The following is a 72,089-nucleotide window of genomic DNA, read 5'->3' on the forward strand; positions in this document are numbered from 1 at the left end:
ACCCAGGGATCCCTGATTGGCCACTTCAAATCCTCTTTCCCCGCCCAATCTTGCCCATCACACACTTAAACACACACCAGGTTCTTGAACTTATTCATATTCCTGCTATCCTTGAAGCATTCACACAAGCTGCTTCTATGAGAGAAAAAGGAACAGAAAGTGGTGGTCTGGCCAGTATAGGTATTTTGCACACTATATGGTGGGAAGTCACATGGCTCACAACCAGAGTCATGGATCAACTAGTAATTGTTGGGGAGTAATGAGAACAGTCTACCTCTGTGGTCTGGACACCAAATGAGATTTCAAATACCTACTCAGCAGTTCTGAGCTTGAGTGACCTAACCTGTCATTCTGATGGGCACTACCACCCACTCTCAACCCAGTTTTGATCTGATTTTCTCTCCTGACCTCACTTTTGGAGAGGTTTAGGGGATGCCTGCATGGCTCAGTGATTGAGCATCTGCCTTTGGCTCAGGTCATGATCCCAGGGTCCTGGGATCGAGTCCCACATCAGGCTCCCCACAGGGAGCCTGCTTCTCCCTCTGCTTATGTCTCTGCCTCTCTGTGTGTGTGTCTCTCATGAAAAAATGAATAAAATCTTTTTTTAAAATAATCTTGATTGTATGGGCCATCTGTATACTAACGGACAGGCCACCCAACTGGTATGGTTTGTTGTTTTGCAAGTTCAAGGACAACAGCTTTTGGGGAAGAAGAGTTAGAGTGACAGTTATTAAGTAAGACCTTGGAGATAAATCTCTCTTCTTTCCTTTGCATTTCATTGGTGTAGTCCTGTCCTCCTCTCCCCCATTCTTTGACCTCAGAGGACCTCTAAGGAACTGAGGACTGTCAAAGAAAATAGTGTCTTGATTTCTCTGGAGGCTGATTAAGAAAGATACTCAGCAGAATAAATGGTTAATGAGAGTCTACACAGAGAGAGCACTGGAGTGAAAACCAACCTATTTCTTTTTACAGGACATTGGGTAGATCCCTTTCCCTCTCATGTCCTCCAGTCTTATATAGGACAGGCAACACAGCTATATTTGTGTGTATGTGTGTGTGTGTGTGTATGTGTGTGAGAGAGAGAGAGAGAGAGAGAGAAAGAGAGTGTCTGTGTAGTCATAAAGATGTAGAAAATTGCTGATATTGCTGAGTAGAGGAGTAATCATGCTTTTAAATTTTAAAAGTTTATTGCATGTTTATTCATAATATACATTATGTTTGAAAAATACTCATGCACTTATATTTTATATACTTTATAGACCTCAAAACTTGCAGAAATATTTCTAGGAACTCATCATACATAAATTTTTATTTTCTGAATTATATTAATAAAAATATTATGAAAAATTTAACATACACCAAATAATATAGAACTACACTCTCCAATAAAACAGCCACTATCACATATGGCTATTGAATATTTGAAATTTATCTTATTTGGATTAAGACATGTTTTAAATGTAAAATACACACCATAAAAGATTAACACTTATTTTGCATCTAAGTCCTGAGATGGTATAGTATATTAAGTTCTACTTAATTTTGTATGGGTTTTGAAAAGCCAATTTTTGGAAAGTTGATAGGGCTTACAATTATATAATCACATAGTAATGTCAAAATATTTCTAGTTATTCCAGACCTAATGCTTTTCTTCGATGCCATTAGTCAACAGACCTTCAATGGGCATTTTTACGTTTGGGGGATAAAGTTTGGTGACTAAGGGCAGATCTATTTTTAACTCTTTGAGGAAACTCCAAACAGTTTTCCAGAGTGGCTGCACCAGTTCACATTCCCACCAACAGTGCAAAAGGGTTTCCCTTTCTCCACATCCTTTCCAACATTTGTGGTTTCCTGCCTTGTTAATTTTCCCCATTCTCAATGGTGTGAGGTGGTATCTCATTGTGGTTTTGATTTGTATTTCCCTGATGACAAGTGATGCAGAGCATTTTCTCATGTGCGTGTTGGCCATGTCTATGTCTTCCTCTGTGAAATTTCTGTTCATGTCTTTTGCCCATTTCATAATTGGATTGTTTGTTTCTTTGCTGTTGAGTTGGATAAGTTCTTTACAGATCTTAGAAACTAGCCCTTTATCTGATACATCATTCGCAAATATCTTCTCCCATTCTGTAGGTTGTCTTTTAGTTTTGTTGACTGTATCTTTTGCTGTGCAAAAGCTTCTTATCTTGATGAAGTCCCAATAGTCCATTTTTCCTTTTGTTTCTCTTGCCTTCGTGGATGTATCTTGCAAGAAGTTGCTGTGGCCAAGTTCAAAAAGGATGTAGCCTGTGTTCTTCTCTAGGATTTTGATGGAATCTTGTCTCACATTTAGATCTTTCATCTATTTTGAGTTTATCTTTGTGTATGGTGCAAGAGAGTGGTCTAGTTTGATTCTCCTGCATGTGTATGTCTAATTTTCCCAGCAACATTTATTGAAGAGAATTTTTTCCAGTGGATAGTCTTTCCTCCTTTGTCAAATATTAGTTGACCATAAAGTTGAGGGTCCACTTCTGGATTCTCTGTTCTGTTCCATTGATCTATGTGTCTGTTTTTGTGCCAGTACCACACTGTCTTGATGACCACAGCTTTGTAGTACAACCTGAAATCAGGCATTTTGATGCCCCCAGCTATGGTTTTCTTTTTTAGTATTTCCCTGGCTATTTGAGGTCTTTTCTGATTCCACACAAATCTTAAAATTATTTGTTGTAACTCTGTGAAGAAAGTCCATGGTATTTTGATAGGGATTGCATTAAACGTGTAAATTGCCCTGGGTAACATTGACATCTTCACAATATTAATTCTTCCAATCCATGATCATGGAATATTTCTCCATCTCCTTGTGTCTTCCTCAATTTCTTTCAGAAGTGTTCTGTAGTTTTTAGGGTATAGATCCTTTACTTCTTTGTTTAGGTTTATTCCTAGGTATCTTATGCTTTTGGGTGCAATTGTAAATGGGATTGACTCCTTCATTTCTCTTTCTTCAGCCTCATTGTTAGTGTATAGAAATGCCACTGACTTCTGGGCATTGATTTTGTATCCTGCCATGCTGCCAAATTGCTGTATGAGTTCTAGCAATCTTGGGGTGGAGTCTTTTGGGTTTTCTATATAGAGTATCATGTCATCGGCGAAGGGGGAGAGTTTGACTTCTTCATATGGTCTCATTCATTTGGGGAATATAAAAAATAGTGAAAGGGAATAAAGGGGAAAGGAGAAAAATGAGTGGGAAATATCAGGGAGGGAGACAGAACATGAGAGACTACTAACTCTGGGAAACGAACTAGGGATGGTGGAAGGGGAGGTGGGCGGGGGGTGGGGGTAACTGGGTGACAGGCACTGAGGGGGGCACTTGATGGGATGAGCACTGTGTATTATTCTATATGTTGGCAAGTTGAACACCAATAAAAATAAATTTATATTAAAAAAAGGTTTTCATGATGGCCTAAGGCATGGTCTGCAATTTTAATTGGTCCCTGTTAGACTATAAGCTCTGTGGAAATCAAAATTAGAAAATTTTAATTATGTTGACATACTTTAGTTATAAAAATGTGGGCTAAATCGTATTTATGGACATATGTACTTGAAAAATGCAAATACTCTGTTGAAAATTTTCTTCTCAGCAAGACAAAAAAAATTGAAGGAGCAAAGAATATATACATCTTGTAACCACAGTAATATAAATGAAGATCTAGCCAGATGGAAAATGGCTTTTTGAAAGATGAAATTGTGCATGCTTTGTTTCTTAATGTTGATTAAGAGGCCTTTTTCTTTTTTTTATAAATTTATTTTTTATTGGTGTTCAATTTGCCAACATACAGAATAACACCCAGTGCTCATCCTGTCAAGTGCCCCCCTCAGTGCCCGTCACCCATTCACCCCCATCCCCCGCCCTCCTCCCCTTCCACCACCCCTAGTTCGTTTCCCAGAGTTAGGAGTCTTCATGTTCTGTCTCCCTTTCTGATATTTCCTACCCATTTCTTCTCCCTTCCCTTATATTCCCTTTCACTATTATTTATATTCCCCAAATGAATGAGACCATATAATGTCTGTCCTTCTCCAATTGACTTACTTCACTCAGCATAATACCCTCCAGTTCCATCCACGTTGAAGCAAATGGTGGGTATTTGTCACTTCTAATTGCTGAGTAATATTCCATTGTTACATAAACCTATATCTATCAGTAATTGGTACAACAATATAAGACTTTCTGAGAAGGATGAAAGCCTGACTACACATCTTCCAAATGTAAGAGTTTAAACAATTTTGTCAAGCATGTCTGATAGGTTATATTTGTTCATTTAAATTATATATTTGCATTAAAATCTGAACTTCCTCTCTCACTTGGTAAAAAAAAAATGTTAGTTCTTTTCCTTCCTCTTCCTGATATTTCACATAATTTTTGGAATTTAAAAACACTTTTAAGAAGATGAAAGTCCTGATTTGTGAGCCACAGATGTCCAAGGCTGGGAAGCTAACTGATACTCTGTTAAGCAGCCTACACAGTAATTGGGGATGTGGATCATCTATCTGTACAAGCTGGTTTTTCATTATCATTCAAAATTGACCACAACTTATTTTGGAGTTGAATCCTACATATAAGCTTTCATAAACCTGGTTGCTGTAGGAGGTCATTTCTAAGCTGGTATAATGGTGTTGTTTAGAAACAACCTTGTATTATTTTCTTTATTTTCCTGTTAACTAAGTCTCCTTTTGTTTAGAGTCTGATTAGCAGAAATTTTCAGCACATTTAAAAAAATCCATTAAAAAACTGAGAGCCAAAGAATATTAAAGAAAATTCCATGAGCTCATTCAGAACTTGCTTATACTATCTAAGACATAGTTAGCAAGAAATCCTTCCCTTTTGAGTAAAGAATAATCTCAAAGGTGACTTTGGGCTCTAAAATTTTATTTTAAGTAAACAGGATTTTAAGAGATTAAGCTTTTAAATCATATGGACAGTGAATATGAAACTGTAATCTGTCCTTCAGAAATTAATTTCAAGGTATTTATTTATGTCTTCATTATCCATCAAAGTCCACATCTGTACCTAATCCATGGAGAAAAGCATCTTTAGAGGGTGTGCCATTAGCATTTTTGACCTAGGTTCACAATATTGGTGAATAAGAAATGTTTTTAGCTGATCAAATGTTCACTACCCCCTTTCACCTTGGCTTAGTATAAGAAATGAAATGCAATGTTTTCTGATTTTTAATTGTACTTTTAATTAAAATTCTTATTTGTTCTCAGATTCAATTCTAAATTTAAGCTCATCTTAAATACTTTCTACACAGAATTCCTGAGTTGCTTCAGATAACCAATACACTTAATGATTAACATCAAAAATGGTAGTCAGAGTCAAGTTTGGATGATCCTATCAAAGAAGCTCAGCTGAAATGAAGAAACTGAATTAAGACAGAATAACAATAACTAACATGCTAGACACTGTTCTAGTGTCATACCCAAATTCTTTTAATCTTCATAATTATCCTAGGAAGTAAATACAATAGTATTACATAGTAATATCACTATGTTACAGACGAAGAAAGGTGAGGTAGTTTCCCGAGGTTACACTGCTATGAAATAGTAGAGTCCAGTTACAAACCTTAGGGTCAAACACTACAAAATCTCTGTGTGAGACAAGTTTCCTTTGTGCCTATCCCCAGAGATTCTGATTCAATTTGGGGGGATTAGGATTGGGGTAGAGGCAGCGGTCCACTGAAGTCAACTCCTACTGGCTCAGGAGATCTGGTTAGACCAGCTGATTGAATTCACTATTCCACATCGATAGGTTAAAATTGGCCATCATGGGATTGTTTATGCCCTGAAAATCAACAAAGGCTTATAAATCGGCCTCTCTTATAGAGCAGTTATTAAACATTTAGCAGCAGACCGCTGAGTAGAAGCCAGATATCAGCATTTTTAAAAAACTCTTCAGGTGATAATAAGATGCAGTTGAAATGGAAAACTATTGCTTGTACACTATTAACTGTCAATTTTTGAAGGAATGACATCAGAGACGGGAAAAGATGCAATGCTCGCTTTTTACCATATAATTTACTTGATAAGCACAACATTTTTTCCATAAAATAATATACCACAATTAAAGATACCAACAAAGAAATATCTTTTTCAAGATTGCCTCTTTCTTCAACTTGTAAATATAGAAATAGGAGCTGATGTTAATTTATGTTATGGCAATGGTGTGAATGTAGTAGGTAATCACGGGAAATTCTTTACCATAGTCTATAAAGAAAAGTTAAGAGTAGAAGAGCCAGTTTTTTGAAGAGTCAAGAATGGATTCTGGTCAGCAGATACTTTGGCTTCAGTTAGGAGATGAGATACAGAAAAGTAGGCAGTGAAATATAGGGAGATTTAATACTAGGGAACTAGAACCCAGAAATAAGAGACTAGATGGTATTATTGGCAAGACCCAGGAGGAAACTTGGTCATGAAGAAATTTGGTCCTAACAGCAATGCAATGGGAAAATATGGGTAAGTAAGGCTGAGCCAATTTCTTAGAGCTGGAAGACAAAAGTTCAATTAACTAGCCAAGATCAGGTGAGCACCAGCAACAAAGGTAGCCTAATTATGAGACTTAGTTTGTATCATGGCTGTAGGAACAAAGATGATATGGCTACCAGAATTAAAAATATGTGGAAAAAGGGATCCCTGGGTGGCACAGCGGTTTGGCGCCTGCCTTTGGCCCAGGGCGCGATCCTGGAGACCCGGGATTGAATCCCACGTCGGGCTCCCGGTGCATGGGGCCTGCTTCTCCCTCTGCCTGTGTCTCTGCCTCTCTCTCTCTCTCTCTCTCTCTCTCTCTCACTGTGTGCCTATCATAAATAAATTTTAAAAAAAAGAAAAATATGTGGAAAAAGAGTGACTGTAAAATTTTTTACATATAACCTCATGTAGACAATTGTGATACCCCAACACTTATAGTTTTACCTTAAGGTGTGACTTCACTTACAAAGACCAAAAAGAAAATGTTGCTACTGCAAATGCTCCACAAAATGAGGCTACCTCATCCCCATTACACTCTGCCTTTAACGCAACAAACATCTTTATTTTGGTCTCATTTCATGATTTTTAGCAAAGACCAACTAGTGTAGTAAAAGTGAATAAATAAGAAAGGGTAGGTAAAAACAGAACACTCTAGACTTGAAAGATAAGGAATATATATCATATAAAAGCCAGGATACAGAGGGGATGTTATGGCCTCATTGTGTTCATATAATAATGAAGTCATTCTTAAATTTACAATCAACACAGTAGAGGAAACTTTTGAGACTGTAAAGGGACTACTAATGCTGAATTCTAATAAGAGGTATGTTGATAGAGAAACAACCTTATTGGTGAAACTTTTTCAGTAGTCTATTCAGATGCATCCTTTAATGCTGACACATTTGCTTAAAGGCAATAAGTGGTAATGATAGATCAAATAAACTTAATGCCTGCAAAACCTCAAATTTATGGAGCTTCTTAGACACTCCAGTAGTACCTACCACATTGTAAATATTCAATAAATTTGTATTGAACTGAAAGAATGGTGTGTGGGAATCTGTATATTGAAAATCACTAGAACAGACTTGTTAAAGTAAGTTTTAGAAGGAATTTAGTTGGTCTTCAGAGAGGGTTCTTGATGAAGGCATTTTAGTTACTGTGATATGTCAACTTGGCTAGAAACTCTGTTGCAAGACTGCAGCATTAATTCCTGCAAGAGCGTGCTGCCCCACTCTGTGGACTTCAGATTTGCCAGTCCGCACAGTTGCATAAATCAATTCCTTGAAATAAATGTAAAGAAATAAAATTCTTTGAAAGAAATATATCCTACTGGTTCTGTTTCTCTGGAGAACCCTGACTTACACAAGTCCTTGGCTTAACACTCAATAGAATAATATGTAATTCAGACCTTTACAGTTTTTTTGAAATGATATTCTCTCCAGTCTTTTAAATCTTTGACTTGGTTCATGCCATATATTGACTTATTTCCTTATTAATTTATTTAATGGCATAGTTATCTAAAACCAACTTTACCAAAAAATTTTTCCAAAATTTATTTTTTATGGTAGGTTTAATTCCTCCTGAGATTTTAAAATATCTTTTTTAGTTTTCTTTTTATATTTTGACAATCCAAATAATCCCAAAATGTCTTTAGTCAATGTTAGGACACAATGGCTTTATTTTCTTATTTCTAAAAAGCGTTTAAAACTTACCAGAATTCTGGGATGCCTGGGTGGCTCAGCAGTTTGGCGCCTGCCTTCAGCCCAGGGCGTGATCCTGGAGACCCGGGATCGAGTCCTGCGTCAGGCTCCCTGCATGGAGCCTGCTTCTCTCTCTCTGCCTGTGTCTCTGTATCTCTCATTAATACAAAAATAAATAAAATCTTTAAAAAATAGAATTTAACAGAATTATATATATACTAGCACATTTTACAGTTCCTTGACATTTCTGGCATCCTTTCAAGGATATCCTTTTCTTTTTAACTCATATTAAATATTTTTGGCTAATCATAAAATAGCATTTTTGTGATTGTTTATTTTATGTGTCAACTTGACTGGGCTTAGGGATGCTCAAATCTGGTAAAATATTATTTCTGAGTGTGTCTGGAGGGGTGTTTCCAGGAGAGATTAGAGTTTAATCTGTAGAATGAGTAAAAATAATTGCCCTCACCAATATCAGTGGGCTTCATCCAATCTGTTGAGAGCTCAAAGAGAAAAAAAAAGTGCAGAGAAAGGTCAAATTTATTCTCTCTGCTTAAGTTAAGACATTTTTCTTCTCCTGCCCCTGGCATTAGTACTCTTGGTTCTCAGCCCTTTGGACTTGGACTGAGATTTATACTTTTGCCTGCCCCCTGCCTCCTACTACCATCCCCTGGCCCTAGGTACTCAGGCTTTCAGGCTTGGACTAATTCATCACTAGCATTCCTGGGCATCTCGGTTGCATTTAGTAGATTGTGGATCTTCTCAGCCTTTGTAATCACATAAGTCAATCCCTCATAATAAATCTACATATCTATCTCTATATATCCTATTGGTTCTGTTTCTCTGAACAATTCTGACTAATAAAGATATCAACAAGAAGGCTATGTATACACAGATGCAGGTGTGGGTAGGTGAAGTGATGTGGTGGTAGAAGTCAGTGAAAGTTCTCTTTTGATAGATACAATCTTCTAGTAAAATAGAAAGTAACAAAAGTTGGGGTGGGATTTGCTTTGATGTAGATGGAACTGGAGGGTATTATACTGAATGAAATAAGTCAGTCGGAGGACAATCATATAGTTTCACTCATATGTGGAATATAAGAAATAGTGAAAGTGATTATAAGGGAAAGTAGGGAAACTGAGTGGGAATGAATGAGAGAGTAAGACACACCATGAGAGACTCTTAACTCTGGGAAACAAACAAAGGGCTTTGGAAGGGGAGATGGGTGGGGAGATGGGGTAACTGGGTGATGGGCACTAAGGAGGCTTTTCATGGAATGAGCACTGGGTGTTATACTATATATCGGAAAATTGAATTTGAATTGAATAAAAAAACTAAGAAAAAAAGAAATTTAAAAAGAGAGAAAAGTTTGGGTGGGGAGGTGGTGTTGGGCATTTGGGGAGAGAGAAGGTATGAAATCATAACTTGGAACACTTGGAAAGTTAAGGGACCAGAGGCCTTTTGAGTAATTGGCAGCATTATGGGCCAGATTGAAGTTCATGTTAATAAAGTTCAAGTTAGTCATGTAGTGGTGCATTTTCCTCCAGCCCGGTTTAGCTGGTTGTTCTTGGGGCACCTGGGTGGCTCAGTGGGTGAGCGTCTGCCTTTGGTTCAGGGTGTGATCCTGGGTCCTGGGATCAAGTGCCGCATCGGGCTTCCCGCAAGGAGCCTGCTTCTTCCTCTGTCTATGTCCCTGCCTCTCTCATGAATAAATAAATAAAATCTTTTTTTTATTGGAGTTCAATTTGCCAACATATAGCATAACACCCAGTGCTCATCCCGCCAAGTGCCCCCCTCAGTGCCCATCACCCAGTCACCCCAACCCCCCGCTCACCTCCCCTACCACTATCCCTTGTTCATTTCCTAGAGTTAGGTGTCTCTCATGTTTTGTCACCCTCACTGATATTTTCACTCATTTTCTCTCTTTTCCCTTTATTCCCTTTCACTAATTTTTATATTCCCCAAATGAATGAGACCATATAATGTTTGTCCTTTTCCGATTGACTTATTTCACTCAGCGTAATACCCTCCAGGTCCCTCCATGTCGAAGCAAAAGGTGGGTATTTGTCGTTTCTAATGGCTGAGTAATAAATAAAATCTTAAAAAAAAAAAAAGATTGGTGGTTGTTCTTGAACTCACCAGGAATTAAGACAGTTCTACTTCATTGAGAGTGACCATGTTCCAGCAACTAAAATCTTCAAGAAATAAGGAGAGATGGGGGATCCCTGGGTGGCGCAGCGGTTTGGCGCCTGCCTTTGGCCCAGGGCGCGATCCTGGAGACCCGGGATCGAATCCCACATCGGGCTCCCTGCATGGAGCCTGCTTCTCCCTCTGCCTATGTCTCTGCCTCTCTCTCTCTCTCTCTGTGTGACTATCATGAATAAATAAATAAAATCTTTAAAAAAAAAAAAAGAAATAAGGAGAGATGGGAAACTGAAGTTTGGTAGATGACAACAACCATTAAGGCTAGTTGGTGACAAGTTGCCAAAAGCTGACGGTTTTCAAGGATGCAGGAGACGAGTTACCTAAAGCAGCAATGAAAAGCAAGAGAAGCATTTATTCAGCCTTCAGGCTCTGTGGTACAAAGGTGGTAGGAGAGAAAAATCATCTGCTCCTCTTGAGTTGGCTTCAGGGGCATGAATCCTCAGGGGAGAGCCTGGTTTCTGTTAGGGGAAGGCAATAAAGGGCATATTTACAGAAGAGGTTGAGGATATAGGGGATTACTGAGGGTGCATTATGCTTTAGGAATAAAGAATGTGTGTGAGAGGTGAGCTAGAAAGGGGATGTGGTCACAGCCTTATGGAGGTTAAAATGAGGGCATTGAGGGGTATCATGGGAGATTCTCAGGGTTGTTGTGGTAACTGGCATAAATGAGGATAAACATAATAATTAGATGAGTTCTGATGGATTCAAGACAGATTCAGGGCATATTTTAAACTGTGGGCTATGGTGGGGTGGGTGAGTGTCTGCGACGTCCTTGATGACCCCAAGTAATATGGAAATTCAATCTTACACCTGGACACAATGCATCATGTCATTCTTGGAAACAGAGATTGCATAAATCTGTGATGATAGCAAAATGGCCTAGAAACTCACTTCACATTCAAGATAGGACTACCTCTGAGGAAGTGGAAGAGTAAATGGACACAGGGAAAGGGTCAAGGGAACCTCAAATTTTCTGTATTATTTTTACTCTTAAAAAAGACAGTAAATAAACCCAAATGTTAAAATCATTCAACTCTGAGTCATGGAAACATTGGTGTTTATTATATTTAGTGCCTGTGACAATGTAGGTACTCAATAAATATTATTTGTTGAATGAAGGTGGCCTTCTGCTTTAAAAATTTCTCCAACAAATGCACAAAATTCTCAAATTAACATGAAGTGCTACAAGAGCACAGAAAAGGGAATGGATGTTTTGTTCTATGTAGAGTATTTCTACCACCATACATGAGCCATATGGAAAATACAGGAGACAAGCTATAATCCTATCTCCATCTTACTTTAATGCTCTAAGGTTCTGGGTGAGTATCCAGAAAATAACATCGGGCATTTAGTCCTTTCAAGTAACTATGGAATCCTCACTTTTCCCCTCCAACATGGACACTGGGTGGTGCTGCTGTCCAAAATTACTGCTCTATAATGGATGTATTACTTCAATCTATAGACAGGTATTTAGTGTTGCCTGTGGGCCAAGCAAAGTGCTAGGGATTGAGGAGATATAGATGAATAGCCTCAGTAGATCCTCCTGTGATTACCCTAAACTGACTACTACCATGTTCAGTGGCTGAGAAAATTGAAAATGTGAGTTTTATTTTTTTATTTTATTTTTAAAAGATTTTATTTATTTACTTGGGAGGGAGAGAGAGAGAGAGAGAGCGAACAGGGCAGAGGCAGAGGGAGCAGCAGACTCCTCGCTGAGTAGGGAGCCCCATGAGAGGCTCCATTACAGGAACCTACGATCAAGACCTGAACCAAATTAGATGCTTATCAGACTGGGACACCCAGGTGCTCCCAAATGTGACTTTTATAAAGGAGAGCACCACTGTCACAGAAATGCTCAACTATGAGGGTGAATGACTCTGAACTGCCCACCCTCTCAATGAGCTCCCCTCCTCCATGACCTGGTCAAGGATTAGAACAGATGCCACTGAGCGTTGCTTCCAAACCATTGTGTGGTTATCACAGCGTACTTAGGCTCTCTGGCTATAAAAAGTCAGTTCCACATGTTGGAAGCTAACTGGGAAAGAAGTGTTTGCTTATTTAGAGGTCCCAGTTACCTTGGAGAAGTGAGAAAACTTGGGAAGAAGGGAAGTGGATCCTCAGCACAAGAATAATGGGAGAGACCAGGGTCTATGTAGGCGGCTCTGTTATGACATCATCAAGATACTGAGGCAGGGGAGAGGTCTTGAGTAGAAGTGAGACCAAGGGCTCAAGCCTACAAGACAAAGCAGGGGGTAGGGGCGAAGGGGCGGGCCTGGGATCCATCAGCCAATCATAGATGGCTGGGGCGTGGCCTGACCCACAGCTTATCACCGCAGGGTCCCAGGTGGGAAGGCTAACCTCGTCCTGTGTGTGGAGCCGCGTGGGTCCGAAGTTCGGCTTTCTTTTGTCTTCAGGCCATCAGGTGAGGAGGACATGTGGTCCTGCTGGAGCCAGAAGACTATGGGGACAGGAGGGCGCAGTGGCTGCGGGGCCGGAGCTGACGGTCTCTCAGGAACTGGAGGAATCGGGTTGGGACTAGCGTTTTGTGACTGCGCCTCCTGGAGAGTCCACGTTTTTGTTTTCTGCAGCGCCGCCTTCTGCGCTTTACAGAGTCCTCGCTGGGTGGGTCCTTGGAAGGCCCAAAAGGGCGGCCCCTCAGAACTGCCGGTACACTGTGGCTGCCAACTGGAGGATGGGAGGACGAGGAGTTTGGGGGGTGCCCGGAATGGGCCGTCTGGGGCCCGGCCCTTCGTGCTTTTCCTTCTTGTGGTCAAAAGGTGGGCTTCGCACCTGACAACAATGATAGTTACCTTAAAATGTAAGCAAACTGCTCCGGACAAACAGGCCCATGCACCCAGCCTTTTCTGATTTGTTGGTCCCTGTTTCCCTCCCTCTGGAGATGGGCATCTGACAGCTCGTTAGGGGAGGGTCTTAGGGTGACCTTGATGGAAGGGAGGCATATTCAGGACTTCTGGCTGCTTGGGGGCCTCACCATTCTGCTCTGGGCACTAGATGTGCCTTACCCCTACCAGGATGGGACCAGGCACGTACTGGACAGCTCGTTTTCCAATCTCTGGGGTCTTCTGTTGTCTCGGCTCGGAAAAATCCAGGATGGTCACAGGGCGCCTCATTTCCTAACCTCTCCTTTTTCAAAGAAAACATGATGTAATAAAATCAACTCTATTTGGCTTATCCTATTCTGCTGAAGTCATTTGGTCTGATCCTAATTAGCTGTGCCTTCTTACAGCATTTACAAACCGGCGCCATAAGGAGCTATTATGAGACATGTAATTAGTTACAGCTGGATTAAATACCCTCCCTCTCTTATTGTAGCTCCTGAATCTGCTATCTTTGGGCAGATAAAGTAGAAAGAAACTAATAACAACTTATGCTACTCTTTTTTATGTACTGCTTCCTACTGCCCAAGAAAAATACCCCCCCCCATTAATTGAATACAAAGTGAATTTGCTCAAATTGATGCTATTTTCTATTAAACCTGGATTTTAGAGCATCTTGGTTTGTAGTGCATCCTGATTCTGTGGCTTTTACTGCCTATCAGAAATGGGGCAGTGGGTGGTCCTGTGAAGATGGTGAAGTAGGGAACGTCAACTCACCTGGCCCCACCAACTTACCTAGGTAACTGTCAGATCATCCTGAACACTACGAATTCGACCTGAGATTTAAAGAGAGAACAGCCAGAATGCTACAGAGAGAATGGTTTTTGCTTCTAGCAAGGTATTAAGGCAGAAATAAATAAAAAAGAATCCAGTAGGAGAGGGACACTGCGAGGAGCTGAGCTGAGGCCGGGAGGCGAAAGCCTCCAGGAGAAGAGAGACCAGCCCCAGAAAAGTGGGAACTTTAAAAATCTGCACTAGATTCTTCCTGGACGGAAAAGCACTTAGGGAAATCAGGCAGAGTCGCAGGAGGGGCAGTGAAGCCTCCAGTTTCCCCGAGTCAAAATAGAGGAAATGTGCCCTGGAGGAAAGCACTCCACAAACTGGACCAAACTCGGTAAAGGGCTACAGCGTGCAGTTGACAGGACATTTGGGAGAAGTCACTTGGTTCGGTGGGTGGCTCGGGATGGAGGTAACTGCCCTGCTGCCTCTGGGGGCCATGAACCTGGGAGCGCAAATCCAGCAGCACAGGGCCCCAGATCCCAGGGCACTTGGTGGACACAGACCATGATCCTGTACTCCCCCCAGGACAGGGGGAGACAGGGAGGGCACAGGACAGCAAGGACTCTCCTGCCCCTGAGTACCCCCAAGATGTGTAGATAAGGATACCTGCACCTGCCCCAGGAGTATCTAGGCCAGTGTGGACTTGGAGACTGCATTAGTTACTAGTGGGGAGCTGACTCCAGAGCTGGAATTCTAGCTGCTGCCAGTGTTGTCGTTCCTCCTTGTTTCACCCTGTGCCTGGGAGGGGTGGGACCACCAGGGGACGAAGGCCTCACAGGATAAACAGCTCCAATTGAGCCTGACACCCAAAGGGGGCAGACATCTTCCCCAGGTACACACACCTAATAATCCGCACAGCAGGCCCCTCCTACAGAACACCAGCTGCAAGAACACGGGAAGAGCAAGTTCTTGACCAAGCAGCACTGGAAAGCTCCAGGGAAAGTCGAGGGATTTATACTATATAGAACTAGAGAGCAACCCTTCTTTTTTTCTTTTTTTCCCTTTTTACAGTACAACTCGTTTTTATATCAGACTAAAAATTTCCAATATTTTTTTCTCTATTCCCACCTTAACTACAATATTTTATCAGCTCTTCATTTTTAAGTTTCTTCCTTTTTGACTTTCATATGTCTACAATTACATGTCTTAGATATATTTTCCACTTCTAGATTCCCTTCAACATACTCAATTTAATTTTGGGAGATATACGAGATTTTTGTTTGCTTTGTGTTTTTTTGTTTCCTCTGCCTCATTTTGTTCTGCAATGGCAGAAGTTAATACCTTCTGAAACACGACCAGCATGCACCCAGAACCATGTAGTATACTGTGCTGGTTCATTCTGTGAGATTATATTCTCTCTTCATTCCCATCGGGCCCCCTTCTTTTGTCTCATTTATGTTTTGGTGGTTCAATGTTCGGGCTTTCTGCAAGTACTGCTGGTTTATATAAATTTGGGACTAAGCATCTTCTAACATACAGAACTTAATATACTCAGAACCAAGAGGATTGCCCTCTAGGACTCAGGTAGACTACATTCTCCCTCCACTACAACTTCATCACCACCACCATCTCCCAGTCCTCCCTGCTTTTTTCTTCTCTTTTTTCTTTTTTTCCTCTTTACTTTTGCTTTCTTCTCTTTTTATTCTTTCTTTTTTTCTTCTTCTTTAGGATTCTTCACCTTTTATTTATTACTACTTTATTTAAAATCTTTTTTTCACTTTAGTGGTCCTTTTGTTTCTTTTGCTATGATCTATATTTTCTGGTCTCTGACCTTGTCAGAATCATCTAGGGTGAAATTTACTCAGGTCAGGGTGGATGTGCTTGACTCAGCCCACTCATATAGCCACACTGCACCAAGCAAAATCACTAGAAGGAAGAACTCACCAGAAAAGAAGGAATCAGAAACAGTACTCTCTGCCACAGGGTTACAGAATATGGATTACAATTCGATGTCAGAAAGCCAATTCAGAAGCACAAGTATAAAGCTACCGATGGGTCTGGAAAAAAGCATAAAGGATTCAAGGGAGTTCGTAAGTGCAGATTTTAGATCTAATCAGGCCGAAATTAATCAATTAAAGGAGATGTAATCCAAATTGGAGGTCCTAACAATGAGGGTTAATGAGGTGGAAGAAAGCGTGAGCAACATAGAAGACAAGTTGATGTCAAGGAAGAAAGCTGAGGAAAAAAGACAAAAACAAAATACCATGAGGAAAGGTTAAGGGAAATAAATGATAGCCTCAGAAGGAAAAAATCTACATATAATTGGGGTTCCAGAAAGCACGAAGAGGGCCAGAGGGCCAGAAAGCATATTTGAACAAATCATAGCTGAGAACTTCCCCAATTTGGGGATGGAAACGGGAATTCAGATCCAGAAGATAGAGAGGTCTCCCCCCCCCCAATCAATATAAACCATTCAACACCTTGGCATTTAATAGTGAAACTTGCAAGTTCCAAAGGTAAAGAGAAAATCCTTAAAGCAGTGAGAGACAAGAGATTCTTAACCTAATATTTCTCCCCGTGTAAGTTAAGAGCAGACCTCTCCACAGAGACGTGGCAGGCCAGAAAGGGCTGGCAGGATATATTTAGGGTACTAAATGAGAAGAACATGCAGCCAAGAATACTATATCCAGCAAGGCTCTCATTCAGAATAGAAGGAGAGGTAAAGAGCTTCCAAGATAGGCAGAAACTGAAAGAATATGTGACCACCAAACCAGCTCTGCAAGAAATATTAAGGGGGACCCTGTAAAAGAAAGAGGAAGCCCAAAGAAATAATCCACAAAACAGGGACTGAATAGGTATTACAATGACACTACATTCATGTCTTTCAATAGTTACTCTGAATGTGAATGGGCTAAATGATCCCATCAAAAGACGCCGGGTTTTGGACTGTATAAAAAAGCAAGACCCATATGTATGCTGTCTACAAGAGACTCATTTTAGACCTAAGGACACCTCCAGCCTGAAAATGAAAGGTTGGAGAACCATTTACCATTCAAATGGTCCTCAAAAGAAATCTAGGGGAGCAGTCCTCAAATCAGATAAATTAAAATTTATCCCAAAGACTGTACTAAGAGATGAAGAGGGACACTGTATCATACTTAAAGAGTCTATCCAACAAGAAGACTTAACAATCATGAATATTTATGTCCCTAATGTGGGAGCTGCCAAGTATATCAATCAATTAATAACCAAAGTAAAGGCATACTTAGATAATAATACACTAATAGTAGGAGATTCCAACATGGCACTTTCTGCAAATGACGCATCTTTTAAGCAGATCATCACCAAAGAAACGAGCTTTAAATGATACACTGGACAAGATGGATTTCACAGATACATACAGAACTTTGCATCTGAGCGCAACTAAATACACATTCTTCTCAAGTGCACATGAAAGTTTCTCCAGAATAGACCACATACTGGGTCACAAATCAGGTCTCAACTGATACCAAAAGACTGGGATTGTCCCCTGCATATTTTCAGACCACAATGCTTTAAAACCAGAACTCAATCACAAGAAGAAATTTGGATGAAACTCAAACATGTGGAGGTTAAAGAGCATCCTGCTAAAAGATGAATGGGTCAAACAGGAAATTAGAGAAGAATTAAAAAGATTCATGGAAAGTAATGAACATAAAGATACAACCATTCAAAATCTTTGGGATACAGCAAAAGTAGTCCTAAGGGGGAAATACATCGCAATACAAGTATCCTTCAAAAAACTGGAAAAACCTCAAATACACAAGCTAACCTCGCACCTAAAGGAACTGGAGGAAAAACAGCAAATAGATCCTACACCCAGCAGAAGAAGAGAGTTAATAAAGACTCGAGCAGAACTCAATGAAATAGAGACCAGAAGAACTGTAGAGCAGATCAACAAAACCAGGAGTTGGTTCTTTGAAAGAATAAGATAGATAAACCATTAGCCAGCCTTATTAAAAAGATAACACTCGGACAGCCTGGGTGGCTCAGCGGTTTAAGTGCCTGCCTTCCGCCCAGGGCGTGATCCTGGAGTCCCAGGATCTAGTCCCACGTCAGACTCCCTGCATGGAGCCTGCTCTTCCCTCTGCCTGTGTCTCTGCCTCTCTCTCTCTCTGTCTCTCATGAATAAATAAATAAGATATTTTTTAAAGGGGATCCCTGGGTGGCGCAGCGGTTTGGCGCCTGCCTTTGGCCCAGGGCGCGATCCTGGAGACCTGGGATCGAATCCCACATCAGGGTCCCGGTGCATGGAGCCTGCTTCTCCCTCTGCCTATGTCTCTGCCTCTCTCTCTTTCTCTCTCTGTGACTATCATAAATAAATAAAAATTTTTAAAAAAAGATATTTTTTTAAAAAAAGACTCAAATTAATAAAATCATGAATGAAAAAGGAGAGATCACAAACAATGCTAAGGAAATACGAACGAATTTAAAAACATATTATTAGCAGCTATATGCCAACAAATTAGGCAATCTAGAAGAAATGGATGCATTTCTGGAAAACCACAAATTACCAAACCTGTAACAGGAAGAAATAGAAAACCTGAACCAGCCACTAACCAGGGAGGAAATTGAAGCAGTCATCAAAAACCTCCAAAGACACAAAAGTCCAGGGCCAGAGGACTTCCCAGGGGAATTCTATCAAACATTTAAAGAATAAATAATACCTATTTTAAAGAAGAAATAATACAAAGATAAACTCAAAATGCATGAAAGATCTAAGTGTCAGACAAGAATCCATCAAAATCCTAGAGGAGGACACAGGCCACACCCTTTTTGAACTTGGCCACAGCAACTTCTTGCAAGATACATTCATGAAGGCAAGAGAAACAAAAGCAAAAATGAACTGTTGGTACTTCATCAAGATAAGAAGCTTCTGCCCAGCAAAAGAAACAGTCAACAAAAGTAAAAGCCTACAGAATGGGAGAAGACATTTGCAAATGACCTATCAGATCAAGGGCTAGTTTCCAAGATCTATAAAGAACTTATTAAACTCAACACCCAAGAAGAAAAAAAAAACAATCCAATCATAAAATGGGCAAAAGACATGAACAGAAATCTCAGAGAGGAAGACATAGACATGGCCTCAAGCGCATGAGTAAACGTTCCACATCACTGGCCATCAGGGAAATACAAATAAAAACCACAATGAGATACTACCTCACACCAGTGAGGATGGTGAAACTTAACAAGACAGGAAACAACAAATGTTGGAGGGGATATGGAGAAAGGGGAACCCTCTTGCACTGTTGGTGGGAGTGTGAACTGGTGCAGCCACTCTAGAAAATTGTGTGGAGTTTCCTCAAAGAGTTAAAAATAGAACTGCCCTACGACCCAGCAATTGCACTGCTAGGGACTTACCCCAAAGATACAGATGCAGTGAAATGCTGAGACACCTGCACCCCAGTGTTTATAGAAGCTATATCCACAATAGCCAAACTGTGGAAGGAGCCTCGCTGTCCATTGAAAGATGAGTGGATAAAGAAGATGTGGTCTATGTATACAATGGAATATTACTCAGCCATTAGAAATGACAAATACCCACCATTTGCTTCAATATGGGTGGAACTGGAGGGTATTATGCTGAGTGAAATAAGTTAACTGGAGAAGGACAAACATTATATGGTGTCATTCATTTGGGGAATATAAAAAATAGTGAAATGGAATGAAGGAGAAAGGAGAGAAAATGAGTGGAAATATCAAAGAGGGTGACAGAACATGAGAGACTCCTAACTCTGTTAAACAAACAAGGGGTAGTGGGCGGGGGTTGGGGTGACTGGGTGATGGGCACTGAGGGGGGCACATGGCGGGATGAGCACTGGGTGTTATGCTGTATGTTGGCAAATTGAACTCCAATAAAAAAAAGATTTAAAAAAAACCCCTAAATTCTCAAGACTAAGTATCTTGGCCAGTTGAGGGATAACTGTATTGATGGAACTTTTCTATCTCCTCACTATATCAATGTCAATATGCTGCTTATGATAATGTACTAATGTTCTGCAAGATATTACAATTTGAGGAAACTGAGTAAAGGGTAAAAGGAATCTCTATGTATTTTTTATTACAACTACATGTAAATTTACAAGGATCTTAAAATGAAGTGTTTAATCTTAAAAAGTGAGAGGAAAATAATCATGGTTTCCGATTATCAAAAAAATAGTGTTAACATTCTGTAGTGGAAATGGGGTGAGACAGATTTGTTAACTCAAAAGGAATATTGCAAAATGCTTTTCCAGCCTGTGTGTTTATGAATAAACATATATATACAATTATATATATATATATAATTGTATAATACTACCATATATACCTTTACCATTATAGATATCCTCAGTAACCAGTACTTTCTGCAGATGATCTCATTTTCTCCTTACCACAATCCTCAATCATTTTTTGTCTTTAATTGCCTCCTCAGTAACAATAAATTTATTCACTTTATTATTTTTATTTTGTTATTATTTTATGAATATATATTACACATATATATGTGTTCATGTGTATATGTGTGTCTATGTATATACATTTATAAATATATATATACACATACATATCCAAATAAAAGTACCCACTTACTGAATACCTATTATAACAATGGTTACAGCAAAGAGGCCACAACCTTCAGGGACTACAATACCACAGCTAAAATAACAAGGATCACAAGTCCAAGCAGTCAATGCCAGGCAGTTATCCTCCTAAAACCACCAGCACCAGTCAAACCTCAGCAATCACCAATCCAGTGCACAGCATAGAGCATTTACCTTCCAGTAGAAGCAAATGAGGGTCCAGAAGAAGCCATCTGAATTCTAGGAGCCTTTTCTCCAGTGCCAAGGCCAAATAAGCCACCAATGACTCTTGTCTCCCCACCCCACCCTTCAACCATTTATGTGCCTAATATCATAATAGAATGACTTGGTGAATGGCAAGGCCATTGTGAGAAACTGCTTTGTCAACAGTACAGTCAGAGGGTAATGAACTAAGCAAAGCCGGGTGTGGATGGATCCAATGAGGATGGCCAAACCAGCTATACACAGATAAAGGCCCTACATATTTCCACATATCTGAGTGTACAGTAAGCAAACTGAAAGTACCAGATAGATTTGGCAATAGAGTTTTTCCTCTCACTCTCAACTTAAAACACAATATATGAGTACATCACATTTAATCTAGTGTGTCCCTTTGATGCAGCCACTGGAAGAAATAGGATAGATCTCCACCTATAATTTGATGCAGATATCAAGACTGATGATGCCAAACATACAGCAAAAAGATATGTAAAAGTTTATTATTCATATAATGAGGCTACTAGGGAGAGCATGGTGGAACTCACAAGCATGTTAAAAAATGTATTGAAAAAAATGTATTGAGAAAATAAGGAAAGGAGACTGACTTGGGATTTTTAAGGTATTTAAGGGGTGGGGACAGAGTAAGGATTTCTGTATGTAGGCTCATGTGGCTTGGTTCTCCACCTGGTGCTAAAGAAGGGTGCATTTAAAAGCTTACCAGATATGGGGCAGAAGAGAGAGACAGAGGTGAGGTTTAAAAGTTGTCACCAGTCAAATATTAAAAAAGGGAGCTTTAGCTGATTTTCCTAATACATGGAAACAAACACAGAGGGTTAAACAAAATAAGGAGTCAGAGGAATATGTCACAAATTAAAGAATAGGACAAAATCACAGCAATAGCATTAAATGAAATGGAGATGATCAATATGCCTGATAGAGAATTCAAAGTAAAGGTAATAAAGATATTTACTGGACTTGAGAAATGAGTGGAGGATCTCAGTAAAATCTTCAAGAAAGATATAGAAAATATTTTAAAATAATCAGAAATGAAGAGCTTATTAACTGAAATTAAAAATACACTAGAGGAGATAAAAAGTAAACTAGAGGAAGCACAAGAATGGATCAGTGAGCTGGAAGAGAGAGTAATGGAAAGTAATCAAACTGAATAGGAAAGTTTTTAAAAATTATTTTAAAAATAAGAATAGATTAAGGGAACTCAGTACCACCATCAAGAGTAATAACATTTGCATTATAGGAATTCCAGAAGAAGAGAGAGAAAAGAAGGTAGAAAACTCATTTGAAGAAACAATCACTGAAAAATTCCCTAATCTAGGAAGGAAACAGACATCCAGATCCAGGAGGCACAGAGAGCTCCCAGCAAAATCAATACAAGGAGGTCCACACCAAGATATAATAATTAAAATGGCAAAAAGTGATAATAAAGAGAGAATTTTAAATGAAATAAAATAACAAGAAAACAGTTACGCACAAGAGAAATCCATAAGGCTATCAGCTGATTCTTCAGCAGAAGCTTTTCAGGCCAGAAGGGAGTTTTATGATATATTCAAAGTGCCAGAAGGAAAATAACCTGCAACCAAGAATACCCAATCCAGCAAGGCTATCATTCAGAGTATAAGGAGAAAAAACTTCCCAAAGAAAAGTTAAAGGGGATTCCTGGGGGGTTCAGCGTTTTAGCACCTGCCTTCAGCCCAGGGCATGATCTTGGAGTCCTGGGATCAGGTCCCATATCAGGACTTGCATGGAGCCTGCTTCTCCTTCTGCCTCTCTATCTCTCATGAATAAATAAATAAAATCTTTTAAAAAAGAAAAAAAAAGTTAAAGGAATTCATCACTAAACTAACCTTACAAGAAATGTTAAATGGGGCTTCTTTGAGTGGAAAGGAAAGGCCATAATCAGGGGTAAGAAAATTAAGAGAGGAAAAAAACCCTCAAAAGAACATACAAACATAATGAATGTAATATATTAAGTACTTATAAAACCAGTACAGAGGTTAAAGCACAAAAGCAGTAAAATCAATCATATCTATAAAAATCAGGCAAAGGAGTCACAAAATAAAAGGTTGTAAAGAATGACATGTGCATGAAACATGGAAGAAGGGAGTATAGATTTAGTGCTTTTAGAATGGGTTCAAATTTAAGTGACCATCAATTTAATATAGAGTGCTATATGCATAGGAAGTTATATATTAACCTAATGATAATAAAATGTCTATAATAGATATGCAAGAAATAAAGCCATCCAAACATATCACTAATGTAAGCAATCAAATTAAAAAGGAAGAGCGTAAGAGAAGAAAGGAACAGAGAAGAACTACAAAGAAACTGTAAAAGAAGTAACAAAATTGCAATAAGGACATATCTATCAATAATAACTTTGAATATAAATGGATTAAGTGCTCCATTCAAAACACATAGAGGAACTGAATGAATAAAAAAATACAGCTATGAAACTAGAAATTAATCACAACAAAAAAAGTGGAAAGGACACAAATACATGGAGGTTAAATAACCTGCTACTAAATAATGAGATAACCAGGAAATGAGAGTAATGAAGAAATACATGGAGATGGATGAAAATGACAACACAATGGTCCAAAATCTTTGGGATACACCAAAAGTTGCTCTAAGAGAGAAAATGATAACAGTGAAAGCCTACCTCAAGAAGTAAGAAAAATCTCAGATAACCTAGCCTTACACTTAAAGGAGCTAGACAAAGATCAAACAAAGCCGCTAGAAGGAAGGAAATAATGAAGATAGAGCAGAAATAATGAAATAGCGACTAAAAATACAATAGAACAGATCAAGGAAACCAGGAACTTGTTCTTTGAAAACATCAACAAGGTTTATAAATCTTTATACAGATTCATAAAAAAAAGACAGAATCTAATAAAATCAGAAATGAAAGAGGAGAAATAACAACGGACACCACAGAAATACAAAGGATTATAAGAGAATATTGTGAAAAAATATGTGACGACAAATTGGAAAACTAGAAGAAATAGATAAATTCCTAGAAACATTTGGCCTTTGAAAACCAAATCAGGAAGAAACAGAAAATGTGAACATAATAAGTATTAGCTGTAAAAGTGAATCACTAATCAAAAAAACTGCCAGCAAACAAAAGTCTAGGACCATATGTCTTCACAGGTGAATTCTACCAAACATTTAAAGAAGAGTTAATACCTATTCACCTCAAACTTTTCCAAAAAATACAAAAGGAAGAAGAGATTCCTAATTCATTATATGAGGCCAATATTGCTGATATTGGAGTTCTGATACCAAAACAAAATAAAGAAATTTCAAAAAAATAAAAGAAAGGAGGGGCACCTGAGTGCCTCAGCCAGTTAAGCATCTGCTTTCAGTTTAGGTCATGATATTGGGGTCCTGGGATCAAGCCCCACATTTGGCTTCCATGCTCAGCAGAGACTCTGCTTCTCCCTCTCCCTCTCCTTCTCCTCCCTGCTCATGCCAGTCTTTCTCTCTCTCAAATAAATAAGCAAAATATTTTTTAAAAGGAAGGGAATTGAAAGGAAAAGGATAAAAAGGAAAAGAAAACTGCAGGCCAATATCTCTGACAAACGGATGCAAAAATCCTCGAAAAAATATAAGCAAATCAAATCCAAAAATGCATTAGAAAATAGTTCACTACAATCAAGTAAAGTTTATTCCAGGGATGCAAAGGTGGTTTAATACTCTCAGTCAATGTGATACATCACATTACTAAAAGAAAGGATAAAAAACATGTTATCTTTTCAATAGATGCAAAAAAGTGCTTGACAAAGTACGAAATCCATTCATGATAAAAACTCACATCTATCAAGGTTGTGACAATATTGTGTCACAATCCCTACATATACAAAATTCACTCAAAACATGTTTGTCGTTGCCTAAAGAAATGGTAAATTTAAGTGAATGTCTGGAAAAGCTGTTGCATATATCTACCATTTGAAAAAGCAGAACAGTTAGTTCATAACTTATACTAGGATTCTGAAGCAGTGTCGGCACAAACCTGCATTAAGTTGGCCTCCTAAAATTGTCATACCATCTCATGTAATAAAATTATCCATAAGAGAAAGTAGTTGAGTCTGAAAATAATTGGTGAGAAGGCATGAAGCTCTGTTTATATAAATCATCTTTGTATTTAAACAGAAGTTTGTAATAGAAAGGCTTTTTGGTAACCAGAAGGAGCCCAAGACAGAGACAGTGGGTTGAACTCTGTACCAAAGGACAGTGTACTGGAAATAATTTACTCCAATGCCCACAGTGCTACCTGTGATGACCAAAGAGCTGAGGGGATAAGACACTTCTCAGCAAATTCCTGCTTTGGCAAAAGATTCAGAGTCAAGAAAGTAGCTCACTATGTCTTGACTCTTTGGAAGATCCCCTGGAAGTTTCCTCAGTCACATCCCTAGAAAATTAGAGCAAAGTGACATAAGCATATCAGTGACATACATCTGACCCAACATAGGCAATGTGTGCAGACTGATCAATAGAGACCAAAGACCCTGGCAGAACTTCTTTTTAAGAAGTAGAACATGTAGGGGGAAAAGTCAGTCCATGGGGTTTATGGTAAGGTAATGGTGCCCTTCCTTAACACCTTTTCCTGAGGTGCTCCCAATCAAATCATTAAGAGTTTTAATAGTTAAGCTGTTTGTAAACATGGGCTGTTGTGGCTAGATTTAAAAGATGAGATTACCCATACATTTATTTGGGTCACTAAGTAGAATGCTGAATGGGTTATTTTCTGCTTAAATTCACACCTTGCCACAGCAGCAAAGCCAAGTGGAAAGGAAGAAGCTGAAGAGTTCTCCCCTTTATTCTTGAGTTAATCTCTGTATCACACATATCCTCTGCCAAGTGTTCCAGATGATCTCAGAGGCATCTCTGCATTTAGATCCACACCACTTTCATGAGATATCTTGACATCAAAGTTGTGGAACTCAAAACTGCCAGGGAAGTTGGTCCAAGTATAATTTCTCCTATACAGAAGTCATGTCTATTGACAGAAACCTGGATCTAGACAAGGGAGAAACCTCAAGATGGCAGCCATGACATGCATGAAGCAGAGAAAATAGTTCTTTTTTTTTTTTTTTTAGAAAAGCAATTTATTCCATTATAAGCACTTACACAGTCATGGAGAGTAACAGGACTGCTGGTGAAACAGGTCACCCAAAATAGAGATGGTACCAAATTAGTGGTCAAGGACTAACTCCTAAAAAAAAAAAGCAACTCTTATCCAGGATTAATTTAATTTTAAAAACAAATACAAGGTATCAATTCACTCTTCTCAACTCAACTGCACAGTCTACCTGTGGTATAACAGGTAAAATCATACATCTTTACAACTTGGTGGTCCCAAGTTTTTAAAAAAAACCATTTCACAGAGAGGAAAGAAATATGAAAACAGCTCAAGAAATACACTAACAAGCAAAAATATATGGGGAAAGAGGAACACATAGTTTTGACTTAACTGAAAAAACTGAGAGGGAACTGGCCTACATAGGAAAATGTGCATTCTGGAAAGTCAGGTGTGAAGATTTTAGAATAGAAATTTAAAATGACTTGAATCTCCCCTATTTCCTGAATAAAATAACATCTTGTGGTATTTGTATTTCATGGCTCAGACACCTACCTCACTTGGCTCTATTCCTTCCTCACTTTAGCCTTTACTTAAAGGGGTCTGAAAAACTTGGAGATTTGGCCTAAGAAGAAAAATAACCACACACAATATTCCCCTTTCTGTGGCTAGACCTTTAGACCTTTTTTTTATGATAGTCACACACACACACAGAGAGAGAGAGAGAGAGAGAGAGAGAGAGAGAGAGAGAGAGGCAGAGACATAGGCAGAGGGAGAAGCAGGCTCCATGCACCGAGAGCCCGACGTGGGATTCGATCCCGGGCCTCCAGGATCGCGCCCTGGGCCAAAGGCAGGCGCCAAACCACTGCGCCACCCAGGGATCCCCCTTTAGACCTTTATTACTAGAAAATTCCTAAATAAAATTTAAATATAAGTCTGTGGCTTTACTGAATAAAGTCCCCCAGTTAATATTTAGAAAACACCCTCTGTTTGGGCTAATAACATTGTTGATGGTATTTATCATAGAGGGATAGCCAAACAAAGTCTGTGTCTCTAAACCAGTGTTAAATCAATCTCAGGGTTGAGAGGGGAATAAAGGGGGAGTCTAAAATCACAAGAAGTGCAGACATATCTAGGACCTTTGTCCTTCTGGATCCACACTTCCTTCAGGTTCTTCATCATTATAATGGATTATTTCGTTTTGGGGGGTTGAGTATTGTAAGTTCTTTACATATTTTGAACACTCACCCTTTATTGTACGTGTCATTTGGATATATCTTCTCCCATTCAGTAGGTGGCCTTTTAGTTTTGTTGTTTCATTCACTCTGCAGAAGCTTTGTATTTTTATGAAGTCCCCAAAGTTTATTGTTGCTTTTATTTCCCTTGCCTCAGGAGACATATCTAGAAAAATATTGCTGTGACCAATGTCAGGAACATTTCTGCCTGTGCTCTCATATAGAATATTTATGGCTTCAGGTTTCACATTTAGGTTTTTAATCCATTTTGAGATACTTATGTGTATGATAAAAGAAAATGGTCCAGTTTCATTCCTTTTTTATTTTATTGAAGTTTGATTTGCCAACATATAGTATAACACCCAGTGTTCATCCCATCAAGTGCCCTCCTCAGTGCCTGTCCTTTGTATGTAGCTATCAAGATTTCTCAACACCACCTCTTGAAAGACTGTCTTTTTCCCATTGTATATTATTTCTCTTTTGCCAAAGATTAATTGACCATATAATTGTGGGTTTATTTCTGGGTTGTTTATTCTGTTCTTTAAAAAAATATTTTATTTATTTATTCCTGAGAGACACAGAGAGAAGCAGAGACATAGACAGAGGAAGAAGCAGGCTCCTCACAGGGAGCCCAATGTGGGACTTGATCCTCAGACCAGGATCACGCCCTGAGCCAAAGGCAGAAACTCAACCACTGAGCCACCCAGGCGTCCTTGTATATTCTGTTCCATTGATGTATGTGTCTATTTTTATGCTGGCACCATATGCTTTGATTGTTATAGTTTTGTAATTTAATTTCAAGCCTAGAATTGTGATACCTTCAGCTGTTTTTCATTTTCAAAATTTCTTTGGCATTATGGAGTCTTGTTTGGTTTCAAATAAATTTTAGGATTGTTTATTATAGTTCTGTGGAAAATGCTGGAGGTATTTGATAAGGATTGCATTAATGTGCAGATTGCTTTGGGTAGCATAGACAATTTTTTCTTTTTTTAAGATTTATTTATTTATTCATAAGAGACACAGGGAGAGGCAGAGGGAGAAGCAGACTTCCCACAGGGAGACTGATGCGGGACTCGATCCCGCATCCTGGGATCATGCCCTGACATTTTAACAACATTTGTTCTTCTATAGGCATGGAATATCTTTCCATTTCCTTGTGTCATCTTCAATTTCTTTCTCTAATGTTTTATAGTTTTCAGAATCCAGGCCTTTCACCTCTTTGGTTAGGTTTGTTCATAGATATCTTATTATATTTGGTGCAATAAATGGGATTATTTTCTTAATTTCTCTTTCTGCTACTTCATTATTAGTACAGAAGAGTACAACAGATTTTTCTACATTGATTTGGTATTTTACAAATTTACTGAATTCATTTTCAGTTCTAGTAGTTTTTTTGGTAGAGTCTTTGGGATTTTCTTTCTTTTTTTTTTTAAAAAAAAGATCTTATTTATTTATTCATGAGAGACAGAGAGGCAGAGACACGGGCAGAGGGAGAAGCAGGCTTCATGCAGGGAGCCTGATGTGGAACTCGATCCTGGGACTTCAGGATCACGCCCTGGGCTGAAGGCAGGCGCTAAACCAATGAGCCACCCAGGGATCCCCCTGGGATTTTCTATAGATAGTATTATGTAATCTGCAAGTAGTGAAAGTTTTACTACTACCTCACGATTTGGATGCCTTTTACTTTCTTTTTGTTGTCTGACTCCTGTAGCTAGAACTTCCAGTACTATATTGAATAAAAGTGGTAAGAGTGGACACCCTTGTCTTGTTCCTGACCTTAGCTGGAAAGCTCTCAGTATTTTCCCATTGAATATGATGTTCATTGTGGGTTTTTCGTACATGGCCTTTTTTATGTTGAGATATGTTCCCTATTGCTGAGGGCTTTTGTCATGAATGGAGGTTGTACTTTTATCAAATGCTTTTTCTGAATGTATTGAAATGATCATATTTTTTTTTATCCTTTCTCTTACCGATATGATGTATCGCATTGATTGATTTGTGAATATTGAGCCATGCTTGCAGCCCAGGAATAAACCTTACTTGACAATGGTGAATGATTTTTTTTAAATCTATTATTGGACTCAGATTGCTAGTATTTTATTGAGGACTTTTGCATCCAAGCATCAGACATATTGGCCTGTATTTCTCTTTTGTGGTGTCTTTACCTGGTTTTGGTATCAGCATAATACTGGCCTCATAAAATGAATTTGGAAGTTTTCCTTTCTCCTTCATTTTTCAGAACAGTTTGGCATAAATAGGTATTAACTCTTTCTTAAATATTTGGTAAAATTTGTCTATGAAGCAATCTGATCCTGAGCTTTGGTTTGTTGGGAGTTTTTTGATTACTGATTCAATTTCATTGCTGGTAATTTGTATGTTCAAATTTCTATCTCTTTTTGCTTCAGTTGTGGTAATAATTTTCTGGGAATTTATCCATTTCTTCTAGTTCGTCAAATTGTTGGCATGTAATTTTTTCATAATGTTTTCTTACAATCCTTTGTATTTCTGTGTTGGTTGTTATTTATCCTCTTTCAGTTATTTTATTTTATTTTTTCAGTTATTATTTTATTTGGGAATATCTCTCTGTGTATTAAATATTGTAATATTTTTATTTCAATTCTGGGTAGTTAACATATATGGTAAAATTGGTTTCAGGTGTAGAATTTAGTGATTTATCACTTATGTATAACATCCAGTGCTCATTACAAGTGACCTCCTTAATACCCATCACCCATTTAACCTTTCTTCTGCCTACCTCCCTCCACCAACCCTCAGTTTGTCCTCCATAGTTAAGGGTGTCTTATTGTTTGCTTCCCTATTTTTCCCTTTCCTTTTGTTCATTTGTTTTTTCTTCTAAATTTCACATAAGATTGAAATTATATGGTATTTGTCTTTCTCTGAGTCTTATTTTCCTTAGCATAATACGTTCTAGCTCCAACCACTTTGTTGCAAATGGCAAGATTTTATCCTTTTTTATGGTGTAATAATATTCCATTGTATAGATACACTACTTCTTTATCTTTTCATCAGTAAATGGTATTTGGGCTCTTTTCATAATTTGGCTATTGTTGATAGTGCTGCTATAAACATCAGAGTGCATGTACACCTTCAAATCAGAATTATTTTGTATTTGGATAAATACCTAGTAGTGCAATTATTGGGTAGTTCTATTTTTAACTTTTTGAGGCAGCCCCATATTGTTTTCCACAGTGGCTGCACTAGTTTCCATTCCTTCCAAAAGTGTGAGAGGGTTCCCCTTTCTCTACATCCTCACCAAAAACCTTATAATGGCTTCTATTTTTATTTCCCTGATGATAAGTGATATTGAACATCTTTTCAGCCTGTTAGCCATCTGTATGTCTTCTTTGGCAAAATGTCTATTCATGTCTTCTGCCCCTTTAACTGGATTATTTACCTTTGGGGTGTTGAATTTTATAAGTTCTTTATAGATTTTGGATACAAACCCTTTAACAGATATGTCATTTGCAAATATCTTCTCCCATTCTATAGGCGGCCTTTTACTTTTGTTCACTGTTTCCTTTGCTGTGCAAAAGCTATTTATCTTGATGAAGTCCCAATAGTTCATTTTTGTTTTAGTTTCCCTTGCCTCCCAAGATGAGTCAAACAAGAAGTTACTATGGCCAATGTCAGAGAGGTTGCTGCTTGTGTTCTCCTCTAGAATTTTGATGGTTTCCTGTCTCACATTTAGGTCTTTCATCCATTTTGAATTTATTTTTTCTGTATGCTGTAAGAAAGAGGTACCATTTCATTCTTTTGTATGCAGCTGTCTCGTTTTCCTAACATCATTTATTGAAGAGACTTTTTTCCATTGGATATTCTTTCCTGCTTTGTGGAAGATTAGTTGACCAGACAGTTTCAGGTCCATTTCTGGGTTTTCTATTCTTTTTCATTGATCTATGTGTCTGTTTTTATGCTAGTACCATACTGTCTTGATTACTACAGCTTTGTAATATGGCTTGAAATCCAGAATTGTGTTGTCTCCAGCATTGCTTTTCTTTTTCATGAAAAGGCTATTTGGGGTGTTTTGTGGTTCTTTAAAAAAAACAGGCTTTTATTTTTTTAAGATTGTATTTATTTATGAGAGAGAGAGAGAGAGAGAGAGAGAGGCAGAGACACAGGCAGAGGGAGAAGCAGGCACCATGCAGGGAACCTGACATGGGACTCAACCCTGGGTCTCCAAGATCAGGCCCTGTACTGAAGGCGGCGCTAAACCTCTGAGCCACCTGGGCTGCCCTGTTTTGTGGTTCTGTACACATTTTAGGATAGTTTGTTTTAGTTCTGTGAAAAATGCTGGTGGCATTTCGATAAAGATTACATTAAATGTGTAGATTACTTTGGGTAGTATAGACATTTTAACAATATTTGTTCTTCTAATCCATGAGCATGGAACATTTTTCCATTTCTTTGTGTCTTCCTCAACTTCTTTCATGAGTGTTCTATAGTTTTCTGAGTACAGATCCTTTGCCTCTTTGGTTAGGTTTATTCCTATGTATCTTATGGATTTTGGTGCAATTGTAAATGGGATCAACTCCACAATATTGTTCGTGTAGAGAAATGCAACTGATTTCTGTACATTGATTTCATATCCTGCCACTTTGCTGAATTCCTGTATGAGTTCTAGCAATTTTGAGGTGGGGTCTTTTGTGTTTTCCACATAGAATATCATGTCATTTGCAGAGTGAGAGTTTGACTTCTTCTTTGCTGATTTGAGTGCTTGTTACTTATTTGTTTTGTCTGATTGCCAAGGGACTAGTACTATGTTAAATAAAAATGAGTGGACATCCCTGTCTTGTTCCTGACTGTAGAGGAAAAGCTCTCAGTTTTTCTCCATTGAGGTTATTTGCTGTGGGTCTTTCATATATGGTCTTTATGATGTTGAGGTTTGTTCCCTCTATCCCTACTTCATTGAGGGTTTTTACCAAGAATGGATACTTTACTCTGTTGAATGCTTCTTCTGCATCTATTGAGAGGATCATATCATTTTATCCTTTTTAAAATTAATGTATGTATACTGTTAATTGATTTGCAGATATTGAATAACCCTGCAATCCAGGAATAAATCCTACTTAATTGTGGAGAATAATTTGTTTAATGCGCTGTTGGATCCAATTTGCTAGTATCTTTTTGAGAAGTTTTGCATTCATGTTCATTAAGAATATTGGCCTATAATTCTCCATTTTAGTGGGGTCTTTGCCTTGTTTTGAAGTCAAGGTAATACTGGCCTCATGGAATGAGTTTGGAAATTTTCCTCCATTTCTATTTTTTAAAAGATTTTATTTATCCATTCATTTTTCGATGGACACAGAGGCTCCTTCCACCACTTGCTTCAACATGGATAGAACTGGAGGGTATTATGCTGAGTGAAGTAAGTCAATCAGAGAAGGATGAACATTATATGGTTTCATTCATTTGGGGTATATAAAAAATAGTGAAAGGGATTAAAGGGGAAAGGAGAGAAAATGAGTGGGAAATATCAGAGAGGGTGACAGAACATGAGAAACAAAATTATGGGAAATGAACAAGGGGTAGTGGAAGGGGAGGTGGGCAGGGAAATGGGGCGACTGGGTGGCAGTGAGGGGGGGAACTTTGGATGAGCACTGGGTGTTATACTACATGTTGGCAAATCAAACTCCAATAAAAATATATTTAAAAGATTTTATTTATTTATTCATAAGAGACACAAAGAGAGAGGCAGAGACATAGGCAGAGGGAGTAGCAGGCTCCAGGCAGGGAGCCCAATGCGGAAATTGATCCCAGAACTCCAGGATCACGCTCTGAGCCAAAGGCAGACATGCTCAACCGTTGAGCCACCCAGGCATCCCTCCTCCATTTCTATTTTTTAAAATAGATTGAGAAGTGTAGCCATTAACTCTACTTTATATGTCTAGTAGAATTCGCCTGTGAAGCTATTTGACCCTGGACTTTTGTTTATTGGGAGAGTTTTGATTACTGGTTCGATTTCTTTGCTTGTTATGAGTCTGTTCAAATTTTCTATTTCTTCCTCTTTCAGTTTTGGTAGTTTATATGTTTCTAGGAATTTAGCCATTTCTTCCAGATTGTGGTTTGTTGGCATATACATTTTTCATAATATTGTCTTATAATTGTTTGTATTTCTGTGGTCTTGGTTGTGATCTCCCCTCTTTCATTCATGATTTTACTCATTTGGGTCCTTTTCTTTTGATAAGTCTGTGACCCAGTATGTGATCTACTCTGGAAGTATATTTCAATACTTGTCTACCTCAAGAAGCAAGAAAAGTCTCAAATACACCTGAAACTTACACTTAAAAGGATCTAGAAAAGGAATAGCAAATAAAACATAAAACCAAAAAAAAAAAAAAAAAAAAAACATAAAACCAGCAAAAGAAGGGAAATAATAAAGATTAGAGCAAAATTAAACAACATAGAAACTAAACTAAAAAAAAAAACACTAGGGATCCCTGGGTGGCGCAGCGGTTTAGCGCCTGCCTTTGGCCCAGGGCGCGATCCTGGAGACCCGGGATCGAATCCCATGTCGGGCTCCCAGTGCATGGAGCCTGCTTCTCCCTCTGCCTGTGTCTCTGCCTCTCTCTCTCTCTCTCTCTCTCTCTCTCTCTCTGTGTGTGTGACTATCATAAATAAATAAAAATTAAAAAAAAACACTAGAACAGATCAATGAAACTAAGCTGGTTCTATGAAAGAATTAATAAAATTCTATTCCTTTTTCAGTTTTAGTAGTTTGTATGTTTCTAGGAAATATATATGTTAAGTCATCTGATCCAGTGTATAATTCAAAGGCATTATTTCCTTGTTGATTTTTTGCTTGATCTGTCCACTGTTGTAAGTGGGGTGTTCAGGGAACGGCTGAGTCAGCTGAGGGTGCGGCTGGAGGAAGTAGGGGCTGAGAGAGCACCTGAATACACAGAGCCTCTGGGGGAGCTGCAGCAGAGCCTCAAGATCTTCATTCAGGTGACAGGGATCTACAAGGGCTTCTGTCTGGACGTGATCCGGAATAAGTACGAATGTGAGCTGCAGGGAGCCAAACAGCACCCGGAGAGCAAGAAGCTGCTGTTCCACCACACGCTGCAGGGGGAGCTGCAAGAGCAGATCCAAAGGCTGGAAGAGGACCGCCAGAGCCTGGACATCAGCTCTGAGTGGTGGGATGACAAACTGCACGTCAGAAGCAGCGCAAAGACCTGGGACTCCCTGCCACCCAGCAAGAGGAAGAAGGCACCTCTCATTTCTGGTCCTTACATCGTGTATATGCTGCAAGAGATCAACATCCTGGAGGACTGGACAGCCATCAAAAAGGCTACGGCAGCTGTGTCCCCTCAGAAGAGAAAAGCAGATGGACCATGACCCTGCTCTTCAGAGCCAAGGGCCCCCTTGGAGCAGCTGGCAGCAAACCCAGGATTTGCGTTTTCCTCCTATGGGAAGGCAGATTGACAAGCCCCTCGGGGTCTGCCCGGCCAGCTTCCCAGTGCTGCTGCATGGCCTTCCCCTCCAGCTATCACTGGTCTGTACTCCTCTGCCCTCCTTGGGGCCTGCACAGCTGTGGCCCAGAGCTGCCTCAACCAGACAAGACTGTCTTCCCTGTCCCCAGTGAGCCCACCCCCCCACCCCACAGAGATCAGCCTTCTCCTCACCCTCCCAAAGATGTGGCTCCTCTTAAGCCAAAGCAACATCCTTCCTGCTGACCTCAGACTAGTCACCGAGCCAGTGAGCTGGGCCCCATGTCCTGAGAACTCTGAGGCAGAAATTATGTTTTGAGGGGCCTGTCTCTCCTGGCCATTGTTGGAGGTGAGAAGGCAGGCTCCCCAGGTCTTCTCAAGGAGGTTCTTGATATCTGCCAGATTTCAGGGACTGGAATTAAAACCTTTCCTGGGACCTTGCAAAAAAAAAATAAAAAACAATCCCATGATCCACAGATCATGACCTGAGTCAAAATTAAGAGTCAGATGCTCAACCAACTGAACTACTCCGGTGCCCTGACATTTGGACTTTTGACTCCTAATGGCCCTACAAATGCTAGGAGCTAGTCTGACTGGTAAACCCAACTTCCCAACCTACTCCTGCACTGGGGAAGTAACCAGCACATACCTCCTTTTGCCCAGATTCAGGTGGTTCCTCCCCTTTGACTATTCAGCTGAGGATGAGAGTTCAGGCTCTCTAGGGGCATGATGTTCCCAGAGAGTATGGGAATGGTAGGGGGTTGGGACTGAATGCTATGCAGGGTAGAGGATGTGATATCCAGATAGCAGAATTCTTCCGTTTTCAGGGATATTTATGGCTTCCCTCGCCTACCCCTAGTTAAGAGCTGGGCCTGGGCTGCTGCCCAGACTTGAGACATCAGAGAATTGTGCCCTCATGTAAGATTGATTGTTCTGAGCTGCGGCTGCCTTCTTTCCCTCCAAATGCCCATTCCCTTCCTGACCTGTTGAAATATTTGTTGGCATTAGCCTAAGGCTCTGACTGGAGCTGACAGAGAAGTCAGTATGTGGGTTAGAGCTCCTGGGACAGTGGTGACCATAGTCACCTACTATTATTATATTATTATCAATGATTTTATTTGTATATTATTAATCGATGTATATATATTTGGCTACTCCCAAGTTAGAGGCATGAAGATTACAATTGTTAGATCTTCTTATTGGATAGACCCCTTAATTATGACATTGTGCCCTTCTTTGTCTCTTGTTACAGTCTTTGGTTTAAAATTTAGTTTCGAAGATGGCGGAAGAGTAGGATCCCCAAATCACCTGTCCCCACCAACTCACCTAGATAACTTTCAAATCATCCTGAAAAACCTGCGAATTCGGTCTGAGATTTAAAGAGAGAACAGCTGGAATGCTATAGTGAGAAGAGTTTGAGCTTCATCAAGGTAGGAAGACGAAAAAAAGTAATAAATAAAAAAGCATCCAAGGGGGAGCCCCCCCCCCCCCCGCAAGGAGCCAGGCTAAGGCCTCGCAGCGAGTGCCCCCAGGACAGTAAAGCCCAGGCCCAGAGAAGCAGGAGCTTTACCAGTCTTCCCAGACGGAAAGGTGCTCGCAGGGAGCTCGAGCAGGATCCCAGGAGGGGCAGGGATGCCCTCGGGATCCCAGGGGCACTAACAGAGGAGGCGCGCCCTGGGGAGAGCATGCCACACACCACCGGCTGAGCTCCTTAAAGGGCTGCAGCGCGCTCCCAGCAGGGCCCCGGCAGAAGCTCAGGCGGCAGCTCCGCCCAGAGGGGGCTGTGTGGCCCTGGGAGCGTGATTCCAGTGGCTTAGGCCCCAGAGCCCAGGGCACTAAGGGACACAGCCCAAGATCCCACACTCCCCCTGGGACAGGCAGAGGCCGGGAGGACACAGGGCAGCAAGGACGCTCCTGCTGCCTGGCGGCCCCCAGCTTCACAGATCGGTACCCCCCTCCCCCAGAGCAGCCAGGCCCCTGCGGAAGAATCAGCACAGCAGGCCCCTTCCCCAGAAGACCAGCTAGAAGGACAGGGGAAAAGCAAGTTATTGACCAAGCATAAAGCAAAGTTCCAAGGGAAGTCGAGGGATTTACAGTATATAGAATCAGAGGTTACTCCCCCTTGTTTTTTGTTTTCTGTTGTTTCCCCCACCCCCAATTTTTCTTCTTCTTTCTTTTTTTTTTCTCTCTTTTTCTCCTTTTTCCAGTACAACTTGTTTTTGGCCACTCTGCACTGAGCAAAATGACTAGAAGGAAAACCTCACCTCAAAAGAAAGAATCAGAAACAGTCCTCTCTCCCACAGAGTTACAAAATCTGGATTACAATTCAATGTCAGAAAGCCAATTCAGAAGCACTATTATACAGCTACTGGTGGCTCTAGAAAAAAAGCATAAAGGATTCAAGAGACTTCATGACTGCAGAATTTAGATCTAATCAGGCAGAAATTAAAAATCAATTGAATGAGATGCAATCGAAACTGGAGGTCCTAACAACCAGGGTTAACGAGGTAGAAGAACAAGTGAGTGACATAGAAGACAAGTTGATGGCAAGGAGGGAAACTGAGGGAAAAAGAGAAAAACAATTAAAAGATCATGAGGATAGGTAAAGGAAAATAAATGACAACCTCAGAAGGAAAAATCTACGTTTAATTGGGGTTCCCGAGGGTGCTAAAAGGGACAGAGGTCCAGAATATGTATTTGAACAAATCATAGCTGGGAACTTCCCTAACTTTGGAAGGGAAACAGGCATTCAGATCCAGGAGATGGAGCGATTTCCCTCCTAAAATCAATAAAAACCACCTAACACCTCTACATTTAATAGTGAAACTCGCAAATTCCAAAAATGAAGAGAAGATCCTCAAAGCAGCAAGAGACAAGAAATCTCTAATTTTTATGAAGAGAAGCATTAGGATAACAGCAGACCTCTCCACAGAGACCTGGCAGGCCAGAAAGGGCTGGCAGGATATATTCAGGGTCCTAAATGAGAAGAACCTGCAGCCAAGAACATTTTATCCATCAAGGCTCTCATTCAGAATAGAAGCAGAGATAAGGAGCTTCCATCAAAAGAAGTCTTCCAAGAGTATCCATCGAAAGATGAATGGATAAAGAAGATGTGGTCTATGTATACAATGGAATATTACTCAGCCATTAGAAACGAGAAATACCCACCATTTACTTCCATGTAGATGGAACTGGAGGGTATTATGCTGAGTGAAATAAGTCAATCGGAGAAGGACAAACATCATATGGTCTCATTCATTTGGGGAATATAAAAAATAGTGAAAGGGAATAAAGGGGAAAGAAGAGAAAATGAGTAGGAAATATCAGAGAGGGTGACAGAACATGAGAGACTCCTAATTTTGGGAAATGAACAAGGGGTGGTGGAAAGGGAGGTGGCTGGGGGGTTGGGGTGACTGGTTGATGGGCACTGAGGGGGGCACTTGATGGGATGAGCACTGGGTGTTATGCTATATGTTGGCAAATTGAACTCCAATAAAAAGACATTTTAAAAATAAAATAAAATTTAGTTTCTCTGATAGAAGTATGGATACTCTGGCATTCTTTTGTTTTTGTTTTGTTTTGTTTTTTAATAAATTAATTATTTATTGGTGTTAAATTTACCAACATACAGAATAACACCCAGTGCTCATCCCGTCAAGTGCCCCCCTCAGTGCCCGTCACCCATTCACCCCCACCCCATGCACTCCTCCCCTTCCACCACCCTTAGTTCGATTCCCAGAGTTAGGAGTCTTTTTCTTCTCCCTTCCCTTATATTCCCTTTTACTGTTATTTATATTCCCCAAATGAATAAAAACATACACTGTTTGTCCTTCTCCGATTGACTTACTTCACTCAGCATAGTACACTCCAGTTCCATCCACGTTGAACAAAATGGTGGGTATTTGTCGTTTCTAATGGCTGAGGAATATTCCATTGTATACATGAACCACATCTTCTTTATCCATTCATCTTTCGATGGACACTGAGGCTCCTTCCACAGTTTGGCTATTGTGGACATTGCTGCTAGAAACATCGGGGTGCAGGTGTCCTGGTGTTTCATTGCATCTGAATCTTTGGGGTAAATCCCCAACAGTGCAATTGCTGGGTCGTAGGGCAGGTCTATTTTTAACTCTTTGAGGAACCTCCACACAGTTTTCCAGAGTGGCTGCACCAGTTCACATTCCCACCAACAGTGTAAGAGGGTTCCTTTTCTCCACATCCTCTCCAAAATTTGTGGTTTCCTGCCTTGTTAATTTTCCCCATTCTCACTGGTGTGAGGTGGTATCTCATTGTGGTTTTGATTTGTATTTCCCTGATAGCAAGTGATGCAGAGCATTTTCTCATGTGCATGTTGGCCATGTCTATGTCTTCCTCTGTGAGATTCCTCTTCATGTCTTTTGCCCATTTCATGATTGGATTGTTTGTTTCTTTGGTGTTGAGTTTCATAAGTTCTTTGTAGATCTTGGAAACTAATCCTTTATGTGATACGTCATTTGCAAATATCTTCTTCCATTCTGTAGGTTGTCTTTTAGTTTTGTTGACTGTATCCTTTGCTGTGCAAAAGCTTCTTATCTTGATGAAGTCCCAATAGTTCATTTTTGCTTTTGTTTCTTTTGCCTTCGTGGATGTATCTTGCAGGAAGTTACTGTGGCTGAGTTCAAAAAGGGTGTTGCCTGTGTTCTCCTCTAGGATTTTTTTTTAATTTTTTTTAATTTATTTATGATAGAGAGAGAGAGGCAGAGACACAGGCAGAGGGAGAAGCAGGCTCCATGCACCGGGAGCCCGATGTGGGACTCGATCCCGGGTCTCCAGGATCGCGCCCTGGGCCAAAGGCAGGTGCCAAACTGCTGCGCCACCCAGGGATCCCTCTCCTCTAGGATTTTGATGGAATCTTGTCTCACATTTAGATCTTTCATCCATTTTGAGTTGATCTTTGTGTATGGTGAAAGAGAGTGGTCTAGTTTCATTCTTCTGCATGTGGATGTCCAATTTTCCCAGCACCATTTATTGAAGAGACTGTCTTTCTTCCAATGGATAGTCTTTCCTCCTTTATCGAATATTAGTTGACCATAAAGTTGAGGGTCCACTTCTGGGCTCTCTATTCTGTTCCATTGATCTATGTGTCTGTTTTTGTGCCAGTACCACACTGTCTTGATGAACACAGCTTTGTAGTACAACCGAAATCTGGCATTGTGATGCCCCCAGATATGGTTTTCTTTTTTAAAATTCCCCTGGCTATTTGGGGTCTTTTCTGATTCCACACAAATCTTAAAATAATTTGTTCTAACTCTCTGAAGAAAGTCCATGGTATTTTGATAGGGATCGCATTAAACGTGTATATTGCCCCGGGTAACATTGACATTTTCACAATATTAATTCTGCCAATCCATGAGCATGGAATATTTTTCCATCTCTGTGTCTTCCTCAATTTCTTTCAGAAGTGTTCTATAGTTTTTAGGGTATAGATCCTTTACCTCTTTGGTTAGGTTTATTCCTAGGTATCTTATGCTTTTGGGTACAATTGTAAACGGGATTGACTCCTTCATTTCTCTTTCTTCAGTCTCATTGTTAGTGTATAGAAATGCCACTGATTTCTAGGCATTGATTTTTAATTTTTTTTAATTTTTATTTATTTATGGTAGTCACACACAGAGAGAGAGAGGCAGAGACACAAGCAGAGGGAGAAGCAGGCTCCATGCACCAGGAGCACGACCTGGGATATGATCCTGGGTCTCCAGGATCGCGCCCTGCCCAAAGGCAGGCGCCAAACCGCTGCACCACCCAGGGATCCCTGGGCATTGATTTTGTATCCTGCCATGCTACCAAATTGCTGTATGAGTTCTAGCAATCTTGGGGTGGAGTCTTTTGAGTTTTCTATGTAGAGTATCATGTCATCGGTGAAGAGGGAGAGTTTGACTTCTTCTTCACCAATTTGTATGACTTTAATGTCTTTTTGTTGTCTGATTGCTGAGACTAGGACTTCCAGTACTATGTTGAATAGCAGTGATGAGAGTGGACATCCCTGTCTTGTTCCTCATCTTAGGGGAAAGGCTCCCAGTGCTTCCCCATTGAGAATGATATTTGCTGTGGGCTTTTCATAGATGGCTTTTAAGATGTTGAGGAATGTTCCCTCTATCCCTACACTCTGAAGAGTTTTGATCAGGAATGGATGCTTTATTTTGTCAAATACTTTCTCTGCATCTAATGAGAGGATCATATGGTTCTTGGTTTTTCTCTTGCTGATATGATGAATCACATTGATTATTTTACGGGTGTTAAACCAGCCTTGTGTCCCAGGGATAAATCCTACTTGGTCATGTTGAATAATTTTCTTAATGTATTGTTGGATCCTATTGGCTAGTATCTTGTTGAGAATTTTTGCATCCATGTTCATCAGAGATATTGGTCTGTAATTCTCCTTTTTGCTGGGGTCTTTGTCTGGTTTTGGAATTAAGGTGATGCTGGCCTCATAGAACGAATTTGGAAGTACTCCATCTCTTTCTATCTTTCCAAACAGCTTTAGGAGAATAGGTATGGTTTCTTCTTTAAACGTTTGATAGAATTCCCAAGGGAAGCCATCTGGCCCTGGACTCTTGTGTCTTGGGAGGTTTTTGATGACTGCTTCAATTTCCTCCCTGGTTATTGGCCTGTTCAGGTTTTCTATTTCTTCCTGTTCCATTTTGGTAGTTTGTGGCTTCCCATTTCTTCTATATTGCCTAATTTATTGGCGTATAGCTGTTCATAATATGTTTTTAAAATCGTTTGTATTTCCTTGGTGTTGGTAGTGATCTCTCCTTTCTCATTCATGATTTTATTAATTTGAGTCTTCTCTCTCTTCTTTTTAATAAGGCTGGCTAATGGTTTATCTATCTTATTAATTCTTTAAAAGAACCAACTCCTGGTTCTGTTGATCTGTTCCACAGTTCTTCTGGTCTTGATTTCGTTGAGTTCTGCTCAAATTTTAATTAACTCTCTTCTTCTGCTGGGTGTAACGTCCATCTGCTGTTTTTTCTCTAGCTCCTTTAGGTGTAAGGTTAGCTTTTGTATTTGAGTTCTTTCCAGTTTTTGAATGGATGCTTGTATTGCGATCTATTTCCCCCTTAGGACTGCTTTTGCTGCATCCCAAAGATTTTGAACGGTTGTATCTTCATTCTCATTAGTTTCCATGAATCTTTTTAATTCTTCTTTAATTTCCTGGTTGACCCTTTCATCTTTTAGGAGGATGGTCCTTAACCTCCACGTGTTTGAGGTCCTTCCAAACTTCTTGTTGTGATTTAGTTCTAATTTCAAGGCATTATGGTCTGAGAATATGCAGGGGACGATCCCAATCTTTTGGTATCGGTTCGGACCCGATTTGTGACCCAGTATGTGGTCTATTCTGGAGAAAGTTCCATGTGCACTTGAGAATAATGTGTATTCAGTTGAGTTTGGATGTAAAGTTCTGTAGATATCTGTGAAATCCATCTGGTCCAGTGTATCATTTAAAGCTCTCGTTTCTTTGGAGATTTTGTGCTTAGAAGACCTACCGAGGGTAGAAAGAGCTAGCCTGAAGTCACCAAGTATAAGTGTATTATTATCTAAGTATTTCTTCACTTTGGTTATTAATTGGTTTAAATATTTGGCAGTCCCCACATTCGGGGCATATATATTGAGGATTGTTAAATCCTCTTGTTGGATAGATCCTTTAAGTATGATATAGTGTCCCTCTTCATCTCTCACTACAGTCTTCGGGGTAAATTTTAGTTTATCTGATATAAAGATGGCTACTCCTGCTTTCTTTTGAGGACCATTTGAATGGTAAATGGTTCTCCAACCTTTTATTTTCAGGTTGTAGGTGTCCTTCTGTCTAAAATGAGTCTCTTGTAGACAGCAAATAGATGGGTCCTGTTTTTTTATCCATTCTGAAACCCTGCGCCTTTTGATGGGGTCATTAAGTCCGTTCAGGTTCAGTTACTATTGACAGATATGAGTTTCGTGTCATCATGATATCTATTCAGTCTTTGTTTTTGTGGATTGTTCCATTGAACTTCTTCTTAAAGGGGAATTTTGAGAGTCCCCCTTAAAATTTCTGCAGAGCTGGTTTGGAGGTCACATATTCTTTCAGTTGCTGCCTGTCTTGGAAGCTCTTCTGTCTCTCCTTCCATTTTGAATGAGAGCCTTGCTGGATAAAGTCTTCTTGGTTGCATGTTCTTCTCATTTAGGACCCTGAATATATCCTGGCAGCCCTTTCTGGCCTGCCAGGTCTCTGTGGAGAGGTCTGCTGTTACTCTAATACTCCTCCCCATAAAAGTCAAGGATTTCTTGTCTCTTGCTGCTTTAAGGATCTTCTCTTTATCTTTGGAATTTGCAGGCTTAACTATTAAATGTCGAGGTGTTGAACGGTTTTCATTGATTTTAGGGGGGATCTCTCTATTTCCTGGATCTGAATGCCTGTTTCCCTTCCCAGATTAGGAAAGTTTTCAGCTAGGATTTGTTCAAATACATATTCTGGCCCTCTGGCCCTTTCGGTGCCCTCAGGAACCCCAATTAAACGTAGGTTTTTCTTCCTCAGGCTGTCGTTTATTTCCCTTAATCTGTCTTCATGGTCTTTTAATTGTCTGTCTCTTTTCTCCTCAGTTTCCTCTTTGCCATCAACTCGTCTTCTATGTCACTCACTCGTTCGTCCACCTCGTTAATCCTCATCGTTAGGACTTCTAGTTTGGATTGCATCTCATTCAATTGATTTTTAATTTCTGCCTGATTGGATCTAAATTCTGCAGTCATGAAGTCTCTTGAGTCCTTTATGCTTTTTTCTAAAGCCACCAGTAGCTTTATAATAGTGCTTCTGAATTGGCTTTCTGACATTGAATTTTAATCCAGATTTTGTAACTCTGTGGGAGAGAGGACTGTTTCTGATTCTTTCTTTTGAGGTGAGGTTTTCCTTCTAGTCATTTTGCTCGTGAAGAGTGGTCAAAAACAAGTTGTATTGGGAAAAAGAGCAAAAGAGAGGAGAGAAAGAAGGAAAGAAAAGAGAAAAAGAAAAAAGAAAAAAAGGAAAAAAGAGAAGAAAAAGAGAGAGAAAAAGAAAGAAAGGGAAATAAAGGCAGTGGGGGAAGCAATCAGACATCAAAAAAAAAAAAAAAAAAAAACAAGAAACACGGGGGCGTATCTTCTGATTCTGTATACTTTAAGTCCCTTGACTTCCCCTGGAACTTGTTCATCTAGTTGGTCTTCTGGGGGAGGGGCCTGTTGTGCTGATTTTCAGGTGTTAGCACTTGGGGGAGCTGCTCTGCCCACTGCCTGGTGCAGGGCTCAGTGGGGGTTGTTTACCCCGTGATACCGCAGGAGGAACAAACCCAGTGGCTGCGGCAGCTCTGGAAACCTGGATTCAGCTCCCACAGTAACTACAGAGCTCTCAGCCTACAGGGCCTGAATGCTCTGTGGCAGGCCCGCTGATCTGCTCAGCTCGGGGCAGGAACGTCCTTGCTGTCCTGGGCCCTCCCGGCCTCTGCCTGTCCCAGGGGAGGCCGGATCCTGGGCTGTGTCCCGGCGCCCTTTGCCCCCGGGCCTGCGCTGCTGGATTCGCGCTCCTGGCCACGCAGCCGCCTCCGCGGAACCACCGCCGGATCCCCTTCGAGCTGCTCCCGGAGCCACCCAGGCCCCTCCGCGGAGCCGCAGCCTGAGCTCCTCCGAGCTGCTCCTGGGTCCAGCCGTGTGTGCTGCAGCCCTTAGGGAGCTCGGCGCATTCTCCAGGGGCGCAGGTGTCTGTTACTGTCCCAGGGGGCCTGAGGTCATCCCCGCCCTCCTGGGGTCCTGCTCCAACTCCCTGTGAGTGCCTTTCCACCCAGGAAGTTTGGTGCAGCTCCTGCTTCTCCGGGACGGGGCTCTCCTGTCCTGGGGACACTCGCCCCGGCCTTAGACCGGCTCCTCGCGGGGCCCCACCACCTTGGAGGCCTTTTGTTTCTTTTTTTCTTTTTCCCCGTCTTCCTACCTTGATAGAAGCACGAACTCTTCTCACTGTAGCATTCCAGCCATTCTCTCTTTAAATCTCAGGCCGAATTCGTAGATTTTCAGGATGATTTGAAGGTTATCTAGGTAATTTGGTGGGGACAGGTGATTTGGGGACCCTACTCTTCCGCCATCTTGCCCCTCCATCCCTCTGGCATTCTTTTGATGCCCATTAGTATGATAGATGGTTCTTCATCCCCTCACTTGTAATCTGGACGTTTCTGTAAGTCTAAAATTAGTCTTCTTGTAAGCAGCATATTGATTGGTGTTTTTTTTTTTTTATCCATTCTAATACTCTAGGTCTTTTGATTGGAACACTTATTCCATTTACATAAGGGGAATTATTGATAGATAAAAATTTAGTGCCATTGTATTACATAAAGTCGCTGATTCTAGAGATTTTCTCTGTTGGTTTCTATTCTTTGTTGCTTTTGTTCTCTCTTTCCCACTCAAAGAGTCCCCTTTAATATTTCTTGTAGGGTTGGTATAGTGGTCTCAAATTCCTTTATTTTTTGTTTGTTTGGGAAGCTCTTTATTTCTCCTTGTCTTCTGAATGACAGCTTTGCTGCATAAAATATTCTTACCTGTATACTTTACTCCTTCAACACATTGAATATCTCATGTCACTGTTTTCTGGCCTGTCAGGTTACTGTGGAGAAGTCTGTTGTGAAAGTGATTTGTCTTTCTTTGTATACTTTTTCCAGAGCCACCAGTAGCTTTATAATTGTGCTTCTGAATTGGCTTTCTGACATCGAATTGTAATCCATAATCTGTAACTCTGTGACAGAGAGTACTGTTTCTGATTCTTTCTTTTGTGGTGAGTTCTTCCTTCTAGTCATTTTGCTTAGTGCAGAGTGGCTGTATGAGCGGGCTGAGTCAAGAATATCAACCATGACCTAAGTAAATTTAACCCTATATGATTCTGACAAGGTCAGAGACCAGAAAACAAAAACAAAGATCAGAACGAAATAAACAAAAGGACCACTAAAGTGAAAACACAAATTTTAAAACAAAGTAGTAAAAAATAAAAGGCCAGGAATCCCAAAGAAGAAGAAGTAAAAGAAAAAAGAATAAAAAAAGAGAAAAAAGCAAAAGTAAAGAGGAAAAAAAGAAAAAAGAGAAGGAAAAAGGGGGGAGGACTGGGAGATGGTGGTGGTGATGAAGTTGTAGTGGAGGGAGAATGTAATCTACCTGAGGAGTCCTAGAGGGTGATCCTCTTGGTTCTGAGTGTATTAAGTTCTGCATGTGAGAAAATGCTCAGTCCCGAATTTATATAAACCAGCAGTACTTGTAGAAAGCCCCAACATTGACAACCAAAACATAAAAGAGATCAAAGAGGGGGGCAGAATGGGAATGAAGAGAGAATATAATCTCACAGAATGAACCAGCACCGTATACCACTTGGTTCTGGGTGCATGCTGGTCATGTTTTAGAAGGTATTAACTTCCACCATGGTAGAACAAAACAAGGCAGAGAAAACAAAATGCACAAAACAAAACAAAACAAAAAAACATATCTCGTATTTTGGGAGATCCCAAAATTAAATTGAGTATGTTGAAGGGAATCTAGAAGTGGAAAATATATCTAAGACGTGTAATTGTAGAAATATGACTGGGTGATGGGCACTGAGGGGGGCATTTGATGGGATGAGCACTGGCTGTTATGCTATATGTTGGCAAATTGAACTGCAATAAAAAGAAATTTAAAAAATAAAAAAAGAAATATAAAAGTCAAAAAGGAAGAAACTTAAAAATGAAGAGCTGGTAAAATATTGTAGTTAAGGTGGGAAAAGAGAAAAACATATTGGAAATTTTTAGTCTGATATAAAAACAAGTTGTAATGGAAAAAGGAAAAAAAAATCAAAAAAGGGTGGGAGGGTACCCTCTAGTTCTATATACTATACTCCCTCGATTTTCCCTTGGTCCTGGAGCTTTCCAGCGCTGCTTGGTCAAGAACTTGCTCTTCCCGTGTTCTTCCAGCTGCTCTTCTGGGGGAGGGTCTGTTGTGCTGATTCTCAGGTGTGTGTACAGAGGGAGATGCCCGGCCCCCTGCCTGGTGCCAGTCTCAGTGGGAGCTGTTTATCCTGTGAGGTCTCTGTTCCCTGGTGGCCCTGCCTCTCTCAGACATAGGGCGAAACAAGGAGGAACAACAACAATGGCAGTGGCCAGAATTCCAGCTCTGGAGTCAGTTACCCACTAGTAACGAATGCAATCTCCCAGTCCACACTGGCCTGGATGCTCCTGGGGCAGGCGCGGGTGCTCTCATCTGCACAGCTTGGGGGTGCCGGGTGGCAGGAGAGTCCTCGCTGCCTGGCCCCTCCCCGCTTTCACCTGTCTTGGGGGAAGTGTAGGATTGTGGGCTGTGCCTGCTCGGGCACCCTGGGATCCGAGGCCTGTGCTGCTGGAATCGTACTCCCAGGATGTGCGGCTCCTAAAGGCAGCAGGGTGCAGACAACTCCGTTCCCAGTCATCCGCCTAACCAACTGGCTTCTCCCAAATGCCCTGCCAGCTGCACACTCCAGCTCTTTACTGAGATCAGTCCACAGTTTGTGGTACACTTTCCCCTGGGTGCATTTCCTCTATTAGTGACTTTGGGAAACTGGAGGCTTCACTGCCCCTCCTGCGATTCTGCCCGGTTTCCCTGCTAAGTGCCTTTTCATCTGGGAGGATTTTTTAAAGTTCCCGCTTCTCCGGGCCGGGCTTTCCTGTCCTGGAGGCTCTCACCCCTGGCCTTAGCCCGGCTCCTCACAGTGCAACCCGCCCCCCCGGATTATTTTTTATTTTATTTTTTCCACCTTTCTACCTTGCTAGAAGTGAAAACCCTTCTCTCCCTAGTGTTCTGGCTGTTCTCTCTTTAAATCTCAGGTCAAATTCATAGGTGTTCAGGATGATTGGAAAGTTTTCTAGGTAAGCTGGTGGGACCAGGCGAGTTGAGGACTCTACTCCTCCGCCATCTTGCCCCCTGCCTTCCCTTGTAGTTTAGGGATTTCCTTTCCCTTGCTGCGTTCGGGATTCTTGACTTATCTCTATATTTTAAAAAGTGTACTACTATATGTCATGGTGTTTGCTCATTTTTGTTGAATTTGGTGGGAGTTCTTTGTGCCTCCTGGATTTGGATGTCTATTTTCTTCCTTAGAATAAGGGAATTTTTCAACTAGAATTTTCTCAATAAACCTTCTGCTCCTTTCCCCCTTTCTTCTTCTTTGGAGACTCCTGTAATATCAATGTTATTATGCTTTATGGAGTGTCTGAGTTCCCTAAGTCTACATTCATGATCCAATTTTTATTTCCCTCTTCAGCTTCATTATTTTCCATAATTTTATCTTCTACGTCCCTGGTACGTTCCTCTACTTCTTCCATCCTTGTCGCCATATATCCAGTTGGCTTTGGATCTCAGTTACAGCATTCTTTACTTCAGCTTGACTAGTTTTTAGTTCTTTTATCTCTGTAGTAAGGGATTCTCTGGTGTTTTCTATGCTTTCTTCAAACCCAGCTTGTATCATTATGATTGTTGTTTCAAATTCTTGCTCAGACATATTACTTAAACCTGTTTTTATTAGATCCCTGGCCATGACCTCTTCATATTCTTTCTTCTGGTTTGAATTCTTCAGTCTCAGAATTTTGTCACTATTTTGGGGGGGTTTGTGTTAGGAATGTCTGTTATATTTCTTGCTCCTGAGAGTAATGGCTATTATTAAGAAGAGGTCTTGGGATCCCTGGGTGGCGCAGCGGTTTGGCGCCTGCCTTTGGCCCAGGGCGCGATCCTGGAGACCCGGGATTGAATCCCACGTCGGGCTCTCGGTGCATGGGGCCTGCTTCTCTCTGCCTGTGTCTCTGCCTCTCTCTCTCCCTCTGTTACTATCATAAATAAATAAATTTTGAAAAAAAAAAAAAAAGAAGAGGTCTTATACTGTCCAGGGCCTGGCACTTCAGGAAGTGTTTCAGAGTGTTGTTGTATTTTGTTTGCTCTTTCTCTCAGGTCAGTGCTCTGCAGAGTTTTTCTTTGCCTGTGGTGGGGAGTGTTTGGACCTTGTCCATTGCATGGCATTTTAACTAGGTGTGCTTTGGTCTGCTTGTTAAAATAAGCCTGATCCTATTTTCAATAGAGCTGAAACTTTGCAGCACTCTATGATTGGTAGATTTGGTGCATGCAAGGATTTATGCTTGTCTTCTGGGAGAGGGACCTGCTATGCTGGTTCTCAGATTGACTTGTCCTAGTAAAAATGCACCTGTAAGATACAGTGGGGCAGGGCTTGATGTAAGCAACTCTAACCTCCACTGGGGGCCCTGTGTTGTTCACTGAAATCTGTCTGTGCTGATGTGTCAGGCAGGGGTGGGGGGAATACTGTCACCTGGCTCTCTCATCCCTGGAGAGGGGAATTCACACCCACCACTGTTCAAGAAGCCCTCAGAGAAGAGCTAAAAATCTCCCCTCTTGTGTCCCAGACTTCTATCAGTACCCTGCTTTCACTCTGTCTGTGTCTGAGCCATATGCCTGCCTGGTGGCACAGTACTCTTGTTTCAAAAACTCCAAATTTTAGGGAACCTGCATGGCAGGGACTCCTGCTGACCCTCTGGGGGAGGGTCTCACTACGCAGTGGCTGGTACTGGTTTGTCCCAGAAAAGCAGTCACACAACCATGCAGGAGCTCAGTTTATGTTACAGTGCAGCCAAAAACTAGTTTACAGTTTAGCTGCCTTTAGCAGGTACCTGTGCTGCTATGCTAATTAACAGAGTTGCTAAATGATGCCCTCCTTTTGTCCCTTGAAAGACAGTGCCACCCCTCCCAAATGCACTCCAAAAAGGGTAAATGTTTCTCTGCTGTGACCCAGAGGATCCTTAGAGTATAGTATACACTCCTGCACCTCTGCCATCTTCCCCACAGGAGCACTGCTAAGCCTGCCAGGCACCACCCTAGCAATGGTGTGGATTTCTAAAACTTCAGACTTTGAGCTCTACTGCTTGTAAAAACTTGTGATAGTCAAACCCTTTCCTTTCCCTGAGTCAGTGGTTTTGGGGAAATGTTTTTCTTTCTCAATCCCCTGAATGCTGCTTTCTCTTTCTCTCTGTCCTCTTTCCATGATCAGGGCTCCTTCCCCTCCACAGCACTTGCAATTCTTTTCTCCCCCAAATCAACGAACTCCCCACAGTTCCTACCTTCCACAATGTGGCCATTTTTCTCCCCCTAGATGTTCTGTTTGTTCTCTCAGTCCTCAGGTCGATTTCTTGTGTAGTTCAGAATAGTTTTATATTTATCTAGCTGCATTTGAGGGACAAAGCAAGCACAGAGCCCCCCTACTACTCTGCCATCTTCTCTCTCTCTCTCTCTCTCTCTCTCTCTCTCTCTTTTTTTTTTTTTGATGTGTCTGGCTACAGGCTTATCAATTTTGTTGATCTTTTCAAAGAACTAGTTCCTGGTATCATTAATCTGTTCTATTTTTTTTTTTAGTTTTTATATTACTTATTTCTGCTCTAATGTCTATTATTTCCTTCCTTCTTCTGGTTTGGTGGTTTTGTTTGTTCTTATTTTTCTAGATCCTTTAGGTGTAAGGGCAGGTTTTTATCTGAAATTTTTCTTGCTTCTCCATGTAGGCCAGTATTGCTATAAACTTCCCTCTTAGAACCACTTTTGCTGCACCCCAAAGATTTTTGACCACTAGTTTTTCATTTTCATTTGTTTCCATGTACTTTTTTGTTTCTTTTATTTCCTGGTTGATCCATTAATTTTTTAGTAGCATGTTATTTAACCTCCATGTTTTGTGCTCTTTCCAGATTTTTTCGATGGTTTATTTCTAGTTTCATATTGTTGTTGTCAGTAAAGATGCCTGGTATGACTTTAATATTTTTGAATTTGTTGAAAATTGTTTTGTGACTTAATATGTGATCTCTTCTAAAGCACTTGACAAAGTACAGCATCATTTCTTCATTAAAAGTCTTCACAGTGTAGGGATAGAAGGAACATACCTCAATATCATAAAAGACATCTATGAAAAGCCCACAGCAAATATCATTCTCAACGGGGAAAAAGTGAGAGCTTTTCCCCTAAGGTCAGGAACACATCAGGAATGTCTACTCTCGGGGGGAGGAGCAAGATGGCGGAAGAGTAGGGTCTCCAAATCACCTGTCTCCACCAAACTACCTAGAAAACCTTCAAATTATCCTGAAAATCTATGAATTCGGCCTGAGATTTAAAGAGAGACCAGCTGGAATGCTACAGTGAGAAGAGTTCGCGCTTCTATCAAGGTAGGAAGACGGGGAAAAAGAAGTAAAGAAACAAAGGCCTCCAAGGGGGAGGGGCCCCGCGAGGAGCCGGGCTGAGGCCGGGGCGAGTGTCCCCAGGACAGGAGAGCCCCGTCCCGGAGGAGCAGGAGCTGCACCGACCTTCCCGGGCGGAAAGGGGCTCGCAGGGAGTTGGAGCAGGACCCAGGAGGGCGGGGATGCCCTCGGGCTCCCGGGGACAGTAACAGCAACTGCGCGCAGGAGAGTGCGCCGAGCTCCCTAAGGGCTGCAGCGCGCATGGCGGGACCCGGAGCAGCTCGGAGGGGCTCGGGCGGCGGCTCCGCGGAGGGGGCTGCGCGGCCCGGGAGCGCGAATCCAACAGCGCAGGCTCCGGAGCACAGGGCGCCGGGACACAGCCCAGGATCCCGCCTCCCCCCGGGACAGGCAGAGGCCGGGAGGGCCCAGGACAGCGAGGACGCTCCTGCCCCAGCTGAGCAGATCAGCGGCCCCGCCCCGGAGCCTCCAGGCCCTGCAGACGGAGTTCCTGCCGGAGCTGAATCCAGGTTTCCAGAGCTGCCCCGCCACTGGGGCTGTTCCTCCTGTGGCCTCACGGGGTAAACAACCCCCACCGAGCCCTGCACCAGGCAGGGGCACAGCAGCTCCCCCAACTGCTAACACCTGAAAATCAGCACAACAGGCCCCTCCCCCAGAACACCAGCTAGACGGACAACTTCCAGGAGAAGCCAAGGGACTTAAAGTACACAGAATCAGAAGATACTCCCCGGTGGTTCTTTTTTTGTTTGTTTGTTTTTGTTTTTGGTTTTGTTTTTGTTTTGTTTTGCTTTTTGATTTGTTTCCTTCCCCCACCCCCTTTTTTTCTCCTTTCTTTTTCTTTCTCTTATTCTTCTTTTTTTTTTTTTCGTTTTTTTTTCTTTTTCTTCCCTTTTTTTTTCTCTTTCTCTTTTCTTTCCTTCTTTCTCTCCTCTCTTTTTCTCTTTTTCCCAATACAACTTGCTTTTGGCCACTCTGCACTGAGCAAAATGACTAGAAGGAAAACCTCACCTCAAAAGAAAGAATCAGAAACAGTCCTCTCTCCCACAGAGTTACAAAATCTGGATTACAATTCAATGTCAGAAAGCCAATTCAGAAGCACTATTATACAGCTACTGGTGGCTCTAGAAAAAAGTATAAAGGACTCAAGAGACTTCATGACTGCAGAATTTAGAGCTAATCAGGCAGAAATTAAAAATCAATTGAATGAGATGCAATCCAAACTAGAAGTCCTAACGACGAGGGTTAACGAGGTGGAAGAACGAGTGAGTGACCTAGAAGACAAGTTGATAGCAAAGAGGGAAACTGAGGAAAAAAGAGACAAACAATTAAAAGACCATGAAGATAGATTAAGGGAAATAAACGACAGCCTGAGGAAGAAAAACCTACGTTTAATTGGGGTTCCCGAGGGCGCCGAAAGGGACAGAGGGCCAGAATATGTATTTGAACAAATTCTAGCTGAAAACTTTCCTAATCTGGGAAGGGAAACAGGCATTCAGATCCAGGAAATAGAGAGATCCCCCCCTAAAATCAATAAAAACCGTTCAACACCTCGACATTTAATTGTGAAGCTTGCAAATTCCAAAGATAAGGAGAAGATCCTTAAAGCAGCAAGAGACAAGAAATCCCTGACTTTTATGGGGAGGAGTATTAGGGTAACAGCAGACCTCTCCACAGAGACCTGGCAGGCCAGAAAGGGCTGGCAGGATATATTCAGGGTCCTAAATGAGAAGAACATGCAACCAAGAATACTTTATCCAGCAAGGCTCTCATTCAAAATGGAAGGAGAGATAAAGAGCTTCCAAGACAGGCAGCAACTAAAAGAATATGTGACCTCCAAACCAGCTCTGCAAGAAATTTTAAGGGGGCCTCTTAAAATTCCCCTTTAAGAAGAAGTTCAGTGGAACAGTCCACAAAAACAAAGACTGAATAGATATCATGATGACACTAAACTCATATCTCTCAATAGTAACTCTGAATGTGAACGGGCTTAATGACCCCATCAAAAGGCGCAGGGTTTCAGACTGGATAAAAAAGCAGGACCCATCTATTTGCTGTCTACAAGAGACTCATTTTAGACAGAAGGACACCTACAGCCTGAAAATAAAAGGTTGGAGAACCATTTACCATTCGAATGGTCCTCAAAAGAAAGCAGGGGTAGCCATCCTTATATCAGATAAACTAAAATTTACCCCAAAGACTGTAGTGAGAGATGAAGAGGGACACGATACCATACTTAAAGGATCTATCCAACAAGAGGACTTAACAATCCTCAATATATATGCTCCGAATGTGGGAGCTGCCAAATATATAAATCAATTATTAACCAAAGTGAAGAAATACTTAGATAATAATACACTTATACTTGGTGACTTCAATCTAGCTCTTTCTATACTCGATAGGTCTTCTAAGCAAAACATCTCCAAAGAAACGAGAGCTTTAAATGATACACTGGACCAGATGGATTTCACAGATATCTACAGAACTTTACATCCAAACTCAACTGAATACACATTCTTCTCAAGCGCACATGGAACTTTCTCCAGAATAGACCACATATTGGGTCACAAATCGGGTCTGAACCAATACCAAAAGATTGGGATTGTCCCCTGCATATTCTCGGACCATAATGCCTTGAAATTAGAACTAAATCACAACAAGAAGTTTGGAAGGACCTCAAACACATGGAGGTTAAGGACCATCCTGCTAAAAGATAAAAGGGTCAACCAGGAAATTAAGGAAGAATTAAAAAGATTCATGGAAACTAATGAGAATGAAGATACAACCGTTCAAAATCTTTGGGATGCAGCAAAAGCAGTCCTAAGGGGGAAATACATCGCAATACAAGCATCCATTCAAAAACTGGAAAGAACTCAAATACAAAAGCTAACCTTACACATAAAGGAGCTAGAGAAAAAACAGCAAATAGATCCTACACCCAAGAGAAGAAGGGAGTTAATAAAGATTCGAGCAGAACTCAACGAAATTGAGACCAGAAGAACTGTGGAACAGATCAACAGAACCAGGAGTTGGTTCTTTGAAAGAATTAATAAGATAGATAAACCATTAGCCAGCCTTATTAAAAAGAAGAGAGAGAAGACTCAAATTAATAAAATCATGAATGAGAAAGGAGAGATCACTACCAACACCAAGGAAATACAAACGATTTTAAAAACATATTATGAACAGCTATACGCCAATAAATTAGGCAATCTAGAAGAAATGGACGCATTCCTGGAAAGCCACAAACTACCAAAACTGGAACAGGAAGAAATAGAAAACCTGAACAGGCCAATAACCAGGGAGGAAATTGAAGCAGTCATCAAAAACCTCCCAAGACACAAGAGTCCAGGGCCAGATGGCTTCCCAGGAGAATTTTATAAAACGTTTAAAGAAGAAATCATACCTATTCTCCTAAAGCTGTTTGGAAAGATAGAAAGAGATGGAGTACTTCCAAATTCGTTCTATGAAGCCAGCATCACCTTAATTCCAAAGCCAGACAAAGACCCCGCCAAAAAGGAGAATTACAGACCAATATCCCTGATGAACATGGATGCAAAAATTCTCAACAAGATCCTGGCCAATAGGATCCAAGAGTACATTAAGAAAATTATTCACCATGACCAAGTAGGATTTATCCCTGGGACACAAGGCTGGTTCAACACCCGTAAAACAATCAATGTGATTCATCATATCAGCAAGAGAAAAACCAAGAACCATATCATCCTCTCATTGGATGCAGAGAAAGCATTTGACAAAATACAGCATCCATTCCTGATTAAAACTCTTCAGAGTGTAGGGATAGAGGGAACATTCATCGACATCTTAAAAGCCATCTATGAAAAGCCCACAGCAAATATCATTCTCAATGGGGAAGCACTGGGAGCCTTTCCCCTAAGATCAGGAACAAGACAGGGATGTCCACTCTCACCACTGCTATTCAACATAGTACTGGAAGTCCTAGCCTCAGCAATCAGACAACAAAAAGACATTAAAGGCATTCAAATTGGCAAAGAAGAAGTCAAACTCTCTCTCTTCGCCGATGACATGATACTCTACATAGAAAACCCAAAAGTCTCCACCCCAAGATTGCTAGAACTCATACAGCAATTCGGTAGCGTGGCAGGATACAAAATCAATGCCCAGAAGTCAGTGGCATTTCTATACACTAACAATGAGACTGAAGAAAGAGAAATTAAGGAGTCAATCCCATTTACAATTGCACCCAAAAGCATAAGATACCTAGGAATAAACCTCACCAAAGATGTAAAGGATCTATACCCTCAAAACTATAGAACACTTCTGAAAGAAATTGAGGAAGACACAAAGAGATGGAAAAATATTTCATGCTCATGGATTGGCAGAATTAATATTGTGAAAATGTCAATGTTACCCAGGGCAATATACACGTTTAATGCAATCCCTATCAAAATACCATGGACTTTCTTCAGAGAGTTAGAACAAATTATTTTAAGATTTGTGTGGAATCAGAAAAGACCCCGAATAGCCAGGGGAATTTTAAAAAAGAAAACCATATCTGGGGGCATCACAATGCCAGATTTCAGGTTGTACTACAAAGCTGTGGTCATCAAGACAGTGTGGTACTGGCACAAAAACAGACACATAGATCAGTGGAACAGAATAGAGAATCCAGAAGTGGACCCTGAACTTTATGGGCAACTAATATTCGATAAAGGAGGAAAGACTATCCATTGGAAGAAAGACAGTCTCTTCAATAAATGGTGCTGGGAAAATTGGACATCCACATGCAGAAGAATGAAACTAGACCACTCTCTTTCACCATACACAAAGATAAACTCAAAATGGATGAAAGATCTAAATGTGAGACAAGATTCCATCAAAATCCTAGAGAAGAACACAGGCAACACCCTTTTTGAACTCGGCCATAGTAACTTCTTGCAAGATACATCCACGAAGGCAAAAGAAACAAAAGCAAAAATGAACTATTGGGACTTCATCAAGATAAGAAGCTTTTGCACAGCAAAGGATACAGTCAACAAAACTCAAAGACAACCTACAGAATGGGAGAAGATATTTGCAAATGACATATTAGATAAAGGGCTAGTTTCCAAGATCTATAAAGAACTTATTAAACTCAACACCAAAGAAACAAACAATCCAATCATGAAATGGGCAAAAGACATGAACAGAAATCTCACAGAGGAAGACATAGACATGGCCAACATGCATATGAGAAAATGCTCTGCATCACTTGCCATCAGGGAAATACAAATCAAAACTACAATGAGATACCACCTCACACCAGTGAGAATGGGGAAAATTAACAAGGCAGGAAACAACAAATGTTGGAGAGGATGCGGAGAAAAGGGAACCCTCTTACACTGTTGGTGGGAATGTGAACTGGTGCAGCCACTCTGGAAAACTGTGTGGAGGTTCCTCAAAGAGTTAAAAATAGACCTGCCCTACGACCCAGCAATTGCACTGTTGGGGATTTACCCCAAAGATACAAATGCAATGAAACGCCGGGACACCTGCACCCCGATGTTTCTAGCAGCGATGGCCACTATAGCCAAACTGTGGAAGGAGCCTCGGTGTCCAACGAAAGATGAATGGATAAAGAAGATGTGGTTTATGTATACAATGGAATATTACTCAGCTATTAGAAATGACAAATACCCACCATTTGCTTCAACGTGGATGGAACTGGAGGGTATTATGCTGAGTGAAGTAAGTCAGTCGGAGAAGGACAAACATTATATGTTCTCATTCATTTGGGGAATATAAATAATAGTGAAAGGGAAAATAAGGGAAGGGAGAAGAAATGTGTGGGAAATATCAGAAAGGGAGACAGAACGTAAAGACTGCTAACTCTGGGAAACGAACTAGGGGTGGTAGAAGGGGAGGAGGGCGGGGGGTGGGAGTGAATGGGTGACGGGCACTGGGTATTATTCTGTATGTTAGTAAATTGAACACCAATAAAAAAAATAAATTAAAAAAAAAATTAAAAAAAAAAAAGAAAAAAAAAAAAAAGGAATGTCTACTCTCACCACTGTTATTCAACATAGTACTTGAAGTCCTAGCCTTAGTAATCAGACAACAAAAAGAAAAAAAAAGACATCTGAAATGGCAAAGAAATAAAACTCTCATTCTTCTCAGATGACATGATACTCTATGTGGAAAATCCAAAAGACTCTACCCCCAAATTGCTAGAACTCATACAGGAATTCAGCAAACGGGCAGGATATGAAATCAATGTACAGAAATCAGTTGTATTTCTATACACGAGCAATATTGAAGAGTCAATCCCATTTACAATTGCACCAAAAACTATAATATACTGAGGAATAAACTTAATCAAAGAGGCAAAGGATCTGTACTTAGAAAACTATACACCATTCATGAAAGAAATTGAGGTTCTGCCGCATTCCAGACCTCAAACACTAAATTAGGATAGGAAAAAGATATTGTGTTCCTCCACTCAAGCCCAGGTTGGCAGTAGGCTGTCTTGGGGTCAGGAAGCCCAAATCATCTGGAAATGGAATACATAGTAATGGAAAACAGTCCTCAACTGTCCTTGACTCTAGTTCAGAAGCTCCTCAAAACCACCAGCAGCAGTCAGGAGAATGTATCAGACTTAAGTCTGGGGCTTAGAAACTCTCCCATTACACAAAAGTATAACTCAAAACATCTCTCACAAATGAATCCCAAATCTGGAGCAATGAGTACTCCACCCTGGCCCAATAGAACTGCCAACACCACCAAGAATCTGGTGGTGATTAAAGAGACATGCTGCTACTATTTTGACATTTTCTGTTGTCACTCCTATGGCTTTCCACAGCCACAACTTCCTAGATTCACCAATGACCCCTATCTGCTCTTTGTGATGTGGATGACAGGGCAGGACACATAGTCCTGAGGTTGCATTGGAACATTCTCAGCTGTGAATCTTTATTCAAACTCAGGAAACATATGTTAACTAGTGCATTTATCACAGCTGATCCCCAAGCCCCTCAACCTGAGAGTAGCTGCCTAAACTTTTCTCTCTTGTCTCCTTCCTTATTAACTTTGAGGTTACCAGTGATTACCATAGAGGGCTATGGGATTCAAATTGAATTCATCAATCAAAAAAGCATCAAATTACAGCTACATATGTACCTGAGGTTGCTAAGAAACAAGACTGGGATCAAATCCAGACAATAGGCTCCTTGCCCAGGAAAGGTGGCCTTAAGGCTCCAATTACCAGAGAACTCAGAAAAACAATCAAACATACCAGTTACCAAAGTGAGAAGGTGACAATCAGTTATGCAGAGTATATTGTTTCTCAACAGCACTGTTTCCAGAATCACACTCTTCATACCCCACCCCATATAATCATTACTGCTGATATATGAGCTGCATGACCAGTCCCATCCCTTTGTGGCCACCAATGGCTATGATATCATTGAGGACTTGGTTTCAGTTCTTTATAGGACTTGAGAACAAAAATTATACAAGATGAGTCTACCTTGCTTAATTTGCTGGAAATCTTCACTCCATCAGGGCAAAATACCAAATAGTTCATTTTATTCTATGTCATTCAAACTTGCATGTGGTATATTTTCCATTCCCATTGTTGCTGATTCTAAATAACCATTAACAAGTTTCTCCTCCATCTTGTCTATTCTTCATTCATTTGGTGGCAAAGTTCATAGAAGTTGTTGGGGACTTGGAAATGCTTTGAAAATATTGTTGCAAAGACATTAATGAAATGATTCATAGGAGGAGGTAGCTAGGTGGAAGAAAGGGCCCAAAGAATGATACACCAGTTTTCAACAATGTGTTTAGAGAACAAACTCTTAAAGTGGATTGGATATCAAGCCAGTGAACACAATGTTTTCATAAATTTATTTTTAAAAATTTAGTGTGGTGATACTATGGCTTTCCTAAATGGGCAAATATCCAAATCAGAAGATCTTTTGAATTTTATTCTTTCAGGAATGGGGAAGGGACACAATCTAAGAAGTGATACTCATGTTTTTCTAAGCATTGCTGTCTGATTTCTTGGAAGAAATGCATAAGGATGAGCAGATTGGCTTGGCACCATCATCTGTTGTTCACAAGGATATGGAATGTGCAATAAAAATGTGAGACTGGGGATCCCTGAGTGGCGCAGCGGTTTGGCGCCTGCCTTTGGCCCAGGGCACGATCCTGGAGACCCGGGATCGAATCCCACGTCGGGCTCCTGGTGCATGGAGCCTGCTTCTCCTGCTGCCTGTGTCTCTGCCTCTCTCTCTCTCTCTCTCTGTGACTATCATAAATAAAAATTTTAAAAAAAATGTGAGACTGACATCAGAATGCTCAAATCAGACTGCATCACTCCCTCTTATTGTTGCAGTGTATTCTCATACCCTGTCATGTACAATGTTAATGAAAAAAAGCTTCTGAAGATGAAGGGATCATCTAATGATTTCCTGCTGCTTAGAATAATAAACGTCTTGTTATAAACAAATGTAATGACAGTTACTCTTGGGTGCCATGAATTGATGTCAGAGTGGTCAGCTCTGGACTAAACTACCCACCTCTATGATATTGGTTATGCAAATATTTACAATGCCATGCTCTTGAAGCTTAGTCTTCCTTGTAGAAATGCTGCTGTATTTGTCTTCTCCAACGTACAGTGTGTTTTTAAATTTAAATTTTATTTCATTGACGGTGGTGTATGATTCCTGTATTTTAAGAAAATGAACAGAAGATTTAAAAACCCATGAAATGGCAAGGGGGAGAATCAGTGAACAAAAATTGAGCTGATTAAGCCCAGCATCACACCGAAGTGAACTCTGTGGTTTTGGGAAGTGAAGAAATCTTATTCTCTGTGTAGTTCTTTATGCTTTCATACAAATTCAGCAGTGTAAATATTCAAGTTCATCTTGCCTTGTCAAGAGGACTCAGGAGTAGGCCAAGGAAAGCTATTGACTCCATAAGGAATGGGCACTGCCAGTTTCCATCCTGAATGGACCTAGTTAAACAATCTGGAAATGTACAGTTATGATCACCTCATAAAGATATGCAGCAGGTGGTTCTCAGGAAAAATACTAAGTCTGGATCATCTATGTGGCAGCTTTACATAGGGAGATGACAGCTCTGAACTGGAACCAGACTGCCTACCACATGCCTGAGTGAGGAGGGTGAGGAGAGTGACCACATGTGGTGTGAGTGGTAGGTTTAAAGAAATAGGAAATGCATTCTGCTTAGTGTTTTCTTTTTCCTTAGATTGTTCAGCTGAATAGTAGGTAATCATTGTTTTTTTTTTCAGCAAGCTTTATGCCCAGTATTATGGGGCTTGAATTCACAACCCTGATATCAAGAGTTGCATGCTCCACTGACTGAGCCAGCTAGGCACCTCAAATCTTAAGAAATAGTCTTTTTCTTAAATGATTGACTGTAAGTGAACATGTAACTTTATTTATTTTAAGTAATCTCTATGTCCAATGTGGGGCTTGAACTCATAACCCCAAGATCAAGAGTCATATATACTACTGACTGAGCCAGCCAGAGCCAGCTAGGTGCTCTAGTAACCTTTATTTTAAAGGAACCAATCCTACTTGGCTGGTTTGGTTTGGAGTTCATTTCATCCCCAATTGTGAGTGCCTTTGGTCTGAAAAAGTGGGTTTGTCTCATAATATCTGCACATAGTGTTGAAGTTTTGGAATATAGGTGAGGTCCGGAGCCAATGACCAAGAAAGAATTCTTGAGACGTCTTTGGTGCAAAACGGTGGTTTTATTAAAGCATGGGGACAGGACCTGTGGGCAGGAAGAGCTGCTGCCCCCAGCCTGTGAGGGGTGGCTGATTATATACCTAGGAGTTGAGAGGGTTTTGAGGATAGCATACTCTCTAATGAAGTTTGGAAGCAAGGTTTCCAAGACCTTGAGGGGGCTAGTATTGTTGGGAAAGGGTCACTTATTACAGTCTAATAAGTTATGAAACACTGAGTTATGAAACACTTCAGATGTATATCGGCAGGCCATGTGCTTGGAGGGTGATTGCCAACATGTATTTTGGGGGTTTAGAGATAAAAGGAAATTTCTGAAGGAATTTTTATATGTTAAAGTAGACTTACAGGATCCTGGAGGTTGGGCTAAGATTGTCTTCTGCCCTTAGCAAAGTATGAACATCGAGGCAGTTGAGTCTGTAGAGGGATGTCACTCTCCCTGTTTCAAGGACTTGTCAATGTGCTTTGTCCTCAGCTAGTCCTCTGTTCCCTTATCAATAGGACATTCTCTCTGTAATTATGAATTTTCCTTGTTTTACATAAACTCAAATGTTTTAAACAAACATTTTATTTTGGAGTAATTTTAGATATACAGATAAGTTGCAAAGATAAAGACTTTCTGAATACCCCTCATCTGGTTTCCCCAGTTGTTAACATCTACATTTGTCAAAACTAAGAAACAAACATTGGTACATGATTATAAGTATACTCTAGGATTTATGTGGATTTTACCACTTTGTTCACTGTCTCTTTCTTTGCAGATTTCAATCCAAGATGCCACATTGCATTTAGTTGTCATATTTTCCCAGTCTCCTGGCTTTGATCACTAAAGTTTGTTAACATTGGATTGTTTCTACTGTGAAGTCCTTTTTTTAAAAGATTTTCTTTATTCCTGTGAGACACACACACACACACACACACACAGAGAGAGAGAGAGAGAGAGAGAGAGAGAGGCAGAGACAGAGGCTGAGGGAGGCTCCATGCAGGGAGCCTGGTGCGGGACTCGACCCCGGGACTCGATCCCAGAACTTGATCCTGGGACTCCAGGACCACGCTCTGAGCCAAAGGCAGGCACTAAACCGCTGAACCACCCAGGGATCCCCTACTGTGAAGTTCTTAAACATTTTTGCTTCATAATATTAAAGCAACTCAGCTTAAAGACCCTTTCAACATGAAAGGTTTGTAGTTAAGACATTAAATATGTTTTATTGCTTATAATAAAAATAATCTATACTTGAGTGTTAATTTTAATATTTGCACAAGACCTGTTTTACCATGAAATGTTAACACCTACAGTTTCACTAATTGTTGATGTTATTTTCTATTGAGAGCTTGAAGCCTAGAGGACTATGAGTTCTTTTGTTTATTTTCTTCCTTATTGCCCTGAAGCAAGAAGTTGTAGAGCCTTTGGTGCAGTTTAGAACAATTCTTTGCATTATAATTGGTTGCCTCTTGGCTATAAAACTTCTGAGTGTAAGTCATTGAACTATTTAACACAGTATTATAGATAATAAATAATAATGGGCTTTAAAAATGTGAATTCAGGAGGTAGGCAGAAACTATCTGGTAGATGGGAGTCCATGGGACCCAGAGTCAGAGAGCACATAAAGGGAGTGGATGATTTCCAGAGTGGTAGATTCAATTAATTATAAAAAATTTCGTTTAAAATCAGCTTCCTAATATTAATGAAGGTTTAGGGAACTAAACATCCTTTTGTCTTCACTGCTCTCAATGCTTCTGGCCCTTCCCTGCCACCATGGATGAGTGACAAAGGTGTGGGCTTTCTTCTTATCAACATTTGTGTCATTTAGTGTGTAAAGGGGCTATGTAGCATTCCATTGAAGCAAGCATCTTCCTTTTCTCATCAGTCCTAACCGTGGACAAGCTTTCACCCATAAAGTTTCTAATCATTTATCTCTGAGCCCTTGTCTGCTTGAATAGGAGGCCCCTACTCTTCACTCATTCAGGCTAGACTCCCTGTCCCCTCTCTCTCACTCAACATTGCATAAGCTCTACCTGCCAAGTCTAACTCCTCTTCAAGGAGTCTCTGACAACTTCAGTGAGGCTTCCCTTCTCTTTATATATTAACATGGTTTTATAGAATTCACCCTAACTTCCACAAGAAACTAGACCTTGTTCAATGATTTTCTTAATGTTTCACAGCATGTAGGCCACGGATGCTGAGAGTAGCTACACAGGTGCTCATTCATTCTGATAATTTCTCTTGAGAGGTTCTGGAGTACAGTAGTTAAGAGCCCTGGCTTTAAAGCCATACCTACAGAGTTCAAATCCAAGATTTTGCCCCGTTGATTAGGATAATGATTGTGGAAGTAAAATTCTGCCTCTTGGATCAGGAGGCCTGGGTGTTGGAGTTATGCACATTGACTGGTCCCTGAGGTACTGTGTTATTCAGGCAGAATCCTAGGTTCTTAACACAGGGTAACTGACCTAAGAGGTAGAGAATTAAAATTATAGAATTATTGTATTCCAGGTATTATACATGCTTATCTCATTTGACCTTACCTTTTATTATTACCATGACTAAGATCATGTGTTAAGAGAATTGATTTTCCCCAGGGAAAAATTCATGTCAATTACTTTTCAGGGACTCAAACCCTGGAAATACTCAACATCCCAATATTTTTCTATTCTATCATGTGAACAGACCTTCAGTGTCCCCAAGTTTATCTTTTTCTCCTAAATAATGAAAGGTACTACTTCTTAAAATTAAGAAATATATGTATATATATAATGTGAAATGTCTTATGTATAGCTATATATATATGCATATGTTTAATGTACATATATGATATTTATGAATGTCTTTATATGGCCTCCTCTATAAATAGCTATCATATTACAATTGGAAGAAGATAAATTGCATATATATTTGCATAAATATATATTTGCATAATATATATATGCAACAGCTTAAGAAAGAAATAGGCAATGAATAAAAATAGAATGCACATAAGAACCATGTAATATCCAAAAAGCATTTGAATATGTGCTCAACCAAATGAAATGGCAAATGAAAATTTAAAGGTAGCACAATAAGAGAAAGAAATAGGGTAATATATAGAGTGCAGTCACAGTTTTGTGAACTAATGTTTTGTTATGTGTATATATATTTGAATATTTTTTATATAAAGAGTACATTACAGAAATAGAAATAGTCTGCAAAATATACACCTGAGATTAATAGAGAATGGATAATAAAGTGCTGAAAAATCTCTACTAACAATTGCTAAAATTTATTTTGTCATTCAACCCTCAAACATATCTATAAGGTATATCTAGAGAAAGGATTAAATCACTTTACATTTAGGCAAATATAAGATTTAGAAGTATGAATTCCCCTTAAACAATAGAAATTAATTTGAAACCTCCAAAGGACTTGCTGGCTCAAAGTGGAAGGCCAACTGCTTCAATTACTGTTCTGAGTTATTGACACCCCCCAAAAAGAAACATGAAATCAGGTGCTAAAAAATACTTAGATTACTTTTCGATATACCCTTTGATCTTCCAAATGTCCTTGAAATCTTCTTTTTTTTAATTAAAAAAAGTTTTAAGTAGTCTCTACACCCAAAATGGGGCTTAAACTCATAACCCCAAGATCAAGAGTCATATGCTTCACCCATCAACTGATCCACAAAGGCACCCTCATCCTTGAAATGTTATTAGGATAATTACAAAAGCCATAAAATAGCAGTTATTATGAAAACTAATGATAAGTTTTTAAAAAATTATATCACAGGCATATTTCAGTAGTGAGGTCATTAAGCCTTCCTAAATGTGTTGTATTCAGGCTATATAAATTCAAAATGTAATTATGATAAGTCACATTTCTGATCCATGGGTAATTGGAGTCAGAGAAGACTTGGGGAGGAAGATTGAATGGGTCAGAAGCAATATTTGAAATGATAATTGATAAGGAGTTTTCAATTCTGATAAAAACTATCAAGCCACATAGTCGAAAATATCCATGAAATTTGTAAGATAATCATATACACATGGAATCTCCATCTTAATAAAACTTCTAAGAAGTAAATAAAAAAGAAAAATTTTTAATCAGTAAGAGGAAAAAATTCCACTACTATTAAAGAAAGAACCAATAAAAGTGATAGCTAAGATTCCAACAACAGGTAAAAAAGGAGGTCAAAAGATAATAGAATGACATTTTTAAGTGGTGAAAAGAAATGAGTACCAACATAGAATTTGGTGCAGAGCGAAAATAATCTTTATATATTGTGGTAAATAAAGAATTTTCAGACAAACAAAAGAAGAATTTATCTTCCACAGAATTACATTAAAAAAATAGGAGTTATCCGAGCAAAAGAAAAATGATCCCAGACAGAAATAGAGAAATGCAGGAATAGGTAAAGATCACTGTGAAGTGGGAGCCCTTGGTTCTTGTCTCACAGAGTCGAAGAATGAATCTCACAGACAAAGGAGAGTGAGTAAAGCGATAGAGGTTTATTAAGCAAGGATACAGAAAAAAACTCTCAGAAGTGAGGGGTCCCAACAGGATTGCCACCAAAGGTTTTTTGGCTGGCCTTTCATTGAGAACCTAACCAGGGAGTTTTTGGCCTTGAGATTTCTTGTGCCATCTTGAGGGAATGACATGTGGCTGCATTTTGGTCTGGTGAGTCTCTGTGACTACTTTGTAGCTGTCAAAAGAAGATACTCCCTAACATTTGGGGCCAGGTGGCCAGATCTATTTCCTTATCTCTGGTTTTGTTGCATCTAGGTGTCCTTGGTCTTTATGGGAGCCTGACTCTGGGCCTTTCTCTTATATTTCCCTGCCTAGCCCCATTTGTCCCTAACTCAACTGCAACAGGTAAAAGTGTGGGCAAATCTAAATGAATATCAATTGTATAAAATAACAATGATGATAATGATGGTGATGTTTCTGGGAGTTTAAATAACATGTAGAGATAAACTCCAAAGAAACAATATCAGAAAATAATGGAGGAATATAGTGCTAAAATGTCCTAAGTTCTCAACGTTGACAAAGGAGTGCTGAAAAGCATTTATTATAAGCCTAAATAGGTCAAAGGTACATGTAAAATCTAGGATAACCTAAAAGAATGATAACAGATGACATAGCTAGCAACCTAATGGAGAAACTTAATATTTTTTAAAATAATCAATTTACTCAAAAGAATTAAGTACATGAAAGAAAAATGGACATTGTAACAAATGAGAAAAATAGAAAATGAATAGTAAAATGCAGATTTAAAACCAATTACAGAGAAGGAGACCAAGATGGCAAAGAAGTGGAGACCTTAGATTTGTCTGGTCCCAGGAATTCAGCTAGATAGCTATCAAATCATTCTGAACACCTGTGAACTCAACTGGAAGTCTAAGAAAAGAATTGCTGCAAATCTATAAATAGAAAAAAAACCACTTTCTGCAAGGTAAGAGGTGCAGAGAAGTGAATCCATCCATGGTGATATATCAGAAGATAAACTGAGGGGAGAGGGAGGCTCTGATATAGCAGCAGAGCACAAAATTGGAACTTTTGGAAGTCTTCTCTGATGAGGGACATCCCTTCCTGAAAGGCACTCAGGTGGCAAAGTGGGGTAGAATCCTAAGTGGGAAGTGTGTGCTCTCAGGATTCCCAGGGTCACAGAAAGAACAGGGGTGCCTGAGCGTGGCAGAGTTCCCAGGCATCAGAGTGAGAAGCCCAGTAAGCCCAGGAATGGGCTTTCAGCTCCATGTTTCCAAAAACCACAAACCCCTGCAGGGTCAGGGGACTGCTCTCCAAGAAGGGGCCCAGCAAGTGCCAGGACTGTAAGGAGACTCCTCTGGGTCTCCCAGGAGGAGCGTTGGAGTTGTGGGCCACAGAAGTCTGCAAGGTTTGGATACTAGAAGTGGGGTTGTATGGCTGACATAGAAATGCTTGGTCACAGGCTGGGTGAGCACAGAGTGGGGCAGAGACTAGGGAGACAGGAGTGATTGCTTTGCTCTGAGAGTGCAAGGAGGAGTGTGGGACATGACCTTTCAGCTCTGGGGCTGGAGACTGCCATCTTCATTCTCATCCTTTAAAGCACACAGAAAACCTTCAGGGAATAAAAGTCACCTAGAGCAATCTGGAGTACCTGACTTACCCTGGCCCCTGGCAAGGGTGGTGCAATTCCACCCAAGGCATGAGAATCAGCCCAGCAGGCCCCTCTCCAAGAAGATCAGCAAGAAATTCCTGCTAAGACCAAGTTTACCAATCACACAGAACTACACAACTCCAGTGCCAGGGGAAAATTGTCAAAGAATTCATGGGGCTTTTCCCCCATGACTCTTTAGTCTTCCGATTTTAATTTTTTTCCTATTTCCTTTATCAACCAATTTCTTATTTTATCAACTCTTTTTAAAAATCTTTTTTAATTTTAATTTTTACAGTTACATTCTATCCTTTCATTGTGTATATACTTTCTTTACAATTTTGGGATCTAGTTTTTTAACAGACCAAAATACACAGGATCCAGTGTGTTGCTTGTTCTGCTCACCTGTCTCATTATGTTTTCTCATTAAAAATTTTGTTTTCAAAAAAAAAAAAAAAAAAAAAAAACAAAAAAAAAATTTTGTTTTCAGCTTTGAATCTCTTTTGTTTACTGTATATTTCTCTGTGGTCATTGTTGCCGTTTTAGTATTTTGTTCTCTTGTTCATCTATTCTCTGGACATAATTACAAGATGAAAAAACTTACATCAAAAAAGAGAACAAGAGGCAGTACTGATTGCCAGGGACCTAATCAAAATGAATATAAGTAAGATGTCGAAACTAGAGTTCAGAATAATGACTCTAAAGATAATAGCTGGGCTTGAAAAAACATAGAAGATACTAGAGAATCCCTTTCTGAAAAAATAACTAAAATCTAATCAAGTCGAAACCAAAAAAGCTATTAATGAGATGCAATAAAAAATGGAGGCTCTAAATGAGACAGAAGAATGAATTAATGATATGGAAGACAAAATGATGGAGAATAAAGAAGCTGAGAAAGAGAGATAAACAACTACTGGATTACAAGGGGAGAATGTGAGAGATAAGTGATACTATAAAGCAAAACAGTGTTACAATAATTGGGATCCTAGAAGAGAAAGGAGATAGAGAAGGCAGATGGCATATTAGAGCAAATTATAGTGAGAACTTCCCTAATCTGGGGGAGGAAACAGGCATTCAAGTCCAGGAGGTACAGAGAAGCACATGCAAAATTAATAAAAATTGGTAAATAATACCTTGATACATAATAGTGAAACTTGCAAATCTCAGAGACAAAGAGAAAATCCTGAAAGCAGCTCGGGACAAGAGGTCTGTAACCTAAAAGGGTAGACACATAAGATTGGCAGACCTATCTAGAGAGTTCTGTCAGAGGAGAAATGACTGGCATGATATATTCAGAGTGCTAAATTAGAAAATTATACAGTCAACAATACCTTATCCAGCAAGGCTATCATTCAGAATGGAAAGAGAGGTAAAAAGCTTCCAGGACATAAAGAAACTGAAAGAATTTGTGATCATTAAATCAGCCCTGCAAGAAATATTAAAGAGGATCCTGTAAGCAAAGAAAGAGACCCAAAGTAACATAGACCAGAAAGGAACAGAGACAATCTATAGAAAGAGTGACTTTACAAGTAATATAATGGCACCGAATTCATTTCTTTCAACAGTTATTCTGAATGTAAATGGCTAAATGCTCCAATCAAAAGACACAGGGTATTAGATTGGATAAAAAAAAGCAAGACCTATCAATATGCTGTCTGCAAGAGGTACATTTTAGATCCAAAGACACCTCCAGATTGGAATTAAGGGGATGGAAAACAATTTATCATGCTAATGGACATCAAAAGAAAGCTGGGGTAGCAATCCTTTTACCAGACAAACTAGATTAAACCAAAGACTGTAATGAGATGAAGAAGGATACTATATCATAATTCAATGTCCTATCCAACAGGAAGATCTAACAATTTTAAATATTTATGCTCTTAACTTGGGAGCAACCATTTATATAAACCAATTAATAACAAAACTAAAGAAATACATTGACAAGAATACAATAATAGTAGAGGACTTTAACACCTCACTCATAGCAGTGGAAAGATAATCTAAGCAGAAGATCAACAAGGAACAAGGGCTTTGAATGACACACTGGACCAGATGGACTTCACACATATATCCAGAGTATTCCATTCTAAAGCAAAAAACAAACAAACAAACAAACAAACACATTCTTCTCAAGTGCACATGGAACTTTCTCCAGAATATCTCACATACTGGGTCACAAATCAGATGCCAATAAGTACCAAAGTTTAGGATTACTCCTGTATATTTTCAAATCACAATGCTTTGAAACTTGAACTCAATCACGAGAGGAATTTTGGAAGAACTCAAATACACTGAGGCTAAAGAGCAACCTACTAAAGAATGAATGGGTCAACCAGGAAATTAAATTAAAAATCATGGAAATAAAAATGAAAACACAGTTGTTCAAAAACCTTTGGGATTCAGCAAAGGTGGCCCTATGAAGGAAGTATATAGCAATACAAGCCTTTCTCAAAAAACAAGAAAAGTCCCAAATACACAACCTAAACGTTCACCTAAAGCAGCTGGAAGAATAGCAAATAAAGCCTAAACCAAGCAGGAGACAAGAATTAATAAAGATCAGAGCAGAAATCAATGAAATAGAAACCAAAAGTACAGTAGAACAGATCAATGAAAATAGGAGCTAGTGCTTGAAAGAATTAATAAGATTGATAAACCCCTGTCCAGACTTATCAAAAAGAAAAAAGAAAGGACCCAAATCAATAAAACCATGAATGAAAGAGGAGAGGTCACAACCAACACCAAAGAAATACAAACAATTATAAGAACATATTATACCAGCAAATTAGGCAATCTGGAAGAAATGGATGCATTCCAAGAAACATATATAACTACCAAAACTACCAAAACTGAAACAGGAAGAAATAGAAAATCTGAACAGACCCATAACAAAATTGAAGCAGTAATCAAAAATCTCCCAACAAGAAAGAGTCCGGGGGGGAGGAGCAAGATGGCGGAAGAGTAGGGTCTCCAAATCACCTGTCTCCACCAAACTACCTAGAAAACCTTCAAATTATCCTGAAAATCTATGAATTCGGCCTGAGATTTAAAGAGAGACCAGCTGGAATGCTACAGTGAGAAGAGTTCGCGCATCTATCAAGGTAGGAAGACGGGGAAAAAGAAATAAAGAAACAAAGGCCTCCAAGGGGGAGGGGCCCCGCGAGGAGCCGGGCTGAGGCCGGGGCGAGGGTCCCCAGGACAGGAGAGCCCCGTCCCGGAGACGCAGGAGCTGCACCGACCTTCCCGGGGGAAAGGGGCTCGCGGGGAGTTGGAGCAGGAACCAGGAGGGCGGGGATGCCCTCGGGTTCCCCGGGACAGTAACAGCAACTGCGCGCCCAGGAGAGTGCGCCGAGCTCCCTAAGGGCTGCAGCGCGCACGGCGGGACCCGGCGGGACCCGGAGCAGCTCGGACGGGCTCGGGCAGAGGAAGAGGCTCCGTGCGGAGGGGGCTGCGCGGTTCCAGGAGCAGCTCGGAGGGGCTCGGGCGGCGGCTCCGCGGAGGGGGCTGCGCGGCCCGGGAGCGCGAATCCACCAGCGCAGGCTCCGGAGCACAGGGCGCCGGGACACAGTCCAGGATCCCGCCTCCCCCGGGACAGGCAGAGGCCGGGAGGGCCCAGGACACCAAGGACGCTCCTGCCCCAGCTGAGCAGATCCGCGGCCCCGCCCCGGAGCCTCCAGGCCCTGCAGACGGAGTTCCTGCCGGAGCTGAATCCAGGTTTCCAGAGCTGCCCCGCCACTGGGGCTGTTCCTCCTGCGGCCTCACGGGGTAAACAACCCCCCCTGAGCCCTGCACCCGGCAGGGGCACAGCAGCTCCCCCAACTGCTAACACCTGAAAATCAGCACAACAGGCCCCTCCCCCAGAACACCAGCTAGACGGACAACTTCCAGGAGAAGCCAAGGGACTTAAAGAACACAGAATCAGAAGATACTCCCCGGTGGTTCTTTTTTTGTTTGTTTGTTTTTGTTTTTGTTTTTGTTTTGTTTTGCTTTTTGATTTGTTTTGCTTTTTGATTTGTTTCCTTCCCCCACCCTCTTTTTTTCTCCTTTTTCTTTCTCTTTTTCTTCTTTTTTTTTTTTTTTTCTTTTTTTTCTTCCCTTTTTTTTCTCTTTCTCTTTTCTTTCCTTCTTTCTCTCCTCTCTTTTTCTCTTTTTCCCAATACAACTTGCTTTTGGCCACTCTGCACTGAGCAAAATGACTAGAAGGAAAACCTCACCTCAAAAGAAAGAATCAGAAACAGTCCTCTCTCCCACAGAGTTACAAAATCTGGATTACAATTCAATGTCAGAAAGCCAATTCAGAAGCACTATTATACAGCTACTGGTGGCTCTAGAAAAAAGTATAAAGGACTCAAGAGACTTCATGACTGCAGAATTTAGAGCTAATCAGGCAGAAATTAAAAATCAATTGAATGAGATGCAATCCAAACTAGAAGTCCTAACGACGAGGGTTAACGAGGTGGAAGAACGAGTGAGTGACCTAGAAGACAAGTTGATAGCAAAGAGGGAAACTGAGGAAAAAAGAGACAAACAATTAAAAGACCATGAAGATAGATTAAGGGAAATAAACGACAGCCTGAGGAAGAAAAACCTACGTTTAATTGGGGTTCCCGAGGGCGCCGAAAGGGACAGAGGGCCAGAATATGTATTTGAACAAATTCTAGCTGAAAACTTTCCTAATCTGGGAAGGGAAACAGGCATTCAGATCCAGGAAATAGAGAGATCCCCCCCTAAAATCAATAAAAACCGTTCAACACCTCGACATTTAATTGTGAAGCTTGCAAATTCCAAAGATAAGGAGAAGATCCTTAAAGCAGCAAGAGACAAGAAATCCCTGACTTTTATGGGGAGGAGTATTAGGGTAACAGCAGACCTCTCCACAGAGACCTGGCAGGCCAGAAAGGGCTGGCAGGATATATTCAGGGTCCTAAATGAGAAGAACATGCAACCAAGAATACTTTATCCAGCAAGGCTCTCATTCAAAATGGAAGGAGAGATAAAGAGCTTCCAAGACAGGCAGCAACTAAAAGAATATGTGACCTCCAAACCAGCTCTGCAAGAAATTTTAAGGGGGCCTCTTAAAATTCCCCTTTAAGAAGAAGTTCAGTGGAACAGTCCACAAAAACAAAGACTGAATAGATATCATGATGACACTAAACTCATATCTGTCAATAGTAACTCTGAATGTGAACGGGCTTAATGACCCCATCAAAAGGCGCAGGGTTTCAGACTGGATAAAAAAGCAGGACCCATCTATTTGCTGTCTACAAGAGACTCATTTTAGACAGAAGGACACCTACAGCCTGAAAATAAAAGGTTGGAGAACCATTTACCATTCGAATGGTCCTCAAAAGAAAGCAGGGGTAGCCATCCTTATATCAGATA

The 72,089-nt window shown here is 40.4% G+C and overlaps 1 protein-coding gene and 1 pseudogene across 1 annotated transcript; both read left to right on the top strand.

The window, feature by feature from the left end:
* Window positions 1-23,410: 23,410 nt before the first annotated feature.
* On the top strand, window positions 23,411-34,789 carry LOC112649326 (breast cancer metastasis-suppressor 1 homolog). Its single transcript, XM_025431570.3, has 2 exons — window positions 23,411-23,526; window positions 34,017-34,789. Exons 1-2 carry the CDS (start codon window positions 23,411-23,413, stop codon window positions 34,528-34,530), a joined length of 630 nt encoding a protein of 209 aa, XP_025287355.1. The 3' UTR covers window positions 34,531-34,789.
* Window positions 34,790-35,348: 559 nt separating this feature from the next.
* On the top strand, window positions 35,349-58,244 carry LOC112649325 (AMMECR1-like protein; annotated as a pseudogene).
* Window positions 58,245-72,089: the final 13,845 nt, after the last annotated feature.

Source organism: Canis lupus, chromosome X (assembly GCF_003254725.2).
Source record: "Canis lupus dingo isolate Sandy chromosome X, ASM325472v2, whole genome shotgun sequence".
NCBI lineage: Eukaryota > Metazoa > Chordata > Mammalia > Carnivora > Canidae > Canis > Canis lupus.

Bases quoted from the DNA above. Each gene is read 5' to 3' on its own strand.
- LOC112649326 (XM_025431570.3), top strand. From the start codon at position 23,411: ATGAAGAAATACATGGAGATGGATGAAAATGACAACACAATGGTCCAA. The intron at 23,527-34,016 runs GTAAGAAAAATC...CACTGTTGTAAG, and splicing joins GTGAAAGCCTACCTCAAGAA to TGGGGTGTTCAGGGAACGGC.